This window comes from Grus americana, chromosome 2 (genome assembly GCF_028858705.1).
Source record: "Grus americana isolate bGruAme1 chromosome 2, bGruAme1.mat, whole genome shotgun sequence".
Classification (NCBI taxonomy): domain Eukaryota; kingdom Metazoa; phylum Chordata; class Aves; order Gruiformes; family Gruidae; genus Grus; species Grus americana.
This window is the reverse complement of record NC_072853.1, coordinates 114,063,038-114,118,892: the sequence shown is the minus strand read 5'-3', so window position 1 is coordinate 114,118,892 and position 55,855 is coordinate 114,063,038. Positions and strand designations below refer to the sequence as shown.

Below are 55,855 nucleotides of genomic sequence, written 5' to 3'. Positions count from 1 at the left end.
AAGGTGTGGGAGGGGTAGAGAAATGCAATGCAAGGAAAATCATTCCTTGTCCTAGAAGTGATGTATTTCTTCCCTCCCTAGAGGAGTTCCACAGCGTGTTGTGGAACTTGAAGGAATCCCTGAGAGAGAGATGAAGGCCGGAACAGATGACAGTAAGCCAGCTGGCTTTGTTTCAGAGGACCACTGTGAATCTGCCAGTACTGATGCCATAAAGGAAGCAGAACCAGAGTGTGGTAAGGAAATCTGTTGAGTATTTCTTCCTCCTTAAGTAAGGAGGAGGGCTGAATGCCTATAACTGCTGCATCATGAATACTCCTTTGTAGCAAAGGAGAGATAATACATGAAAATGGAAAAATTCTATATAGTGGTAGCTGTGGCTGTACTAGCTGTGGTGAGGAGTAGACCTGAGTATCAGCAAAGGCTAAAGGTTTCAAGTGAAGATGCCTGGCAGAATGGGGAATGAATTTGAAAGGTCTGACTCTTATATCCCTACCTCCTAGTGACCTTATCTACTGAAAAGCTGACTAGAGAAATCTCCTTTTTCTGTGGCCTGTTAGTGTTTATGATGGGACACTTTTTCAAAACCCAATATTTGAAAAGCCTAACTGGAAGAATAGGTATGAGCTGCAGCTCAAATTTCCTGGAGTGCTGCTGTTAGAACTCATGTTTTCATGTAAGAAAAATACCTAAACTGTAGTCTATTTCAGGATGCTTTCTGGAGACTGTATTCCCCAGAGCTTATCTTGGAGACCACACACTGGCTCTTGCAAATCTTTTTAGAAAACTTGCAGTTGGTCTGACTGATGGATTGAGAAAGTAAGCAAATGTTCTCTGGGCTGTTAATGTGTAGTTCAGTAGGACTCTTTGATCTGAGTTGGAGTTGAATGTTTTTATTTCCCTGCCCCTTACTCCTTATTAACATAGTGCCAGAGCTGGAGCCTGTTTCTTCCAGTGAAGAGCATGGGCTATCTGGCAATGTGTTCCACAAAATTATGCCCATCAGGCAGTGCTATTTAGAGATGAGGGCTTATGCAGTGTGTCCATAGGGTTTTGTCCTTCCAGAAACCCCTCATTCAACAAGAGCCAAAGGAAGTTAGACTTGAGGAAAGCCTAGAGGAACATAATGTTGAAAACACAAATCCCAGCATTTCTCAAGAAAATGAGGGGGTGGGAGAACCTGGAGCTGGTGTCGAGGCAGGTGGATTCTGCAGGTCCTCAGCGGAATTCAGCAGAATGTGCCTGACCTGAGGGAAGTTGTGTGTAAAGGCTGTTAGTACGGAGGGAGCAGTATCAGGAAAGAAAGCTAGAAGGTGCTGGAGAAGCCTGCAGACCAGATGTAGCACACGTGAAGACTTTGCAAGGAAAGCAAGAGGTGCTGGCTGAGTCCTGTCATGGTAAGGGCCACACTTCTCAGAATGGATGTCAGGTGACAGCTTTTTGATGGAAGAAGATGACCAACCAGCTACCAGTGGGGCTGACACAGAAGGTGTATCTGAGTTCCATCCACAAGTTGGGCAGTGTTGATGAAGATTCAGATGATGGCCTCCATGTGCCTTATCACCATAAATCGCCCAGCAAGAGCAGCTCAGTGACCAGAATGGGTGCATGGGGAGAACATGCAAGACCTGGACCTGAGAGGTGTCTGGTAGAGCCTGAGCAGGAACTCCAGAATGAGAGAGAGGTGGAGCATCCACACCACGGGCAAAGCGATTTCGTAAGCAGAGTTTGGAAAGGGTTGTGTCCCAATCAATTTCTGTGCTTCCTAGACTGTTGTTGTAAGGAAGGAGACTGTTTCAAGCTAGCCTCTCTTACAAATGAACATGAAATGGTGGTGGAAACCTGATATGACAGTGTCATTTATCCAACTGCTTGTTTTGTCAGCAAAGAGGTAGCCGAAGCTGGATACTGTTTGAAAAACTGCTTAAAACCAAACTATACTGTGGTGTTTGTGTTTCACAGTGTTTTAAGGATGAAGGGAAACAGGAAATCAGAGCTACTAATAAAAAGCATGTTGCCAAAGAAAGGTGGATATTCTTTTTTTACTGGCAGACCAGGGCTTGAAGAAGATCACCTTAAGATCTTACTCTTTCTTGAATGGAGAGATGAATGTCATAGGTACAGCTGGCAGCTGCTTAATGTCTACTGGTTCATTTGTAGATATTGTGCCTTAAGATCCATGTTTTCCTGAAGTGTTGGGTGTATAATGAACTAACATGCCTTGAAACTGTTTGAACAGGGGAATCTTTTGAGCCTTCTCGTCGATGTCTTCAGAATGATACCAGCATAGCATGCTCCCGCCTCAGCACTGTGTTAACAGTTGTTCATCCAGCACGTGAAAGGCCATTTCCTCTGAAACGCAGACAACGTGATCCCAGGAACCATGTATGTGTCCTACTTCTCAGCTTAGTGCAGTGAAGTACTGTGGCCTTTCTTAAAAGGCAGGATATGGCAGACGTTATTTTGGGCAGGAAGTTCCAGGATGACCTTTGAAGAAGCTATTAGTCTGATATTAGTCGTACAAAACAGTGCAAAGCAGGATCTAATGTAGTAATTGGGAACTGAACTGTTGTAAATAGAGGAGGGAGTGGGAGATGAAATAGAATCCAAACTTAGTTTTTCTGCATTATTTTCACAGCAATCTTAGAGGAGATGCACTTGCAGATGAGTATTATCTGACAGCTCCAATTTTCCAGCAGAAAAAAAAAGAAGAATCTCTTGAAATAAAGGAGAAATGTTTTAGTTATCAGTGAGTTTTCCTGTCATTCTTAACACCTAGGCAGTTCGTGATGCATGAGAACATCTCCTACAAATACAGTCACATCTGGGCATCTGATACTAGGGACACAGGCAAAAGGTTCTCTATTTTAGTCCAAGGAGTGACTTGCTTTTAAGGAGGTGGCTTTTTTGTGTAACACCTAAGATGACTTTATAACAGAGGTGATTCTATTCAAACTGTTTCTGGGAAAATAATGTTCATTATTTCCCATTTTAGAAATGTCCCACACAAAGGTAGCTGAACATTAGAGGTTGAATTTCCTATCATGTTTGAATTAGGACTTTGGTTCATGTGGGTGGATTTGGAGTGCCTGGGATCACTTTGTTCTGAATGTTCGTGTCTCTTTAGGTCTAGTTTACGCCAGGGTTGGTATTTTATATTGATGCTTATAGTAAATGTGTTAGGAACTACAGTGGAGATCTGGGTACTGACTGGCATCTCTTGCATGGCTTCAGGGGTTGCTTTAAGTGTCCTCTACTAGTTACTACAGTCCGGTCTGGGCATATGCCAGCCAGTGCACTCTTCCTCCCTTGTCGGATCCATATAAGCACCCATGTTAACCAGTCTGTCAGCTCTGGTTTGACTGCCCAGCTGGAGCTGAAAACCATCCGAATCAGTTGGCACAGCTACAGATGTGGCTTGAGAAACAGAATCTGGGTTCTGCCTTGGTTTGGTGCCTGTCTGGCTTGCTGTGAAGACTGAGAGAGGTGCTCTGCTTAGGGTCATGGGAAGGGGGATATTGTAAGGGTAGAGAGAGCTGTTGGCAGCAGAGACCTTCCCTGCTTTGTTCTCGTGGACTTGATGCTTTTGTCCCTCATAGAACATAACCTCAAACCACCAGAGAAGAGCCCTCCATTTGTGAACTGACACTCTCAGTACTGCAATGGGTGGTGTGTTAGAGGAACCTCTGAAAACCATCAAACCATTGTAAGGCTATCTAGCACTGGCTGCTTTTTCTTTGCCTATCTGCCACTTTGTGAAGTGGCTGCTTCTGGTGTGAGGACACAAAGAAGGCAAGTGCATCCCAGGTTTCTGGTGGCAGAGGGCAAGTGTACAGCTTCTGTCTCTATTGGAGAGATTCCCAGCCTCACCTGTCCCATGTGAAGAGGCACAAGACATCTCTCCTGTGGTTTATAAAGAGCAATCACTCTTATGCTTGCTTTGTCCGTGATCATCTCAGCAGTTCAGATGAAGGCAGTGCCTACTGAATGTTTTCTAGTGTTCTGCCATAATACAGTGATATGATTGTTGACCTAAAGCTTACACGCTTGCCATGGGAGTCAGTAATTCCAGGAGGAGTGTAAATTTGATGTTGCTGTCCCCTTCTGTAGTCTCAGAAAGATGTAAGCAGGGTCACCATGCTTATACAAGTGCCTCTCTAACACTGGGCAGATGCAGCCCTACCCTTTAGAGGGTTTTCTTCCAGTGTGCCAAAAATAACTTGCATACCAGTGGATGATGGTAGGTAAGTTCAAACTCCAAAGGGAAAGGAGTTCGTTGTATACTATTACAAAGGGGCATTTAGTGGGCAAAATACACACCTAGCAAAGAGCATGTGTTTTCAGAGGACAGCTCAAGACCTCTGAGCAGATAAATCAGAGTTGCTTGAGGTGTTAAGGTTGCCAGGGTTTAGTAGAATTTATGACAAGGTATGGATGTTATGTGGGGTCTTCCCTGCTCTTCCAGTAGAATTGCTGGTTGGGCCCTGCTTGGGCTCAGTGGACCTACCCCAGGGATTTTGTAGTCTTTCTGGATACTTCTTGGGGCCACTGGAAGGGGAAGTAACTGCCTTCTTGCAGATTCTGTTCTCAGTTGTGACATAGCAGCACAACTATATGCTGAAGGCAGACCTAGGGAAGTGGAAGTCCAAAGTAAGTCAGCTTTAGTTATACCTGAGTTAAACTGCTTCTGTACCAGTGTAATATATGGATTTGACAAATGCAGAATTGGTCAGCTGTTGAAGCATTTGCTAAACCATATATGTTACTGTGACTTCATTGTACAGTACCTCTAAAACTTTTAGTTTTAAAATTGGGGAAACAATGCATCTCTTTGAAACTGAAAAGGCGGACACTCAGTATGCTTTCTTAAAATAAGCAATTTGCAGATGCTCTAAAGCTAAACAGGTACATCCAGCCAGTTGCAAGATGATTGTAGTACCCAAACTGGCTGTAAACCAGTTCTGTTTGTAGTTTCGTCAGACATGTTACAGATTTTGCTCTGAGCTAATTCTAACACAGGCATTTTGAATGCCATTTTTGTCACTGAGACTCCTTCCAGCTAGTCTCCAATATGTTCTTACTGAATAGAACCCTGATTTAATGCTCCGCGATCCTCCCACAAAGCCACATTCTTTGTCATAAGGCTGGCAGTTTTTCAATCTGGTACCTCCTAAACTTTACCTGTGGAGCAAGTATCAGACACAAAGAATGAAATGTGCGTTTTAGTCTTCATTAGAGCAGTTTATGAATTTTAACTGGAAAACGTTAAGTGATGAGGTTTTTTGTCCCACTGTAGAGTTAGGGTTACGTTGTAGAGTTAGGATTACCTCTGGGATGTAGTGGAAACAGGAATATATATGTTTGTGTATTCAATTTCATGCTGTATGATGTTTTATACAGTAGTCATCTCTCTCCTGGGAGAGTTAAAGCACATATCAGTGAAGATTAGGTTATGAGGCATATCAGGAAGTACATCAAAACCTTATATTGTGGAAGCCACTTAAATACAAATCTAATATACCAAAGACATTCTCAAAGATACTTTGGGTTCTTAGGTCCTGCATAAACCAGATCAATGCAGCATGAAATATCTAGCTAGAGACTTGTCCTCATATACTGGTTACGAGACTGCAATTTTCATACGGAATGTTTGTCAGGCTCTCAAGTAAGGCAAGTTTTACTTATATTGGGTTAGGATTTGATAGAAGATCCATGAAATTGTTTTTTTGGAAGTTGTTCCTCTTCTCTCACCTGAGTATTTCTTCAAAAACTCTGTATTAAAAAAGATAAAACCTCAGAGTTTAAACTCTTCAGCCCCTCATTTCATCAGACCATTTTATAGTTCTGTTGGGTTTGCGTGGCAAGGTTTTGGTAGCAGGGGGGCTACAGGGTGGCTTCTGTGAGAAGCTGCTAGAAGCTCCCCCTGTGCCTGATAGAGTCAATGCCAGCCGGCTCTAAGACAGGCCCACCGCTGGCCAAGGCCAAGCCAATCAGCACCTCTGTGATAACATATTTAAGAAGAAGAAAAACACTTAGAGAGAGAGAGCTTTTGCAGCCGGAGAGAGGAGTGAGAAGATGTAAGAAATTCTGCAGACACCGAGGTCAGTGCAGAAGGAGGGGGAGGAGGTGCTCCAGGTGCTGGAGCAGAGATCCCCCTGCAGCCCGTGGTGAAGACCATGGTGAGGCAGGCTGTCCCCCTGCAGCCCATGGAGGAAGGATGAGGGGGTGTAGCGATTCCACCTGCAGCCCGTGGAGGACCCCACGCCGGAGCAGGTGGAGGCACCTGAAGGAGGCTGTGGCCTGTGGGAAGCCCACGCTGGAGCAAGTTCCTGGCCAGACTGGTGGACCCGTGAAGGGGGGAGCCCACGCCAGGGCAGGTTCGCTGGCAGGACTTGTGACCCCGTGGGGGACCCCACGCTGGAGCAGTCTGCTCCTGAAGGTCTGCACCCCGTGAGAGGGACTCCATGCTGGAGCAGGGGAACGATGAGAGGAGTCCTCCCCCTGAGGATGAAGAAGCGGCAGAAATACCGTGAGATGAACTGACCGTAACCCCCATTCCCTGTCCCCCTGTGCTGCTGAGGGGGGAGGGTTAAAGCCAGGAGTGAAGTCAAGCCCGGGAAGATGGGAGGGGTGGGGGGAGGTGTTTTAAGAGTTGATTTTATTTCTCATTCCTCTACTCTGTTTTGCTTGGTAATAAATTAGATGAATTCCCTCTCTAAGTTTGGTCTGTTTTGCTCGTGACGATAATTAGTGAGTGATCTCTCCCTGTCCTTATCTCGACCTACAAGTGCTTCGTTAATACCTTTTCTCCCCTGTTTGGTGAATGAGGGGAGTGAGAGAGCAGCTCTGGTGGGCACCTGGCCTCCAGCCAAGGTCAACCCACCACAGTAGTAAAAAAGAATTTGCGGGGAAGCTTTTTCAGCCTGATACTTCATGAAAACTTCACGAATAAACTTCAGGCATGAAACTGCCTGAATAGTCTTCATATATCCAAATGTGCAGTTTACCATGTTCTGAGGGATTTTGCGCTGTAGCTAACAAAACTTTACATGCACACTGTAACTGATCCTGAAAAAAAATCTTCAGACATCAAGTGCAATATAAAGCATCACTTTAATAAAATAAAATTCCTGTATCTTCAGTATAATAGGTTTTCAAAGCTGAAAGAGTTTTTAGAAGTGCTAGTGAACAGGAAAGTTTCCTGAAACATTAACTTGTGAGAAACAAAACTGCATTCCTAGCTATAAAACAGGCACACTGGTTTCAAGAAAGGCAGCCTCACTTGTTTAAATTATGTATAGAAAAAATTCTTCATTGCACCAGCACATTTGTAGAATTTATTCTCAGGGTAGTTTGTGAAAAGTCACTGAAGGTATGCCATAAACAAATTGAGACAATAGCTACAGTTGATTAAAAATTAACTGATGCTGTGTTGATGATGTGCTTCAGGATGTGGTGAGGATAAGGGAAAGGCAGGAGGTGTAATTTGAGAGAAGTAGAATAAATAGCACTTCCCTGTGACAGGGAATGGTTGCTTTTTTTGTTTTTGTTTTGTTTAGGTTTTTGTTGTCGATTTGTTTTGTTTTAATTGCTAATTAAACCATGGGGAGGATCAAATTAAATATTTAGTTACATTTTCTTGAATGCAATATGTATGGCAAGAGGTACAGCTGGGAGTGAGTTCACGTCCAGCCCAGTTGTAGACATTGTCTTTTCAAAAGCCATATTTTCCTGAATTATCTTCAATGAGTAATGACCCAGTGAGCATTAAAGCTCTCTGAAGAAGGGAAGGAAGCTTTTGAGCCATCTGGTGGCTGTCTGTGGGATGTTTCCATGAGGGCTTACTCGCTAGCACCTGGGAGATGAAGGAGCAACAGCTCCAAAAGGTGGGCAGAGTTGCCCTCTTCCTTTGAGCTCTAAAGAGCCAGGTATTGAAGGGCAGGTGTCTTTGTTTCATCTAACAGAACACCAAGAGTGTTCTTTCAGTGTCTGGTGTGGGGGAATACTTAAATAACAGGCAATAAGCTTTCACTTTTTCAATAAGTGCTGATATTATTACAAAAAAGTCTAGGTAACAATCAGCTGCTTTGTCCTGACACTGTCTGTTTCAGTCCCTTACCTGTTGGCAAAGGAGGTCTTTCACATTTTCCCTATTTATACATTGCTTTGTGTTTCTGTTTTCTCTAGTGCTTTTGTCAAGCTTGGGAAGAGAAGGAAGACCTGGACCTATAGGGGCTGCTGTGCCTGGAGGTGCAGAGGGAAAATCTAAACGAGGGTGTTGTTCTTTCCAAGGTGTTTTATTGGCCAGCTTGGAGGCAATGTCCTTGGCTGTCCTGGGAGTGAGGTGCTGGGAATGTCCTGATAAATGGTGAGCTTGCTGACCTCCCAAGGGAAAGCACTAAAATTCTCATAAAGCACTGAATTTCCCTGCAGCCCTCCTAGGGAATTTGGGAGAAACCTTTCTAACTCAGATGCCTGAAATTAACAATAGTGAGGGCTGCTTAGTCCTTCCAAGGTAGCTCTTGAGGAATGAATTAATTTCTTGCACCATGAAGTGTTTACATGAGTTTGAAAACAGTTATGCTCCTGAGCAGTTCCTTTTAATGTTTGTGATGTTTCCCCAACTTCAGGCTTTGCTTTTTAATGAATGAAGTTGTTTCTTCATTTTTGGTGTTTTTTTTAAGAATATACGGCCTTTAAGGCAGGAGAGTCGTGAATAGCAAATATCTTTTCGTTTCAGCGTATGTCAACAGAGGGTGTGACTTGTAGCACGTGAGCATTAGGCGCTGCTGGAATGAATATGGTCTGCACAACCTTAACTTGGCTGCCCTGTGTATGTACACTTCATGAAGGGCTTGTTAATGGTATAGTTGCTTTTTTTTTTTTTTTTTTTTTTTGCTATGTCAGGAGATCACTGATGGTTTGGGAGGGTGTATTGGGAACCTTGCAGAAGATGCTGTATTTGAGGAGCTAGTGATCTTGAATAGTGATCTGTATTGCACCTCATACTTAAGGCTTGAAGGAGCTCATATGGTTCTTAATACAATCTCTAATATCTCTGGGAAAGGTAAACTACACATGGATGAAGGGGTAGAATGTAATGATCCTGACCAGAGACCACTGCACGTTGTGGGGTTAGCGATCCACGCAACACTTGCCCTGAGCAGGTGCAGGCCTGTGCTGTGCTGCACACGCAAAGTGGCCTTCAGGCTCTGTGTGCGGCACAGGTTCCTTGGCTGCAGGATCCACTTGATATCTTGCATTGAATTTAAAAGTTAATCATGATTCCATAGCTAAGAAGTTACAGATAGTTTTTCATAGTTCCATAGTTAAGAATGTTACAGATGATAGTTTTTCATAGTTAAGGATGTTACAGATAGCTTTGTAGATAGTTGCTAGGTACTACTAAGGATGGCTGTTGTACAGTCCTACCCCTGTGTTGGTTAATATTTATCCAAACAATGTATCAATTAAGATGTGATTGTCAAGAAGTGGAAGCGTAACTGATAAATCGTTAGTTTGATCAGCAGACCCTGAAGAGCAATTTGGAATGGCCAGAAGTATCGAGAAACTGGGGGAAAGGTAATTTGGGCTGGGGTCTCTGTGACCACTGACCCATGAGCCCCCTACCCAAATTATACCACCTACCCAAAAGATAAAGGCGGAGAAAAGAACTGAGCATGTGCTCTAGTTTGCATGCTAGGCGAAGAAATATGAACCATAACATGGTGTATTAAGGTAACCAGATGGTATTTTCCCCAGAGCTCTGTGGCAGGAACTGTCCTGGAATTGGCTGTGCGGTAAATCAAAGCAAAGCCCATATTGCAGGAAGGAGCAGCTGGCCTTAACACTTCTGTGTTTGGCGTACACATGGCTTGAACAGTTTTTGGTGAAGTATTGTAGAGGTTTGTAACAGAAATGACTGGTATGGATGCAGTACAAAAGGAAATGTGCAGTGAGAGGAGGAGAGCTGGCCTTGTGCTTCTGGCTGTGACAAATGAAAGGTGGCACCTTTCAAACATGCAGCAGCTATTGGTCTCATACTGCGTGACCTCTATGGTCCCATCCTTAGTTGGAGGTGATTACATGGGACCAGATTTCCCTCCTTTGGGTGGGAGTGACTGGTGAGTGCCAGTCAGGAATGCTGTGCTCTCTCATCTTTGGAGCAACCACCAAACACTAAAGGTATCCTTTGCCATCTTGTATTATAAAGTTATAAATATTGGTGATATTTTTCACAGCTTAATTGCTGTCTTAACAGTTTCTGAGTGATTTTTTTTTTTTTTTTTTAAACAGCACTGTCTCATGCCTTAAATGATGTTCACCAGGGGTTCTTCCCACCCTTCATGATGTTGGGTGGGAAGAAAACCAGAACTATTGGCCCTGTGTCCTGTGGAGAGCTGATACACTGGGAGTCTGAGCTGCCTCTCTTGCTACGGTGTTGGAGATGCTAGTTACCTGGCTTCTGAAACTTGGCTGTCCCTTGCTTTCTGACTTGGCATTTCACTGTGATGAGCTAGGCTGAAAGACTCTTTGCTGAAGAAGGGATTTTTGTTCCTGCCAGACCTTTGTTTTGGAAAGCACCTTCAGAGTGGAGTGGGAGTGCTGTCTAGCTGGTACTCTGCCCTTGAGCTTGTCTAAAGGAGTGTGTCAGAGCTCAGCCGTCACCCCTTCCTAAAGCTTTCTGAAGGAAGAGGATTCTTTGCTCAAGGATTAGAGGGCAGCAGAAGCAGGAGAGCCAGCCCTGGGGTGGAAGTATTGATAACCTTTCATGGCCTTTGTAAGCCTATGTGCACGTTCTGTGTGTTCTTCCTTGCATTAAGGAGTTTGCTAGCATTTATTTTGCAAGCTTTTATGAAGGTGAGAAGATATGCTTTGTACCTACTAGGAATTGGAGTATATTCAAGACAGATGTTAAAAGCTTTATAAGAGGCATTAGAGCTTGATAAAACAGAAACCTTGCAGTATCTTGGCATAAGTGATTTACAGCTCCGTCTAGGGGTGATGAAGCATCAGGACAACGATGTACTAGTGCACTGCAAATTAAGGACTGATTTTGGCACAGGAGATTCTTAGGAGGGTGAAAACTTCGGTTACAGGAATATAGATCACAAATTAAATACCCTGCTTACCAGGCAGGCTGCTGGGGCTGCAGGTACAGTCAGTCTTTCCTGTGTGGAGATTCTTGAAACCTTATGCAGTGGCATGATTCCTGGGTGTACTGCAGACTAAAAACACACTAATGACTCAAAAGGAAAAAGTATTTTAGTTAAATGAAACAGAGACTCAGTGATCTAGTTTTGGTTGCTGGTGTATTGAGGAGTGTTGGTGGAAACGGTGCTTTCACCAAAAAAGCAGATCGAAACTGCAGAACATAAGCTGTTAATATTTTTAAGAGGAGGTACAGCCTTTTGCTGTGGGTATAACAGTCGAAGATTCAGAAAGTTTTGAAAGACTTTATACTCACTCTGAAAATGTTCTCTTTCTGTTTGTGTGTGACTGTACTTGAAGATAGAAATGGCTGATGTTTCTGACTCCCCCTCCTTCTATTCCTCCTTGTCCTCCCTGCCCATGTGCATGAGTTGAACAAGCTAATGCGTTGTCTGTCGCAGTTTAGCCAGGTTAATGCCTCGTGTTGCAAGTGGTGGCGAGGGGCCTGTTACTGGCATTGCTCTGAGCTCAGTGAGCTGCCCCTTGAGCCCCAGTAACAGCTCGTGCATTTTCTTTCTGCTATTCTGCCCCAACTGTCAAGCAAATAGTGTTGGTTCAAGCACCCTTTATGGCTATGAGGTATGAAATTATAGTAAATGATGTGAAAATGGTTAAAGACTTCATATTAAAGGTGAAGGGGCTAGATATGAAGTCTTGGTTGCTGAGTAATCATTCTGCTAGTAGCATGTAGAAAATCAGCCTGGAAACAGTTTATTCCTATTGTTATTTTAGAGTTTAAGCCTCAAAATGATCAGCAGTTATGCTGTTCCAGGAAAGGAAAGGAAAAGTCTCACTTGCAACACAGTGCCTCCCGCAGGAGCTGTCTCTGGACACGTAGCCGTGTGACCACCTACGCTTTCTTTTGGGGGCCTTTGAGCACTTTGTCACAGCAGAGGAGACCTGTAGTGCACTTTTTGTAGCGTGCTTTGTCTGAATATGAGAGATGATTTCCTCATTTGGGGAATTATGTCATTTATTTTCAGGATTATCTTGCCCCATGCATTCACTTTGCCACAAATGGCAAAGCTCCAGCTGGGGGAGGAATTAAATTTTCTTGAGAAAGTGAAGCTTCTGATTTGAAATCTTCTAGTGCTCATTGGGAACAGTGGGGTGGCCTTTTCTTTTGAGCCTCCCTGTTTTCAGTATCAGTTGACTTGACTCTCATCTTCATTCATCCTGACTTCTGTGAAAGAAAATTGCTGGGGGAAATTGTTGGAATTTGGGAACTGTGGCAACAGATCCTCTGGCTGACTTGCTGGTGGAGCTGCTGACAGGAGAATTTATTCATTAAAAAACAAAGGGAATGGTTCCCATGTGCTGTAAAATTTCACTAAGATGTGTCCTCTTGGCATGTGTGTATTAGGTTGCCTCCCAGGTGGTATTAAAATATTTGTCCAAGATGTATTCAGTAGTTCCTGAGGTTAATTTTCCAAGAACTAAGTAATTACTGGAAAATGTTGTCTTGTGTACCTTATCAAGAGACTGGTAGTACAATGAAGTAAAATTTATCTATGGTAGAACTGCATTTAATGATTGTTTGGGCTCAGTAGGTAAAACTTGGCAATTGCTGTTGATTGTCATTTGATCTATTTCCCTGTAAATATCTATAGGTACAGAGGAACAAATTCTCAAACTATTCCTCTGAGATTTTTTATTTCCTTGGCATTTTCTAAGTGTCTGCTGGTCCCCCAGCAGTTTCAGAATCTCAAACTGAATAGTCCACTATATGAATCTCTCTTAGCATTTATTAGTGTTGGTACGTAGTATCAACAGAAGTTAGCTGTTGGCAGACTGCTATAATCCTTATGCAGATCTTTCTCATTTACAGCTGCATGTGAGAAGAATCCACGAATAGTTTTCCATATCACCTATTGTAGGTTATTTTGATAGTTGACAAATCAATATTCTCAAGCATGTAAGTTGTTGTACAGTATAGGACAAACAATTATTCTAGCATACATTGCAAATCCTTTTCCACAAATAAATTTGTGCTGATTACTCCTTTGTGCTTTCATGGCTAAAGCTGATCCCATTCTGTCTTCCTTTCATTAGAAGCGCTAGATTGCTGGTAACCATTTCTGTAGTATTTGCGTTAATTCTGCAACAGGAGTAGAGCAGCTGTAATGCTCATACTCGCCGAAGCTTGAGATCACTGAAAATCAGTTTTGGTAAAATATGTACTTGAGAAAACATGTCTTTCAAGTGTTAACAAAGTCTTGACAACAGAAGTTTACACTTAATAGGTAACCTCTAACTCTGGCATGCACTTACGATAAATAAGACTGCAAGTCCTGCAGACATCCTGCAGCACCCATGTTTTTGTGGTAGCTGTAGCCCCTACACATACATATCACAATCACGCAGTTAGACCAACATGCACAGTGAACAGCGAGTTTCACTGTGTTATTTACATGTAACTTAGGCATGTGGTTTTTATCACTTTGTATTTCCATTAGAAGGAAATGGTTTAGAAGTATACTGTGGTAAAAGACAGGACGGCTGTGGTCTAACTGTCCTCAGCTTATCACCCATTCTCATCGCAGCCCACCTCTTCTGAACCAGTTGTGACTGGTTCAGTTTACAGGGTTTTTCCACTAAATAACCAAACCTTCCTGCAAACAAACACCCCAGCACCCAGAAGCCTTAAAAATCCACTTGTCCTCTTATTCGGGCTAAATAAATAAAAATTAAAAACTTAGTATGAACAATATATGTCTGTATAAATAAACTTCAGGGACATGCGAGCTGTTGCAGATTGAAAAGCTGCAACCGTGTACTTGAGAAACACCAGAAACTGTGAGGTGATAGCTATGCTCAGCATAGTTTAGGGTTGCATGTAGGCAGGGGGGTTTGTGCAAAAAGCTTAAAAAGCTCTGTTTTCTATCTGTTTTCCTTGGCTGCATGGACTGCATCTTTCAGTTTCATGTATGAGACATGACAAGTGGATTTGGCGATCATTTTAGTGAAGGAGATCTTGGTTCATTAATGCAATCAAGCATTTCTCTAGCAGGGATAAAGGTGGGGGAGACTGGGACAGTAATATTGATGATGCTACTGAAATCTACAGTAACTGCATTCCAAAAATACCTTTATAGCTATTTTATTTCACTTTGATTAGAACTGAACATTAACAAAGAATAGCATGGGATATCAGCTGCTTCTCAAAGAGGGTTTGACTAAAGACTAGACATCACATCTTTCTTCACATTGAAGACTAACATGACATTGAAGGCAGTAATTAGTTGCATTGGCTTCAGTATGCAGATTGTAAAATAGCTTGTAAGATATGCTGTTAGTAAAATAGCTGTGGTTGTTAGAATTGAGCCTGACTCATGTTCTCCTTTGCTTGCAATGGCATGAGCCCTAGAAAGCAGTCCTGTTGTAACAGCACTGCATTTCCTCCTTGCTTGTCTTAGCTCTTCAACAGAAAAGATGTAGTGAGCTAGATTTTATTGTTCTGTGTAAAAGTGTTCCAGTTTAACACATTGAAAAGCAGAAAACTGATGGTTTTAAGGATCTTTGATTTCCTGAGGAATTTATGCGAACAGATAAATGAATCAGCTTTCCTAGCCATCTTGGTGTGTGCTGTGGAAATGCTGGAGAACAAACACAGGCCTCACAAATGCACCTGGAGGAAAGCTTTTATTGCCTTCTACATCATTACAGATACAGTGAGATACAGTGAGAGTAAATGCTGCAGGCACTTATCTTTAAACTTATGGCCTCAAACTGAGCAAACGCTTTACCCCAATATGTCTGCTTCTGATTTTTCCAAAGAATTTGAAAGGAACTGATTTGTGGAACTTGGAGATGAACTGTTCAAAGTCCAACATCTGAGAATTTTTTCCTCCATTGTGAAAATACTTTCTCTATCAAAGCTTCAGATTTAAGGTTTTGCTCAACTTAAAAAAGGTATCTCTAAACAAGATGATGTTCGTGATCATTACAATTGTTTCCTTTCTTGAAAACTACGATGTGCAGGTTTTCAGTCTGTGTCACAGCGCTGGTGTGGGGCTTGGGGGATTTCTTCCATCTCTGTACATGTGGACCTTAGAATTGCTTTTATGCTCGTCTAACTTCTTAATTCAAAAATATTATGTTCACTTTTAAAAATCACATTTAATTGACTCTTAAAGCACACATCTCTAGAATATTTAAGTCCTGATTTTGTGGGTAAATGACAGTTGCAATAAATCATTGAAGTTACAGTGCAGGAATGCTCCTAATTAAGCCTTAAGCGCAATGACAAAATGCGTCTGTGCTTTCAAAGCCCTGTTAATGTGAGTACCTTCCTGATTTTGCAACACAGACTCTGGATTAAAATCCAAGGTATGTAGCCTTACTCCTATTGTGCATCTCCATTCAATACTCAGAAAAATTAAGAAAACCAGACTGATATAAAAACACTAGCAGTAAAGCAAAACAAGACCTATGCACTAATGCCAGAAAATTATTCTGGGATTTTGTTGTTGTTGTTACATTTAACACTGAGAGCAGGGGAGTCTATGTGGATAATATATAGCAAAGCAAATTGAATACAATTTTGTAAGCCTTTCCAAAACCAATGTTTATGCTTTCTTTCCTTGGTGCTTGTTTGGAGACCACATTCTGTAGATGAAGAAGAGTACGATGAGATAGTACATGGAGCTCTTCAGAAGAAGGACGATGTACACTAAATATGCTGTCCTGTGCATTAAGTGATCTGTAACAAACATAAGACAGAAATGTCTTGTTTAGTGTCAACATTGCACAACCGCCTGAAAGACTGGTAGAACCAGGACTATGTAGTCTGTTTACTGCTGCAATTGTACTGATTCTAGTGGACAGTGTATAAACAAATATAAAGTATGACTGGCCCTTGAGCAGGTTTGCACTGCTAATAAATTCTAGAACAAACAGGTTTCTTAGCACTAGACTGCCTCTCTGTGCCACTGAGCTATTATTCCCTGCAAAGGTAAGAATATAATTCTAGTGCTTCCAGCACTGATTACCAGTAGCACCGTGTTTGCTTGAATCATTTTGTGCTGGATTTTTTGAACACAAGTGCTTACGATTTTGCCTAAATCCCCACTCAAGCTAAAAGAAAATTTCTTTGCTCTGGCAATTGCTAGGCTGATGGAGCATCAGCTGAAGCCTTGGGCATTTAACTACTTCAGGTATTTAAAAAAAGTGGCACTTAATGCAGGCTAATAACCTAGTAACCCAAACAGCATCTGTAGCATCCCGGTAAAGCTCCTAATAAAGGTAGGAGAGCCCCTTCTTATAATCCTCAACAGAAGTTGATTCAGAGTAGCACCAAAGCATTTTTAAGTTGCAGACCCCAGACTTAAAAGATTTCCTGTACGCTATTTAGAAAGATTATTTTCATGATGTTCTGAGCATATGTAGCAATACCTAACTCATGCATGACATGCATTACTTTCCCACATTTTAATGCGTTTTAGTTACCTCTATTAAAATCAGTGCCATTTCCAGGATATGTGATGCAGTTCTCTTCTGGAGCTTTAGGCTTTGTAGGTTCTACTGGAAAGAGAGTTTAAATGCCCCAATTAGGCTTTTCTTTAATTTTAACAAATGTGAATTGAGAAATAGGGAAAAAAAGAGGAAGTACAGCAACAGTGAGATGGGAAGTTAGTATTAAATAACAACAAAAAAGATGTTTAAGATCTGTCTGCAGAGATGTTCACAGGTGGGATTCACTTGCAGAGAGAATTTGAAGGGGAAATATGCTTGTAGAGAAGTGACTGGGTATTTGTTGCCCTAAGCGGGAGGTTTGCCTTTGCCCTTTTAGGGATGTGTCCATTAGGCTGTTCCTTGGCAGTGTCTCTTTTATTTGGAACTGAATTCAATTTGACCACCTGATCTCATCTCTGAAGTAGCTAGAGTCTGTTTGCCTTCACAAAGTACTGTTATTAGAAATACAGAATAATTTACATCGTAAGGGACCTTAATTAGTCTGTTACTTAATGGTTGCTCAACACTAAAGAATAATCTTGAAGAGAGCATGATCTAAGGTTCCCCTGTTGGGAATTTGCTATTTTGGTGGTGGTTTGTTCTCTAAAATAAACCCTTTTTGTGCTTGAAGCAGTGAATTTGTGTTTGTTCTTGGTTATGGTGTTTGTATGCATTGATATACGGGCTTAAAGACATCCGTATTACTTCCCTAAATACATCCTCCATCTAAATAAAATTTACACATTTTTTTCAGAATATATTTTGAAGATTGAAATGTAATGGTTATTTATGGCTATGCTCTCACTCATTGGAGTTACATTAATTGATAATAAATTGAAGAGATTAAAAATATTAATCTAAACCAACATAGGCAGATTTTCTTAAAGATATTACCATGATTTTAAAAAATTGCATTGATTATAGGTTACTTTTTTCTTTAAAATTGCATTTCCTTTCAGAATTTGCTTTGCATAATTTATTTTTCCACAAATAAATGAGATCTTCTTTTCATACATGGTTATTACCTCACAATTGCTGGACTATGAGTAAATAATATATTTAAACTTTGCTCTACATTCCCAGCAACCTCGTTTTTAACTCCTTCATTTTTTATAGCCATGGCTAATGTCAGGGGGGTCTCAGAGGGACTTACACCTGTATGCCATGGGTAACAGAGAAGTAATACTGTTCTCAGAAACTTCTGTGGAGACTGTAAAGTAACCAACATGGCTCAGTGGAGACCTTTTGGACCTATGCTAGTTTACACATGATGAGGTTCGAGAGAACTGCTCTTTGCCTCTTACAAAGGGACTTTCATTTGCGGACTGTAGCACAGGCTGGGTTGCTTTTCCTGGGAAAACTTTGGTAGTTTCTCCAGATATGCATTTTAGCTATTGTTGTGCCAAGGAGCACATGCTTCCAGGAACAGTAATAGAGAGCATTATTTCTATAATTTTATTGCAAAACCCAAAATTAATATGTAGAATGAAAATTTAAAAATTTAGTATATACCATATGCCTGCTTTGAATCCTGTTTCCCTTCATGCTCGTATTTGCAGAGATACTTCTTGTCTTTGTTCTCTGCTGGTACAGTTAACCAGCTGCTGATTGAGTATTTGTCATCTTCTGTAGCCTTCCAAGCATCTCCTTTTACTACGTTGTCTGTTACCTCTTTTTCTCCATCGTTCCATGTCACCCGAATAACATCTGGGTAGAATTTCTCGATGAGGCAAACATACGTTATCTGATCTCCATGTTGTTTCCTCAGGACTTCAGCATTTTCTGGTGCAGAATTTCCTTTGTCTGGATTGGTTATTGGAGAAAAAAAATTAACAAAATAGAGAGTTGGAAGATCAATAGTGTACAGCAAATAAATATGCAGCCAAAAAATACAAATTCTAACAACCTAAATGTCTTATTAACAAATGTTTTAGATCTCTAATTTGTTGTGAAATACTTAGGATGGGAATAGAAATGTCTCATGTATGAAAGGAATTTTAGGTAATAAGATGGATGAGTTACAGCTGTTTCCATCCTTGAAGTAAAAATAAGTTTTTGGCTGAGCTGGACAAACCTGGCATTCAAACAAAATTTATATTAAATATTATTTCAATGGACCCAAATGGCAAGTTTTAATCTTCAGTCAAAACCAGTTACAATACTATATAGAATAATTGGGAATATAAAATATGACTTTTAACCTTATTTTAAAATGTGTTATTTTATAGAGAACTAAAATGAATAGAGGCTTTTATGAGTATGGTATGGAAAATCAAGCTCAAAATGAGAAGACAGGACTCAATTCAAATATTCTAAATTCATTTTTAGACAATATAAAGTCTTCCAGAGTCTGGACAGTGTTTGATCTAAGCTTTGATACTGTGCCATGTGCATGGAGAAACATTATTTAAGTCCTAAATTGTTTAGTGAACACTCATTCATGCTTCTTGTCAAGGAGCACATCCAATAGAGGAAGACTAGAGTAGACTAGATCTACCTTTTAAAACTCTTAATACTGGAGTAGATAAAAAGTATCTCACAAAAGATTTCTTGAGTATTGTATTAGAAAAATAAATTTAAGTCTGGTTACTTAAAACCTTAGAAATCTACTCAAAAATGTTTGAAAAATTACTTTTGAGAAATATTAAGAAACTGAAATATTGTTGAAGATATTCATAATCTCCTTTGAAAGTGAGTTTAAAAACTTCAGGCAATTACGTGAAAGCCTATATCCCACAGCCTTCCATGCAGTACTGCTGTCTGCACAAGTCTTTGACAATTATTAAATAATAGTTCTTGAAAGAGCTTTGTTCATTTAGTTGATAAGAGGAATTTAATATTGCTTTATAATGTTTATGCAAAAACAACTACATGAAAATTTTGTCTGAAGAATGTTAAAGGTATACCAGCTACTTTTCAAATCTTTGCGGTTTTATGTCTCCAGTATAAATCTCCACTGCTAATTAATGAACATCTATATAGAAAAGCTTTTTTAAAAGCTGATATTAATTTTATAATTTTTTTAAAGGCAACAAAAATGTATTGTTGCTACTTTTTCGAAGACATCCTATGTATTTGCAAGGTGAAGATCTTGATAAAGACAGAAAAATGGAATCACAAAATGCTCTGGACCCCAAAGGTTGGCAGTGCTGTTCCTTTAATACTAGATTTGTTTAAATGTTTGAATTAACACATCTGAGAAGGAAAAACTGACACTAAACTAAAGCAGAAGAACGTGCTATATATAGATAACATTTCTATATCCAAATAGCATATCTATCCATACCGGGGTTGTCGTAGGTGATGTGCTTTGTGAAACATGCTAAGTGTAAATATACATGAGTATATTTTAAAGGAAAAGTGAGCCATTTCCACAAGCTAACTGTAGGTAATCTCCATTTCATTCTCCTCTCTGGATTAAAGCATACATTATTAGGAGGAGTCCAAATCATTCAGATTTTGTCCCTACAGAGAAAACATTTTGATATTATAAAAGTGGATAGTATATTTAAGTCTGTTTTAGTTAAACGGGAACTTCTGCAGTGCGTGCATAGCCATTTTTTGTGGGCAATCGTTTTTGTCTATGCTTAACTGCAAGCAAAGACTAGATACAGTTTTCAAAATTGACTTTTGTTATATAGAAGGGACTGCTTAAGACTATTTTTTTAAGGCAGCAGAGAGATTTTAGGTGTTCATCTCCTTACACCACTCTTTCTCTTTGGATTCCTATGTAAATATCCACCACTGAATTTGAGCAGTTACACGCTCAGGGTTTAAAGTGTGGTCTGGCTGAAGGGTACAGTTTTCACGTATTGTGAGAAAACACATTAATATAAATATTTATTTTTGTCAAAAAGCTTCCACCTTTCTTTAAATGATCTGGCTATTCTAGAGCAATCTTCTGTATTGCATCCTCCCCTAAAACAACTCAGTGATTCTTTGAAGTATTTTGTACTCGTTTAAAAACAAAGGTGACCAAAGCATAAGGCTGTCTACCTTCAAAATGATAACCCTTATATTATGAATTTTAATTTCTTAATTTTGGAGATTTGTCATTGAAATGAAGATGTGGACTGAGTTCTGTTGTACTAGAAATAAAATTCCTAACAATTTTATGGTTCTCTAACATTAATTTAGGGGTTAATTTTATCTTCTTCATGTATCAGTCCTCCCAGGGATGCAAGATTAAATTAATTTCTAAAATGATTTATTTGTTCCAGAGCTGTATACTTTCAGAAGTAGCACCTGCCCCAGTGCACTCTGCAAAGCCTCATGACTGTTTTTAGATGTTTCTTTTAGATTTTCAAAGCTTAGTAAATTAACTTGACTAATTTCAGTAGGCCACAATGTAATTGTCTAGTTTGATGTTATTCTCTTGGATTATTAAATCTAATTAGAGAGACAGAGAGAGACGCTTCCAGCTACTAGTTCATCCTGCCCATTTTAGAGACTTCTATTAAGATGGAATAGTTTCCACCTCTGGAATTGCCAATGTCTTTCCATTTACCATAGAAAGACCCTGGGTGCTTAGCTTAAATGAAACACCTAAATCACATCGCAATACTGAGAGAACATATTGCCTGAATAACTGCAACTGTGCACATGCGTGGGAGAGTCTCATGTACGCACACAGGCAAATGGATGACAGTGGAGAACTGAACAGATTAAGCTTTGCACATATACATCTATATATATATATGTTTCAATGTGAAAAAAACCAAAACCCTCCATAAACTCTAGGTACATTTATGGAAAAAAGGGTGAAAACTTGTAGAACTGTCTGTAGATTTTGAGGTATTTTCATGCTGATCTGTAAAGTCGTGGAAGTCAACAAGACAGTTGATAAGTCAACTGGCTTTTCTGGGCAAGTGCTCTGATCCTTTCTGAAGAATTTTAAAGTCATGAGCTTCCGCTCCATTGTCTTTTTGTTGTTGTTGTTTTAGTTAATATTTCAAAATTTTTTCTGTTTACTTTGTTAAACAGTTTTCTAAGGCAAGTTTTAAAAGGTGCATAGTCCTTACTTTTTAAAATTATATATATAAGCATGTACAGATATTTCTTAAGCTAAAATCTGTCTTTTCTCTCTTGTAATGATGCAGTGAGTCTGCAAAACCCTGTGGAAATAAAATTCTAGAGTTAGGCTCATAATCAATGAGCTGTTAACAAATTTGGGTTCAAAACACATTTTTACAGATTAACTGGCAAAAGTTTCCTTAGTGAACCCCCCCTATAGTTTCTTTTTAAGTATCTCTAAATAAGATTTATAAATAAGGTCAATGTGAAAGCTGAAATTTGAATTCTCATTACTTGGATGATGCCACAAAATTAAGTAATTTTGTCTGATACTCAAAGCCCGTCAGTTCCCCTTCAAGGCAGCGGGAGCTGAGAGCGCTCAGCACACTCAGCTCGTGAATAGCGTTCTCACCCTGCTTGCCAGTGACTTCAGGCATTATCATTGATAATAACATAGTATAGTCCTGACCTACTGTGAGCCTCCCCAAATACCTTACAGAGCTGTAGACCTTCACTCCACAGTATTCCCACTACAAAACTTAAAAAAAACCAACAAAAACAAACAAACAAAATCTTTCAAAACACTTACTGGAGACGATGAGTTTTGTGCCAGAACCAAATATCTTGTGAACCTCACACTGGTACATTCTCTTATAGAAACTGCTTGGGACGTTTTGGCCAGACAAGGACAACTATTTAACATTTACAACTTGAACAACTATCGTATGAACAATAAGAGTCTATTCATTAGGCTACGTGAATGTAGAAAATTTGAATTCAATCTCAGCTAATGCTGTTATTCCCAAAGAGCCTTTAGTGATGCGTACTTTAAATTCAGTTTCAAGTTAATCTTTGCCATCATTTGTTTAGAAAAATATAAAAATAAACCAAAACTGTTGTTGTCCAAGGCATTCATTGAGGTACCATATTTCCTCTAGATTGTTTTTACTAGAAAAAAAAATTTTTTTCTGGGTTGGTGAGCATTTTTGACTGCACAATTGAAAAATACACACATGCTAGACCACTGCTTAACTGAATGAATGCAGGGCAGTCCTGAACAGCCCTGACTCCTCTCAAGCCCAGTGGAGGGGCATTTACTAATTTTGGGCCTAATCCTCTGCCTGTTGAGGTTACTGTAATCTGCTTAAATGGATGCGGGATTGGGACTGTTCACCCTCAAATCCTGCCATACTTGCCTGCACAGTACTGTTGCAGGTAGTCAGTATCAAAAGGCAACATCACATGTACATCTGCGTTTGCTGTAGAGAATCATCAACTTCCATCATTCCTGTCCATGTCCTTCCCCAGGGCCTTCTGGCTTCTCCCCAGGGAAAACCACGTGCACCTAGCATGAAATCCTGCCTACGCTGAAACCAATGGAAGGTTTCCAACCGTCCAGGATTTCCCTCCATGTTTTAATCTTCTGATTATTTATTGTCTGCCTGCAGCTAACTGGTGCTGCAATGCATCCCAGAGATCTCAGTTCCTCTTGGCTGGAATAAATCAGCTTTGTTAGGACAAATCCATGGGGAAAGACCTTCCCCTTGACCAAACAGAGAGATGCAGAGCTTCAGCTATGATTTAGGGGATCTGTTGGCACTCACAATGTTTTCCTGTATAGCACCTCTGTTCCCCCTGCTCTGAGGCCAAGGGGTGATCTACAGCCGCGTTTCTGAGTTACCCTGACCCTGCTGCTCTGGGCAGTAAGCTTTGCACGAGGGAATGACCTGATGTAGCCCCAAGTATCCAAAAGGAGTTACATTTCAGCTATTTATGGTTTATGCGAAGTTCTATAGTTTACCCTGACCCCTCTTATACAAGCATTTGGGTGCTAAGGAAGTTAATTCTGCTACTGCAAAGTCCATGTCACTTTTCTCTATTATCATTTTAAATCTGCGTTTTAATCTGTATTATAATTTTAAAATAGCATATCACATTCCCTCTCCTCTAGATTTTGGATTGTCAGAATAAGCATATTTTCTTAAATACTTAAAAACTTACCGGAGACAATAAGCTTTGTGCCAGTTCCGAAGACTTTGTAGTATTCACTGTATACAAGTCCTTTGCAAAAAGCCATCTAGTCTCAATGTTCTTAAAACCTCGTTTTGTGTCCCAGCCTAGCCTCATTTTCTTATTAGAAATGCACCTGTTTCTTTTGATACATTGATTTCTATAATTAAAACTTTACTTACGAATTGGTGTATGGATGAACCTGTGTTTGCTCATACAACAGACTTCGCTTACGTTCATCTTTCAGGTTTAAATAAATTAACTTGCATGTACACAAAAACGAAGGATTATAACGCTTTTGTATATAAGTGCATGTACGTCTGTGTATGAATATATATCCTACAACAAGAACCTAGCCCTGCATGCTATCACCAATTCAAGCCGGTCTTTTTGGGCCATGGCTTTAGGATAACAGAGACCATTACGGAACAGGGGAATGCTAACACTGAAACCTGTTGGTGAGTATTGCCTTAAAAGAATCGAATAGTGAATTCATCTTCATGCCTGTGAAATCCTTGATATTTTAAAGCTGTTGGCAAATGTTCCTATTAATATTAGTCATGGTAAGAGGCTTTCACTCAACAGATTTCTTTTGAGTGGCCACATCTCCCCTTATTTATGTCTTACAGCTCCGTCCTTCTGCCCTAACGCTCGTTTAGACTTTCAAGTCTACTGGGTTTTGATTCAGGGCTTTGTGTTTTTCCCCGTTAAAAAAACCCCAAACTAATGCATACATTAATCTTCACCGTTTTGATTTAAAAGGGCAGAAAGTCAGTTTAATCCAACTTCAGGTAATGTATAAATGAATTTAAGTATAGTCTATCTTTAGGCAATGTATGTTTTATAACACATAATTACAGAAAATAATTGTAGCTTTCTGAACTCTGAACTTCAATGCATTTGCTGAAAACAAGGTAGATACTTCAGTAATATTTGAGATAGCATTTAAAGAAATCAAATACTGCTGCCATAATTGCTGCTATGAAATGATTTCCTAGAAATGTAAGTAGATTGTTCCTTTTATCACTTCAAAATAAGTTAGCAATATGCTTGTGAGCTGCCAGGGAGACCCAGCTGCAGCTGCAGCAGAAGAGATGGCAAAGGGAAACCAGCCCCGTGCTGGCTGAGCAAGCCACTCTGCTTCTGTGCTGATGGAAGAAAAATGGATTTTTTTTTTTAAGAGGTTGGTTCAGTCTTTGGTTTAGTCTCAGCTTCCCTGTTGTAACCTTGTGAGTGCCTAAATTCCCTGGAAAGATACTTAGGGGAGAATCCTCTACTGCCAGTTTATGTTGGATTAATAGTCGTGGTCTGCTGTAAGCTGCTAAATACTCATCTATTCCACCGAATGCCAGTGCCAAACCAGTCTCTCAAACCCCAGCCCTGTTCTGTTACCTGCGTGACTGTAAGTCTCGAGCAACTTTCTTTTGGTCAGAACTATTTAAAAGAGACCAACCAGAGCAAAATCCAGTTCATTCAAAGTTGACGGGGCTTTGGCTCTTCGTATATGTGACTCTTTCAGTAGAGATCTGGGAAAAGATTCTGTTCAAGCTCAAACCCTGATGATTCAATTGAATTAATGCCACTTATCCCAAGTCGTTTTTTTCCATTTCTTTTCATTAGGAGTAACTTACCGAGCTAATATTGGAAATCACCTCTGAAAAGTCAAGCTGTGATGAAATGCCTGATCTTAAGCAAGAGGTACATACAGCCCTTTTATTCTATTAATTGGTTAGGAACCTTGGCCCACATAAAGACAAAATCCTGCAGAAGTAGAATGATGACTGAAAATCATTTATTTTAAACTGTAGATACTAAAAGCATGGCAACTACCTGATTAACAAGGTAAGGATTTTCACTAAAAACAACACACTCATCCTGACACGCATACTTCTATTGAATTCTAGTTATGATTTACTTAGTCTTTCTGATGTAAATCATTAAAAGCAATCTTTGCTTGATATGCTAATATAAGTTTATGTATTTAACCAGGCTTAAAACATTTGATAGCAATAGTTCCTTACCCCATGGTTATGGCATTTAAAGCACGTTTAATGGGAAGAAGAAGATTTTTGTCCCTTAAAACAAATGACTGCAGGAAAAGGCAAGAAATGGATTGCTTCTTCATAGGTATGTTATTAAGCAATAAGAAGCGCATTTGGAGGTACTAGTTTATTTCTACAGCTAAACGGCTGTGTACATGACAAAAATGATTAGGTACAAGTTATTTCACTTTTGCTAGCCTAATTTGAAAAGGATTTTGGAAATGGCTGTTGCATATTGCTCTTTCTGTCTGTATGGGGAAGAGGTTTTCTATATTTATACTTAATTCACAGCTGCTTGAGTCTGTGCTGATTCCTTCAGTACAGATAGAGGAAAGTACGAGGGCTCTGGAAACTACTACATGCCTCTTGCCTCCACATTTCCAAGTGGCTCAGAAGAGCTCCTTTTCAGAAATGTTTGTGATCCTAATCCCCTGCGTTATAAATACAAGGCTCACTGTAGGAGTGCCAAGCTGGGGACGGGAATCCCGCACAAGGATGGTGCCAACTGAGGCTTTAAGCCGGCTGAGTCCCCTCTGTGACACTAGGACACTTACCTATATGATGACCCCAAGCTCCTATAGCTTATTTTATGGAAAATATCATGTGACTTACCTGACACAATGAGTTTTGTACCGGAGCCAAACACCTTGTTGTAATAACCAATCACAGTGAATAAAGTCTTTGCAATAACAGTGCGGCTGTGTTATATTTAAATGGGTAAATATTTTTCTTTAAAGAAAAACAGATTTGCTGTATAATCAATTTTTAGGCACTAGAAAAGTAAAAAAGGAGCAGTTTCCTAAACAAAAAAAAAACCAACCCAAAAAACAGGTGGAGGTTTTGGAGGGCATGCTTGTTATTAAAGGATCAGGATTCATCTCAACTAATTTTAATCTTCTGAAAGTTTAGATGAATGGTGCAGATTGAGCACTGTGGCTCTGTCTCTGCTTTCTGCAGAGAGGCAGCACCAGAAGATCTATTTGATCAAATATTGGCCAAGTAATTTGTTCCTTATATACCCCATAAAATCAAACCTACAATTGGTGAACATTATGCTGAGATCCGAGCAGCACAAGACCCCCAACCAATGTTTTTGTTGTCAGTAACATGAAGGAAAACCATATCAGATGCTTAGTTGAACCAAATCACAGGCAAGTATCAAAGCACCTGAAGTTTACTTGAAGCAAAATAATTTTGATAAGTATGTCAAAACATTTTGAGTTTGGTATTCTTCCTTAATAACAGTAATAACTGATAATAAGCAGTTTCTGCAAAAGCTAGGAAGAGAGCATAGCCTTTCAACTATCATATCTTCAGGCAGTTCTGGGCATGTCTCAGATAACTCCTTTCATTTGGTATAGTCAGGCATAGTCCTAAAGCAAAATGTTTTGCTTTTCAAAGAATTTGAGTAACCCAAAGATTTGACACTTTTCTCTCAGAGTGAATTAGAAATCTCACAAAGGTCGAATATGCATATTTAAAGACAAAAATATCTTTCAGTTCTCCAAATGCTGTCTTTGCCGTATTGAAATTAATCTTTAAAAAGAAAATAATAATGGTGTTAGTTATACATCTGTGCTGCAATAGCTGTTGTGTTTCCCCCATTTCATACATAAATACAAAGAACCTATGTTGTGCTTTGCCTACAGAAATGCTGTTTAAGAGGAAAATCCTGCAAATCTAACTGTATTGAAAAGCATTTCAGAAGTAGTTAAGTTTTACATTTCATACTTACTTGAAACAATAAGCTTAGTTCCACTTCCAAATATTTTGACATCAACATCCCACAGTCTGATAATGCTTAGCAGTATCTCCTGCACTGCCCTTTTCTTGCATAGGCTACAGAAAAGGCCTCTCTGATTTAGAGGTTGATGATAAATCTGAACCAGTGCAATAGCTGAATTTTCAACATGGACTAGAGTGCCATTTTTAGAACGATTTTGATTTTTGTAGTGAGTAAAAACGCAGGTTTTAAACAGAGCATTTTCTGAGAAGAAAGCAGTGCTGTGCGTATTTTATAACTATGTTCTAACCCTTTTAGCTCTGGGATTTCTCTAACAAAGATCTGTTGCCTCTGCTCTGCTAGGTTTTCTCTGAAGTCACCTCTTTTTACTGTTTTAAGAAGAAATGCAGTTACATTATGCTTCCCAAAGGAAATTAAGAAAGTTTACTAGTTATTTGTTGGTTTAAATATACAGGTAAACAATTTTTCCCCTAAGTGTCCTATCTTGCAAATTACTTATTGTGTGAAAGTACCTTAACTAAAGTTTCATGCAACTCATATTTGGAAGCCCATATTTTAAATGCAAAGTCCATATCCTCAGCTGACGGCCATGACTAAGTTCATGCCTTTGGTAAGTGGTTACGCTGCCATCGTCCTGGCAAAAGCAGCTGCCTCTACACAGGCAGAGTTTAATTGCACATTGCAGCAGAGAACATTTTTGGTCAGAGGCATGGACAACATTTTAAATTTCTCTGGAACTCTCCTCTGCTTGTTACGATGTGACTTAGTGATAGTCACCTTGTATTTTCTGAGCAACGTATTATAGGCATCGCTATGTACTTTATACTGAAAACAACATTCATCCTATTGATTGCATAGCCTCACTACAATTAAGAATAATACAAATGCAAAAGTAAACCAGTTAGTTACTTTTAGCAGGGCCTGGAACGAGAAAGTTACGGCATTCCAGGCAATTTTCCTTCCCAATCAACTTTGAACCATCTCTATCAACAAGAAATTTTTTGCATTTGTCCCTTGCTGTTCTGAGAGTAAACTGTCAAGCAGTTTGCTTTTCTTTTCCCAGAACAGCAATGAATCCATCCCAACATTTAAATTTTTACCTCTCCTCATTTCTTCATCCCCCTGTCCTTAATAAGTATTGAGGAATTGTTCTAGAGGTGATCTCTCCATTCACGAGGTCAATATGTTTATTGCCCATCAACCCACCCAACTAGGGCACCACGCACAGTTCATGGCTAAAACATAGTTTATCAGGCAGAAATTAGTTTTCCTGCAGTCTTTCATTCTTAATTATCTGAGAACCTGAATGACACTGTGAAAATCAGATCAATAATAATAGTACTTACTAGAGACAATTAGCTTGGTTCCTGTGCCAAAGTATTTGATCCAGGTCCTCCACACTATGTTTTGCCTTTACAATAAGCTAACGTGGTCTCTTGCTGTGCCACTGATGAAGAAAATCCCATTTTTTTCCCAACCAGCCACAGGAGGTTGAGCGAAGGGCTGGCCGTTGGGAGGATGTCAGGAATTTCAGACTTGCACCTGTTGTTCAGCTGATATCTAATGCCCTTCGATATCTAATGCCCTTCGGAGCAAATCTCTTTCCTGAAGAGTTGCAAATTTGTTAGATAACCCCTCTGCTTAATGCCTAAGAATTAGGTGAAGGTTTCTGTTCCATTTTAGACACACAAATAGTTTGCGCATGTTAAAACCCACATACCTTCAGGTGACGATCCTGCTCTTTCCCAAAGGGGTACACCCTCTCTCCCCTGCAATAAAGTGACATCAAGTACTACTAGCATGTACTTTATTTTTAGTTGTCTTAATACAATTTGGCAGAGGGAAAGGAGGGAGAGCCAGCACCATAAGCATCGTGAAGGTGTCTGTGTGCTGCGGGTTGCATCTTCTGCCCCGGTATGTGGTTATTATCTGCACATCTCCTGGAATGACTCCAGGCTCTGCAACAGCAGCTCACCAGCATCTTTTTGTATACTAGCTGATGGGAGAAGGCGGCTTTTCCCCTTTGCACACGGGTTTCTTACAAAACAGCAAAAGATAACATCAGAGGAGTCACCGCTACTGTCAATCTAACAGCCTCCATGCTTAGTTTGCCCTTTAAAAGAAACTGAGTTTGAGTGCTCCTGGGATCTCACGTGGCATACCGACTGCAAAACAACATTGATAAATTACAATTTGTGGCTGGAGGGAGGAACTAGACTGAGGGTGAAGGTCTTTCAGTTGAAGTAGGTGTAACAAAAGCAGTTGTCTACTCTGAAGGCTCCTGGGCAGGAATCATCGTAATCGCAACCACAAAGCAATGGCAGGAGTGGTGTAGACAGAGAACGGTACCAACCAGTGCTTTTCCTGCCAGGTCCTTAGACACGCAGTGAAAGGATGCCGCCACCATCTCATCTGCAGTTGCTGGGATCCTTGCATTATGGTCACAACAGTGAGTAGCTGAGAGGTCTCATTAGAAGAAACAAACTGAAATACTGCGTGTTGCAGACAGCTTGTCTCCTTCCCTTGTGTGATCTGGGCTTGCAAGTATGAGGAGGACAAAACTAAACTGTAGCCATGTGGGCACATAATACATATTTGAAATTGTTGTGTCACTTTTTCATCCAATCAGACTAATAGTCTGTAATGAGTTACGCTTCAATTAACCAAGCGAGGAGAGCATCAGGGTAACACAGTAAAGGACAATATTAAGGAGAAGTTTGATGGTAGAGAAAAACCTCTGTGGATTAATTTCTCAGGCATGAGGGTCAGCATGCATTTTGAGGCAGTAGCTGGGAGGGATGCGTTGTGAATGAGACATTAAGTATGAAAGTTGTTCTTAACTATGGAAAGCTCTTTTCTCTGTTAGTAACTTTGGTAACTCTGTCTCCAACTTCTTGGGTGATTCCGCTGCATCACTGCTATGATGAACACCAGTGAAACACAGACAGTGATAAGCAAGAAGATGGGGAAAGGGACTGATACAGCTTAAAAAAAAAAAAAACCAAAAACCAACCCCCCCAAAAACCCCCACCAGCACAAAAATTCCCACCTCCAGATCTCTGGAGGAATACATAGAAAAATCGTCCTCCAACAGCTGCTAACTTTTAAGTGAAAAGAAGACTCTTTTTCCTTTGCTTAAAATGTTACGAACCTTCAGCCTAAAGGTCTCCATTTCAGTTGTCTTTGTCAGGCCAAAGGCTTTGAAGAGCTCCAGCAGAACGTACTGACCTATTTCCATGAAAAACAATATGGAAAAGTGCCCCTTTTCCATTCGATAAATCCTTGCAACCGGTTTGCTGACATGCTTGAGTGAAAAGGAGAAGGTGGAATGGAGAAGCTGGGTTAGGTGTTGGACCTTCACAATCCCCTTTGCACTTTGCACTTGCTCAGTCAAAATCTCTCTTTGAACAGGACAGTTGTGTGGGTCAGCTGCTCTTTTTGGGCAGCAGAGAAAGGTTTGGCCTTTCTGCAGCTCCTGTCAGATGGAGTGAAGAAGACGGGGCGGTGGCACAGTTACAACCTTGTGGTTCAGACGTTAAGGGAGGGGCTTTTTTTTATTGCCTTGATGATCTTAGAGTTTCTGTAACAGTGAGGGTCCCAGTAGGCGCAGTAGTAAGTAGCAGCATCGTCTGGAATTACATCTTTTATTGTAAAAACACACCGTTTCTGGCCAGAAACTTTTTCAACCATGTACCTGTTTGCTTGAAAGCCACTGTCAAATGAAGCTGTCCCTGATGAAAAGAACAGTAGCCTCTGTGGAGCTTTACCCTCCTTCTGTTGATACCAGTGTATGACAAGGCCATCAAAATTTTGAGAGACATATTTAAAGTCACATTCCAGACGTACACTTCCTTTAGCCTTGGTGATGGATATAGGGCTCTGCATGGGAATTTCTTGCGCATATCCGTCTAGGAAAAAAAAAAAAAAAGAGGTGACATGATGTAATTAGGTGGAATTGTGGGATTTGAGGAAGGTGCCTGTCAGCAGAGCCATGGGTGTCTGTGAGGAGAGGTAGGAAAATAGGGAAGGACTTACAAGAGCAAGCGGCTGTGGCCAGAAGCGCTGCCAGCAGCAGCATGTTTGCTTGTCAGGCTCTGCTGTCGTTTGAGACTCCGAGGAGAAGGAAACCGGCCCTGGTGCAGCGTGAGCAGTGGTGCATGGGAGGAGGAGGGGACTTCCTTGGGTGCCAGCTGGAGACACTGTGTGTCAAGGCAGGGGAAGGTGTCCCCTGAGCTCCTGCGGGGAGCAGTGGGAATGGGGGAGTGAGTGGGAAGGGAAGGGGAAGGCAAGGGGAAGGGGAGTCTCCCCTGCATGGAGCTTTGCTCTGTGGGCCGACCACGGGTGGCTGTTGTGAAGCTCGGGAAGTGCCGGTTCCCAGTGAGAGATCCAGAGTGTGGTAGAGGTGGTGATACGACTGGGGATGGGGCTTTTAATGGTCCACATCAATTTTACGATCATAAAATGGGCACAGTGATGCCACATGCTATGACGAGGATGAGCCTGGTTCAGGAAACTTTCTGACACCATGACAGGACCACAAGGGAAGGGTCCCTGAGAAAAATATCAAGGCTGACCGCAGCACTGCAAGCGCAGGAGTGAGGGAAGCTGGAAGCCACTGCAGACAGAAGGTAGAGAAGAACAAAAATAAAGACGATTCACTGAACTAAGAGGAAACTCTTTGGAAAACTGCCATGAGATCCTATGAATAAAGACAGCACATGACAGTACCAACTTCTGGCTGAGAGCTGTGTGTCACACCACTGCCTAGCCCTGAAGGTACCAACAGGATTCAGTGAAATTAGTGAGCGCTTGCGTACTAAACTTCACATTGTGTTTAGGACTTTCAAGACCTGGGGCGGATGGTATTTAGTGTTAACTTGCACCCTGCCTAATCTTCTTTCTAAAGTCCCAAAGCTCATTCTGTGTGATGGTCCAGCATTTCAAGTAGGCAATAACACCCTTCATCAAGAGAAGAAAAGCTGAGGAGTAGGCGTATATTGGGCTAAAGGCACAAGCAAAAACTATTCCTCTCAGGCTCTTCTTTGACATGCTTGCTGTGCCCAGGGCCACATCCTAACTCACTGCAAATTTGAAATAAGGCCATCAAACTTGACAGCTTCCTCAAATCGTCTATCTTCCAGAAAACCCTGTTTGTCCTATTTGCCTTAACATGAAATGAAAGAGGAGGATGGTTCTAAGCAGCGCATCATCAGCTGTGGTAGATAAGAGACTGTAAATCTCTGAATTATATTGGTCCGTGTGGGGTTTTGTGGTATGCAAATTAGGTAAACAATTTTTCCAGGCACTTAGAGGTGCTGACATGTGGAGCAGGCAGACTGTAGTGGGGAACCTTTTCTAAGATGTGTTAGGTTGTGGCAAGCAAATCGTTCCCACCACGGAGGCACTTTCTTCAGCATGTTGTCTTTCTTTTCCTGCCTTCTCTTTCCTTTGGGAGAACAGTGGCTGGACTAGAAAATCAATGCAATGTTTGCCCTGCTCCAGGGCCACCAGACACCTGCCACGGCTGTGCAAACAGCACCAAACAAGCAGGTCAGTTTCTAGTATTTATGTGCTAATTCTTCAGGCAGTGAAGATTTCCTTTGCCCTTAAAATAGTAGATGTGTGTTTGAAGACCGGAGTGTTAACATCAACCCAGACTTTGCAAAGGACAATTGTGCTGGTCAGCTGTTCTTTTTGGGCAGCAGAAAAAGGTTTGGCCTTTCTGCAGCTCCTGTCAGATGGAGTGAAGAAGACAGGGCAGTGACACAGTTACAGCCTTGTGGTTCAGATGTTAAGGGAGGGGTTTTGGGGTTTTTTTATTGCCTTGATGATCTTAGAGTTTCTGTAACAGTGAGGTTCCCAGTAGGCGCAGTAGTAAGTAGCAGCATCGTCTGGAATTACATCTTTTATTGTAAGAACACACCGTTTCTGTCCAGAAACCTTTTCAACCATGTACCTGTTTGCTTGAAAGCCACTGTCAACTGAAGCTGACCCTGATGAAAAGAACAGTAGCCTCTGTGGAGCTTTACCCTCCTTCTGTTGATACCAGTGTATGACAAGGCCACCAAAATCTTCAGAGACGTCTTTAACGTGACAGTACAGGCGTGCAGTTCCTTTAGACCTGGTGATGGATATAGGGCTCTGCATGGGAATTTCTTGTGCAAATCCATCTAGGATTAAAAAAAAAGAGGAGAAAGTAATTAGGTGGAATGGAGGGATTTGGGGAAGGTGCCTGTCAGCAGAGTCATGGGTGTCTGTGAGGAGAGGTAGGAAAATAGGGAAGGACTTACAAGAGCAAATGGCTGTGGCCAGAAGCGCTGCCAGCAGCAGCATGTTTGCTTGTTAGGCTCTGCTGTTGTTGAGAGTCAGAGGAGGGTGAAAGGGAGCCCAGATGGGGAGAGTGTTGTGTGGGAGGAGGAGGGCACTCTCTTGAGCAGCCTTCAGGGGCAGGTCTTCTGTGCACAAGCAGGTGGGTCACATTTGTAGAAAATCCGCTGCAGGCTGGCAAATGCTGAAATTGGTTAGAAGGTTGTAGTCCCATTGGGTTTTCAGGTGAAGGTGAGAATGATTGTGTCCCTTGAAAACGTGACCCTGAGAGCCACTGAAACACAGTTGTGAGGGAGAGCAGCTCCAGCTGTGTATTGGGCATGAAGGTTTGAGCCTGGAGGTCATGTTGGTGGGTGGTGAGTACGTGCCATCCCCCAGCGGCATGTGGAGAGGTGCCGAGAGCCCGAGCAGACGGGAGGTGTTCAGCCACTCAGTTAGGGAGCTGCTTTTGCTGCTGCAGCTTAGTCACCCAGCTGCGGCACACCCAAGTGCCCGGGGTGCCCCTGTGCTGGTGCTGCCCTCCACCGAAGCAGCTGGAGCCCATCAGCCGGCAGCGACTGGGACAGCTGCACCTTGGGGATGTGCCTCCGCTTTGGTGTTGAGGGTGGGAGGAAATGCACAGCCGCAGGATTTCTGTTTCGAAGCTCAGATGAGATGCAAACACTTCTTGGGAAGGAAGACTGGAAAACAAAAGCAAGCCCGGAGAGGGCTGCTGTGAGCAACCGTTGCAGAAGGGGCATTTCACTGAGTGGGGCTGGTGCCGTGGGACGCTCCCCTGTGACTGGTGATCCTGGGCTGCAACTCGCCCGGCGTGAGGGAGATGAGCTGCTTTGGCCTCCCTCCTGCTGGCTGTGGCCACATGCAGCAAGCCAGGGCTAAGCACGTGTTGCTAACCGGCCTGGAAAGGTGCCCGTGCGCGCAGGGCTGCAGGGAGAGGCAGGCAAGGAGAGACCCCTGCCTCTGTGTGTTGGCGAAGGAAAGGGTCCCTCTCTTCCCAATAAATAACTGTGGGAAAGTTTCCTTAGCACTAGTGGGTGCATCCTGTCATGCGCCGTGGAATTACATTTGTTCGTTCTAAGTGCTCACTGATTTGATTGTCCTCCATGGAAGACCAAGGGTGCATCTTCCCTGCTCCAGGCCTTCCCTGTGGTCTCAGGGGCCTGGGATTCCTGAAGGCTGGTCTTAGAGGTGAATACTGAGGCAAGGAAAGCATTGAGTACCTCGACTGCTTCCAGGTAATCTATCCCCAGGTTCCCTGCAGGTCTCTGAAGAAGTTAACGTCTGCTCTCCTGAAGTCCAGGGTTGTGCTTTTTGCCCTGCTCCCTTCTCTCAGCAGCCTGAGCTCCACCAGCTCACGGTCACTGCAGCCAAGGCTGCCCCTGACCTGCACACCCTTGTTTGTGCGTAGGAGCCCCAGCAGAGCACCCTTCCTTGCTGGCTGCTCAGTCACCTGTGTGTGAAAGTTGCCATCAACTCATGCCAGAAACCTCCTAGATTGGTTGTGAGGAATCCTGACATCCTACAATGTCAGCAAAGAAGGCAAACTGTCCTGGATTTAATATCTGAGGGCACACATACTACAACCTATTTTGCAAATAGTTAAGGAGGCCAGAAACCTCTATGGCAAGGCATCACATATTCAAGTCATAGCAAAAGTCCAGCAAAAACAATGCTGAGAGCCCGTGGAACTGGAAAACCACCACTATGGAGGTATTTGTTCTTATTTCTGAAGGTGCAGAGGCATCAGAGGAGTCTCTCACAGGATACTGAGCATGTGCACTCTGTCCTAACTCAGGAACTATTTCAGTTTTCTGACTTAGCTGTCAGGCAAATGCCAGCTTTGCTAGAAGCAGCCTTTGGTCATAGAACCTGATTTGCAAAACTCAGTACACTTAACCCAAAGGGCCTGAGAGTCTCTGCTTGCTAGGGGCTTCGCCCATGGCCGAGGTTTTCAGTTCTGTCCTGCAGACATCAGGTGAGAAATGGTGACAATACAATTAGGTTTCCTGGGCTGTTGTAGGAATTTGTAGTGACTGAGATGCAAAGGAAGACAAAAGAAGAATATGAAGGAGGGTGTGCAAGATCATCTGGTCTTCTCTCCTTTGTTTACATTCATGTCTTTTTTGGTTTTTTTTCAAGAGAAAGCACTGAGGGGATGTAGATATGTTTCTCTGCTTGCTCCAAGGATTCTAATAGAGAAGAGAAATTTACAGCTCCCGTTTGTCCACACACACAGACCAGCCATGTTCACTGTCAGGTGAGTGCTTGCAGGATAATCAAGCCTTCATCCTAAGAGCAAAGGCCCATCTATTTACCCTGAAGTGACTGGGACTCCCCACGTTCTGGATGGTACAGATAGCTGTGAGTACTGCAATGATAATACTCCTTATTAGCATGATACTTGTCACAGTTGTCACGGTACAATGCTGTTTTTCCTACCCGGCTGCAGAAAATCACGAGAGGTGGGTGGAATAGGGAAGTATCTGCATTTTTGGCAGAGTTCAGAGCTTGTGGTTCAGAGTGCAAAATGCCTTTTTGTACGGCTCGTCTTTGCGCCTCTGAGGCTGTGATGCCTTGATACCTCCAATACGCACAGTAGTAAGTGCCAGAATCCCTTGGGGTTAAAACATCTATCGTGAGACGATAAAGCAGCTCAGTAGGATGCTTCCAGACTTGAACTCTGCTTCTATCACCGCTGTCATCAAAATAAGGTGTCTGTCCCGACACGTACAGGATCCTCTTTGGGGGCTCTCCGGGAAGGTGCTTGTACCAGTGCACGTAGACGTTGGTGCTCATTTTGCACTCCATGGTGGCAGAGCTGCCCTTCACCTTCCTCTGCAGCGCTGGGGTTTGCACTGGCACTGCCTGCGCGTCTCCACCTGGCTGGGGAAGCAGAGAAATTGTGTGAGGGGAAGAAACCGCCGGAGTTTGGTGTCAGGACTGCGTTGTCGGCACATGGGAAGGAGAGGGGAGAGGAAAAAGGGCTTACGGGACCACAATGAAGTTGCAAGAAGGACTGGAAGCAGCAACATGGTTTCCATGTCGGTTAAACCTGGAAATGAAATGGAGACAAAAACGTTATAAAGCCCATCAGGTGGAGAAAGCGTCAAGCAACCGGGAGGAGGAAATGACTCACTCGGCACATCCAATGGTCGTTCCTCAGCTTGCTGCCATCGAGGAGATTACATTTACTGACAAGCTAAACCACATCACTAACAGTGTAGAAAGGAGCAGTAACAGTGGAGATCTGGCCCTTCCCAAGGATGTTCTCCTCTCCTCAGGCACCCCTAAGCTGTCCCAGAAGGACGTTTCACCAGCCTTTCCCAGAATATACTGCCTGCTTTGGTAGCCCAAATGGGATAAGTCATAGTTAACTATCATCTCTTACAGCTCCCAAGTGTCTGGTCAGCCTTATGTCTCGACACCAGACACGGTTTGTCCCCAGGATGTCCTCCTGGGACATCACTCAGCTCCTCTGGGCCGGTTCCTCTGGCAGTAGTGTCCTGCAAACAGCAAGGCGGTTGAGCAAGTACTGTGTGCAAGTGCCTGCCTGCCTTGATGGTGGGGTTGTGGCACCAAATTGGACAAATACAGCTGGAGCCTCCTTTGCATGAGAGCCCCAGCGGCTGTGGCAAAGCCAGGGTGAAGCATGCATGGCTCGCAGCCAGCTGCTTGCTGCCCTCTGCTTTTTCTTGTACTTTCCCTCACTTCAGAGCCCTCAAAAGGTGCCCTGCAAAGACTTCATGGCAAATGGTTACTTGGGCAGCAGCCACCACATACCACGGTCTTATCTGAGAAACATTGCTCCTTTTCTGACCCAAAAGAGATGATCTACTCTGGACTCTTTTTTTTTAAGGGCTTTGTCAATAGCAGGGTACACAACTAAGAGTCTCATCTCACAACTAGTACAGAAAGTTCATGTTCTTCTGTTGACCTTGTGATAGAGACAAGAATTAGTGTCAGATCTTGTAGTGTAGACATCTACCATGAAAGAAAAAAACCCAATATTGTAAATGTGGAGTGTACTGACTTGAAGACTCTGTTTTTATTCTTAGCCCACTTAAATGTGAAAGCCAGAGAGGCAGGTATCTTGCAGGGCCAAGATAAAGCTGCAAGAAGAAGCTGCAGCAATGCTGTTTTCAGAGAAGATGGCTGGGCCTGTAGGAATTGAGGTAATGAACCTCAGATGGCGGATGGACCCCCAGTGAGGAGAGGAAATGACACACTCGAGTGTTGTGACACATTCCCACGGACACGGGGTTGTGACCACCAGTGCTGTATAAGTGAAATTTCACTGTGGCTCTGTTCCCAGCTGTCTGGCTGGTCCTAAGGGGTCTTGGTGTTAAACACAGTCATTGTCATCATAACCATTAAGGTGGGAGTGACCAGCGATGAGAAGCACCAGTATCTCCATTGTGACCTGGATTTGAAGTCTCCCAGGCTAGACTGTCAGTGGAAATGGGATATGTCGGTACCAATGTATATTTTCAGTCTGGAAGTTGGATATGCCCTCAGCTATACACTCGATCCATGCAGTTTTACCTTGGCCTCTGGTAATGGATGGTTGACTCTGCTTCAGAAGCACTTGTGCTTGTCCATCTGGAAAGAGGAGAGAAAACACAACAAACACTCTTAGCCTGCTATTCCTTCACACTTGTAAATACGGGGTGCCTCCTGCTGCTGCTGCTGCTGCTGCCCCGTGCTGTGCAGTGGTGACAAGGGGAATGTACAGGACCAGGCTGCAGCCAGGGCCAGGAGCGGGAGCAGCAGCATCCCGAGGGCTCTCGCTGGCTTCTGCCTCTGGGAGGAAGGCGACAGCTCTCCAGGCAGGGATGGAGGGCTGTGGCTGAGGAAAGGAAATGACTCACTGGGGCATCCTGTGGAGAGGCTTTCCTGACAGCAGGCGGGTGATGTTGAGATAAAGCTAACCGTGAACAGGCTGATTCTACTGGAGACCGGTAATGCTGGGTCCTTAGGGATCAGAACACAGTGGTCCTGTGATTTTAACTATCAGGTTTTGGCCTTAAACAGAAAAGGGGTGCAAGAACTTACATTAGTTCTTCTGCTTGCAAAATGGAAATATAAGTATCTGTTGTATAGTTGCTAGTTTTTTTGCAGGTTGGCTGGCATGTTCGATGCGAAGCCCCACCGAAGTCAGCTAAGAGACTTGTGTTTTAATCTAAAGGAAGGCTTGCTCAGCTCCAGACAGAAAAGAACGTGAACATAAACCAAGATTCTCTAGCAGCAGAGAAGTACTAAGTGGGGACATTACATCTGCAGTCCTGAGTGGTGCTTCAAGTTTATTTTCCCTTATGTTCTTCTGTTCTGCCACACAAATGATGGAACTGGGGATTTATTCCAAAGACATAGCTTGAAGGCTGGCGGGAATCGAAAGGACTTCCCTTCTCTTAGCTAGCCCATCCTGTAAACTCACGCAGCAGCTGCCTGTAAAGCGTGTCTGATTCAAGGCTGATGGGGAATGTCGGGTGGGGAATGTCTGTAGCGGAGTCTTGCAGAGTTCCTTTGCTCACTGTCAGGGTGCAGACAGATTTGGTGGCATCCTTCTCAATACTAAATTTCCCATCATCAGACTTGTTTTCAAGGAAAAGCCGGGAGGACATGTAGGCAATGCGCTTGGGAGCTGTGTTTGGCCTCTTTCTGTACCAGTGAATGAAAACGTTGTTAAAATCAGGATCGGAGACATGACAGTTGATTAGCACTGTTTTGCTTTCTGCCTTGGTGATGGATATGGGGGTCTGCTGCAAGTCTTGTGCAGAACTGCCTGTGAGAAAGAAAGAGAAAATTAGTAACGTGAAGCTGAGTTAAGAAACCATCCCCTTTGCCACCGGGGGATGTGCAGGCAGCGAAGTGAGCGTGGCACGTACAAGAAAAACCAGCCGTCAGGATGAAAGTGCTCAGTAGCCACATTGTTGCTGCCCTCCTTATGGTTTCCTGACAGGGACAGAGTCAGGGGGGAGACTGAAGCAGGGATGAAGCAGATCTTGGTTTAGTACCACCCAGTGAGGCTGTGCCAGCTGTGATGCCTTAATTGTGTACAAGCCGTTGCCATTGATTAACACTTGAGTAGAAGGGAAACAAACAAACAAAAACAAACCCCAAAACCCAAAAAGAACTTTTTAAGAAGAGAGCCCACTACTGAGGAAAACATAAGTTTTGTTGTTTTGGGTTTTTTTTTTTCCCCAGGGAATTTGCTGAGATGATGAGTAAAGTGTGACCATTTTATTTTCCTCAATATATGATTGATGTGCGCTAACTTTTAAAATCAGTTCTTCATATCTGGATTTTTAAGGTGCAGTGGCGACCAAAGGATGGAAGAGGAGAGAGGCCCTTCAAAAGCAGGCAAAATAGCTGGTTTTGGCTGCCTGAGGCTTTGCGCAGCTCCATCTACAAGGACAGCAGAGAAAGAGCACTCTTGTGACAGCAGCGACCAGCCCCCAGGGACTCACAGACTAGGACTCTCCCAAGCCCCTGCGACTCACATCTACAGCAAAGGGCTGACGCAGCCAGAAGCCCTTGTAGCAGCAACACGTGCATTGCGCGGTGCCGAGCCTGCCTCCCTGAGCCAGCCAGGAGCAGAGTCCGTCCCCGGCAGGAGGGAGCAGGCACCTCAGGAGAAGAAATGAGGGGCTCAGGTACCCATCACCCAGTGGCAGCTCCTCTAAATGCCTCGAGCTTTCTGGGGCCGCAAGAGATCTCCTCTGTCCCCTCATGGAAGTTTCTGCAAGTGGTGGTACCCTGCAAAAGGATACCACTGCCCAGAGCAGCTCCCAAAATTAAGCCCTGTGTGAGCAGCTACAGCTTTTCTTTAAGGAAGTTGCCTCGTGACCAGCAACTGAGACTGTACCACAGTCATAGACAGGTTGCTTCAGCAGTTCATTGCCCCACTCTTACAGATTTCTGCCTTATTTGTAGCCTGAGGTCCCCTTGCTTCACTTCTGCCTGGGTATATCTTTGCTTCTAGTGAGAACCCCGTTCTCCCAGATTTATTCCCCAGAAATGGTACTATACAGAGATCAGGTTTTCATTCCCTCACTCTCTCATTGACTGAGATGTTGGAGGCTCCAAGCACAGGATGGTTTTTCATCCCGTGACAATACCGCTGAAGCTCTTCCTTTAACAATTTGTCCCATTCATTTTGAACCTTGAACATCAAAGGGGATTCTGCAACATGGCTTCTGCCTGAAATCCCTGTTCCTACAGTCAGTGTGTGGAGTTACCCAGTACTGCAAAGGAAGCTCCAGTGTTTTCAAACTTTTACTGACAGCTCCAGTAATTTAAAAATCATGAATATGCATCAAAATTTTAACAGGCTAAAATACATGCTTAGCTCTCTAGCTTAAACGGAAATGCTTTATAATATCAACTTACATGACATCTGCAGGACATCAGTAGTAATACACCCATTTTCATCTTCTTCTTATGTTCTCAAACCTGCAAGAGAGGCATTTTTAGAACATTGTCTGTGTGTCTGATATGGTTTACTATCTGATTTTCTAACCAAAATACTGTACACATCTCAAGCCAAATGCTGCACACGGGCCTAAGTATTTTCATAGCAGCCAGCATTAACCAAAGAAGCCAGAACCTGATTTGAAGAAAGTTCAAGACTGAGATCTGAATACCTACTGACGAACAGGCCTCTCCCCAGGCTAACTCCCGTCTCTGCTGCTTCCTCACCCAGACCGTACGAAAAATATGCCTTATAATGACAGTTTACTGATACTGATGCTATCGGGGTTCTTTGTTTTGAAAGTAGAAATCAGTGGCATGAATGACGCTGCAAGCTGGAACCTGGGTAGAATCAAGGAAGACTATAAAGCCCTGGGGGTGCAAGTGGAAAACGTTGGTGCCCAAGTTATCTTGTCCTCCATTCTACCAGCTGGAGGGAAGGGGGCAGCCAGGAGTAGGCGTATAATGTATATCGGCTCCTGGCTACGTAGCTGGAGCCATCACGAGGGTTTGGGCTTTTATGACAATAGGAATTTCTTTGACTAGAACCTGTTAGAGAGGGATGTAATCCACCCGAAGAACAGGAAGACAAGCAAAGGAGGAAGGAGACCTGCGTGGATGAGTAAGGAGCTGCTGGAAAAAACTCAAAGGGAAGAAAGAATTTGACAGTATGTGGAAAAAGGGAATGGCCACTTGGGAGGAATACAGGAATGTAGTCAGAGTGTGTAGCGATGCAACAAGGAAGGCTAAGGCCCAGTTGGAATTAAAAGTGGCAGGGGAAGTCAAGGACAATGAGAAGGGCTTTTTCAAGTACATCAGCAGCAAAAGGAAGACTAGGGAAAATGTCGGCCTGCTGCTGAATGAGGTGAGTGCCTTGGTGATGGAGGATACAGAGAAGGCAGAGTTACTGAATGCCGCCTTTGCTTCAGTCTTTACTGCTAAGGTCGGCCATCAGGAAACCCAAAGCCTGGAGGCAGGAGAAAAAGTCTTGCAAAAGGAAGACGTTCCCTTGGTCGAGGAGGATTGGGTTAGAGAACATCTAGGCAAACTTAACATCCACCAATCTATGGGCCCTGATGGGATGCACCCACGAGTGCTGAGGGAGCTGGCAGATGTTATTGCTAGGCCACTCCCAATCATCTTGGAAAGGTCATGGAGAACAGGAGAGGTGCCTGAGGACTGGAGGAAAGCCAATGTCACTCCCGTCTCCAAAAAGGGCAAGAAGGAGGACCCAGGGAACTACAGGCCAGTCAGCCTCAGCTCCATCCCTGGGAAGATGATGGAGCAACTTATTCTTGGGGTTATCAATAAGCACGTGGAGGAGGAGAAGAATGTTATTGGGAGGGGTCAATGTGGATTGACCAAGGGGAAATCATGCCTGACCAATCTGATAGCCTTCTATGACGGCATGACAAGCTGGGTGGATGAAGGGAGAGCAGTGGATGTTGTCTACCTTGACTTCAGCAAGGCTTTTGATACTGTCTCTCATAACATTCTCGTTAGCAAGCTTAGGAAGTGTGGATTGGATGAGGGGTCAGTGAGGTGGGTAGAGAACTGGCAGAATGGCAGAGCCCAGAGGGTTGCGATAACTGGTGCAGAGTCTAGCTGGAGACCTGTATCCAGTGGTGTGCCCCAAGGGTCAGTGCTTGGTCCAGTCCTCTTCAACATATTGATCAATGACCTGGATGAGGGGACAGAGTGCACCCTCAGCAAATTTGCTGATGATACTAAGCTGGGAGGAGTGGCCGACACACCAGAGGACTGTGCTGCCATTCAGCGAGACCTGGACAGGCTAGAGAGCTGGGCAGAGAGGAACCAAATGAAATTCAACAAGGGCAGGTGTAGGGTCCTGGCCGTAGGGAGGAATAACCCCATCCACCAGTACAGGTTAGGGGTTGAACTGCTGGGATGCAGCATTTCGGAGAAGGATCTGGGAGTCCTGGTGGACAAGAAGTTCTCCATGAGCCAGCAATGTGCCCTTGTGGCCAAGGCGGCCAACGGTATCCTGGGGTGCATTAAGAAGAGCGTGGCCAGCAGGTTGAGGGGGGTTATCCTCCCCGTCTACTCTGCCCTGGTGAGGCCACATCTGGAATATTGTGTCCAGTTCTGGGTGCCCCAGTTCAAGAAAGACAGGGAACTACTGGAGGGAGTCCAGCGGAGGGCTACAAAGATGATTAGGGGACTGGAGCATCTCTCATATGAGGAAAGGCTGAGAGAGCTGGGTCTGTTTAGCCTGGAGAAGAGAAGACTGAGAGGGGATCTAATTCATGCTTATAAATATCTAAAGGGTGGATGCCTAGAGGAAGGGGCCAGACTCTTCTCGTTGGTGCCCAGTGACAGGACAAGGAGCAATGGGCACAATCTGGAACACAGGAAGTCCCATCTGCATATGAGGAAAAACCTTCTTCACTTTGAGGGTGAGGGAGCACCGGAACAGGCTGCCCAGGGAGGTAGTGGAGTCTCCTTCTCTGGAGATATTCAAAACCCGCCTGGACGCCATCCTGTGCACATGCTCTAAGTGATGCTGCTCTAGCAGGGAGGTTGGACTCGATGATCTCTGGGGGTGCCTTCCAACCCCTACCAATCTGTGAATCTGTGAATCCAGCTCAGTGTAGAGAACCAGTAAGTGGTTTTGATGAGCTCATTCGAGCCATTTTTGAGACATGAGTGGTGAGGGCTATGCAACACATGGAACTGAATTCAACATTGATCGTTATTCTGATTTCAGCTAGGAAATCATGAGCTAGGAAAAAACTTCAGGCCTATCTGGAACACTGCTGCCATCTTGAATAAGGAAAGTGTCTGCTTCCACACCTGAGTCATCCCATCCCACTGCTCCTTGTGGCGTGGGAGACACCTGAATGCAGGCTCCCCCTTTCCCTGGTGCTTTGGCCTGCCTGCCTGCCTTCCTGCCTTCTTGCCTTCCTCCCTGCCTGCCTGCCTTCCTTCCTGCCTACTTTCTTGCCTGCCTGCCTGCCTTCCTGCCTGCCTGCCTTCCTCCCTGCCTTCCTGCCTGGGGAAAGTCGGGTGGGGATGTTCCTGCTTGTTGTCAAACACTTCAGGATCTGGTTCAGGAAGCAGAGCACCTGCATCTTTGTGCAGGTTCCTGATGGTTTTCTACTGTTGTGTGTCCCACCTAGCACAGTAGTAGGGAGCGGAGTCTTGCAGGGTTCCTTTGCTCACTGTCAGGGTGCAGACAGATTTGGTGGCATCCTTCTTGTCCTGAAAATAAGCGGTTTCTTGCAGAAGCTAGGAAGAGAGTGTAGCCTTTCAGCTATGCCTATCTTCAAACAGTTCTGAGCATGGCTCAGGTAAGATTTAAGAACCATCATATGAACAATAAGAGTCTAAGAGAGGATTAGCACGATCCCCTTTGCACTTTGCACTTGCTGGGTCAAAATCTCTGGCTTTTGGCAGCTGATGCTTCCAAGGCATCAGTCAGCACCGAGCATGTCCTGCTTCTCCAGAGTCTGCGCCTGAGGCCAGGCAGCTCATCCACACCAGGGGATGTGAGCGGGGATCTTTCAAGTTGTTTGTGGTTGAGTCACTGAGGGACTATTTGTCTAGGTGATCTCTAATGATCTACCACGGTGACTATGCCAGTAGGCGCAATAGTAGGTAGCAGTGTCTTCTGGAATGATGTCATATATTGTAAGAATGCAGAGTTTCTGGCTAGAAAGTTTTTGAACTATGTACCTGTATGCTTGGAAGCCGTCATCTACAGTGGTTACCCCTGAAAAATAGAGCACCCTCTCTGGAGCTTTATTTGCCTTCTGTTGATACCAGTGTATGTAGGCGCCATCAAAATCTTCAGAGACATCTTTAAAGTGACATTCCAGGTGTACACTTCCTTTAGCCTTGGTGATGGATATAGGGCTCTGCATGGGAATTTCTTGTGCAAATCCATCTAGAAAAAAAATATAAAACGGAGAAATGATGTAATTAGGTGGAACTGTGGGATTTGGGAAGGTGCCTGTCAGCAGAGCCATGGGTGTCTGTGAGGAGAGGTAGGAAAATAGGGAAGGACTTACAAGAGCAAGCGGCTGTGGCCAGAAGCGCTGCCAGCAGCAGCATGTTTGCTTGTCAGGCTCTGCTGTCGTTTGAGACTCCGAGGAGAAGGAAGCCGGCCCTGGTGCAGCGTGAGCAGTGGTGCATGGGAGGAGGTGGGGACTTCCTTGGGTGCCAGCTGGAGACACTGTGTGTCAAGGCAGAGGAAGGTGTCCCCTGAGCTCCTGCGGGGAGCAGTGGGAATGGGGGAGTGAGTGGGAAGGCCAGGGGAAGGCAAGGCAAAAAACCCAACCTGTTTAAAATTGCTCCGTGTGGGATTTTGTGGTACCCAAATTAGGTAAACAATTTTTCCAGGCACTTAGAGGTGCTGACACGTGGAGCAGGCAGACTGTAGTGGGGAACATTTTCTTAGAAGTGCTAGGCAGTTGCAAGCAAATCGTTCCCACCACCGAGGCACTTTCTTCAGCATGTTGTCTTTCTTTTCCTGCCTTCTCTTTCCTTTGGGAGAACAGTGGCTGGACTAGAAAATCAATGCAATGTTTGCCCTGCTCCAGGGCCACCAGACGCCTGCCACGGCTGTGCAAACAGCACCAAACAAGCAGGTCAGTTTCTAGTATTTATGTGCTAAGTCTTCAGGCAGTGAAGATTTCCTTTGCCCTTAAAATAGTAGATGTGTGTTTGAAGACCAGAGTGTTAACGTCAACCCAGACTTTGCCAAGGACAATTGTGCAGGTTAGCTGTTCTTTTTGGGCAGCAGAAAAAGGTTTGGCCTTTCTGCAGATCCTGTCAGATGGAGTGAAGAAGACAGGGCAGTGACACAGTTACAACCTTGTGGTTCAGACGTTAAGGGAGGGGTTTGGGGTTGTTTTTCTTATTGCCTTGATGGTCTTTGGATTTCTATTACAGTGAGATTCCCAGTAGGCGCAGTAGTAAGTAGCAGCATCATCTGGAATTACATCTTTTATTGTAAGAACACACCGTTTCTGTCCAGAAACCTTTTCAACCATGTACCTGTTTGCTTGAAAGCCACTGTCAACTGAAGCTGACCCTGATGAAAAGAACAGTAGCCTCTGTGGAGCTTTACCCTCCCTCTGTTGATACCAGTGTATGACAAGGCCACCAAAATCTTCAGAGACGTCTTTAACGTGACAGTACAGGCGTGCAGTTCCTTTAGACCTGGTGATGGATATAGGGCTCTGCATGGGAATTTCTTGTGCAAATCCATCTAGGATTAAAAAAAAAGAGGAGAAAGTAATTAGGTGGAATTGTGGGATTTGGGAAGGTGCCTGTCAGCAGAGCCATGGGTGTCTGTGAGGAGAGGTAGGAAAATAGGGAAGGACTTACAAGAGCAAGCGGCTGTGGCCAGAAGCGCTGCCAGCAGCAGCATGTTTGCTTGTCAGGCTCTGCTGTCGTTTGAGACTCCGAGGAGAAGGAAACCGGCCCTGGTGCAGCGTGAGCAGTGGTGCATGGGAGGAGGAGGGGACTTCCTTGGGTGCCAGCTGGAGACACTGTGTGTCAAGGCAGAGGAAGGTGTCCCCTGAGCTCCTGCGGGGAGCAGTGGGAATGGGGGAGTGAGTGGGAAGGGAAGGGGAAGGCAAGGGGAAGGGGAGTCTCCCCTGCATGGAGCTTCGCTCTGTGGGCAGACCACGGGTGGCTGTTGTGAAGCTCGGGAAGTGCCGGTTCCCAGTGAGAGATCCAGAGTGTGGTAGAGGTGGTGATACGACTGGGGATGGGGCTTTTAATGGTCCACATCAATTTTACGATCATAAAATGGGCACAGTGATGCCACATGCTATGACGAGGATGAGCCTGGTTCAGGAAACTTTCTGACACCATGACAGGACCACAAGGGAAGGGTCCCTGAGAAAAATATCAAGGCTGACCGCAGCACTGCAAGCGCAGGAGTGAGGGAAGCTGGAAGCCACTGCAGACAGAAGGTAGAGAAGAACAAAAATAAAGACGATTCACTGAACTAAGAGGAAACTCTTTGGAAAACTGCCATGAGATCCTATGAATAAAGACAGCACATGACAGTACCAACTTCTGGCTGAGAGCTGTGTGTCACACCACTGCCTAGCCCTGAAGGTACCAACAGGATTCAGTGAAATTAGTGAGCGCTTGCGTACTAAACTTCACATTGTGTTTAGGACTTTCAAGACCTGGGGCGGATGGTATTTAGTGTTAACTTGCACCCTGCCTAATCTTCTTTCTAAAGTCCCAAAGCTCATTCTGTGTGATGGTCCAGCATTTCAAGTAGGCAATAACACCCTTCATCAAGACAAGAAAAGCTGAGGAGTAGGCGTATATTGGGCTAAAGGCACAAGCAAAAACTATTCCTCTCAGGCTCTTCTTTGACATGCTTGCTGTGCCCAGGGCCACATCCTAACTCACTGCAAATTTGAAATAAGGCCATCAAACTTGACAGCTTCCTCAAATCGTCTATCTTCCAGAAAACCCTGTTTGTCCTATTTGCCTTAACATGAAATGAAAGAGGAGGATGGTTCTAAGCAGCGCATCATCAGCTGTGGTAGATAAGAGACTGTAAATCTCTGAATTATATTGGTCCGTGTGGGGTTTTGTGGTATGCAAATTAGGTAAACAATTTTTCCAGGCACTTAGAGGTGCTGACATGTGGAGCAGGCAGACTGTAGTGGGGAACCTTTTCTAAGATGTGTTAGGTTGTGGCAAGCAAATCGTTCCCACCACGGAGGCACTTTCTTCAGCATGTTGTCTTTCTTTTCCTGCCTTCTCTTTCCTTTGGGAGAACAGTGGCTGGACTAGAAAATCAATGCAATGTTTGCTCCCCTCAAGGGCCACCAGACGCCTGCCATGGCTGTGCAAACAGCACCAAACAAGCAGGTCAGTTTCTAGTATTTATGTGCTAAGTCTTCAGGCAGTGAAGATTTCCTTTGCCCTTAAAATAGTAGATGTGTGTTTGAAGACCGGAGTGTTAACATCAACCCAGACTTTGCAAAGGACAATTGTGCGGGTTAGCTGTTCTTTTTGGGCAGCAGAAAAAGGTTTGGCCTTTCTGCAGCTCCTGTCAGATGGAGTGAAGAAGACAGGGCAGTGACACAGTTACAGCCTTGTGGTTCAGATGTTAAGGGAGGGGTTTTGGGGTTTTTTTATTGCCTTGATGATCTTAGAGTTTCTGTAACAGTGAGGTTCCCAGTAGGCGCAGTAGTAAGTAGCAGCATCATCTGGAATTACATCTTTTATTGTAAGAACACACCGTTTCTGGCCAGAAACTTTTTCAACCATGTACCTGTTTGCTTGAAAGCCACTGTCAACTGAAGCTGACCCTGATGAAAAGAACAGTAGCCTCTGTGGAGCTTTACCCTCCTTCTGTTGATACCAGTGTATGAAAAGGCCACCAAAATCTTCAGAGATGTCTTTAACGTGACAGTACAGGCGTGTAGTTCCTTTAGACCTGGTGATGGATATAGGGCTCTGCATGGGAATTCGTTGTGCAAATCCATCTAGGGAGAGAAAAAAAAAAAAAGGAGGAGAAAGTAATTAGGTGGAATGGAGGGATTTGGGGAAGGTGCCTGTCAGCAGAGTCATGGGTGTCTGTGAGGAGAGGTAGGAAAATAGGGAAGGACTTACAAGAGCAAGCAGCTGTGGCCAGAAGCGCTGCCAGCAGCAGCATGTTTGCTTGTCAGGCTCTGCTGTTGTTGAGAGTCAGAGGAGGGTGAAAGGGAGCCCAGATGGGGAGAGTGTTGTGTGGGAGGAGGAGGGCACTCTCTTGAGCAGCCTTCAGGGGCAGGTCTTCTGTGCACAAGCAGGTGGGTCACATTTTTAGAAAACCCCCTGCAGGCTGGCAAATGCTGAAATTGCTTAGAAGGTTGTAGTCCCATTGGGTTTTCAGGTGGAGGTGAGAATGATTGTGTCCCTTGAAAACGTGACCCAGAGCCACTAAAACACAGTTGTGAGGGAGAGCAGCTCAAGCTGTGTATTGGGCATGAAGGTTTCAGCCTGGAGGTCATGTTGGTGGATGGTGAATGCGTGCCATCCCCCAGCGGCATGTGGAGAGGTGCTGAGAGCCCGAGCAGATGGGAGGTGTTCAGCCACTCAGTTAGGGAGCTGCTTTTGCTGCTGCAGCTTAGTCACCCAGCTGCGGCACACCCAAGTGCCCGGGGTGCCCCTGTGCTGGTGCTGCCCTCCACCGAAGCAGCTGGAGCCCATCAGCCGGCAGCGACTGGGACAGCTGCACCTTGGGGATGTGCCTCCGCTTTGGTGTTGAGGGTGGGAGGAAATGCACAGCCGCAGGATTTCTGTTTCGAAGCTCAGATGAGAGGCAAACACTTCTTGGGAAGGAAGACTGGGAAAGAAAAGCAAGCCTGGAGAGGGCTGCTGTGAGCAACCGTTGCAGAAGGGGCATCTCACTGAGTGGGGCTGGTGCCGTGGGACGCTCCCCTGTGACCGGTGATCCTGGGCTGCAGCTTGCCAGGCGCGAGGGAGATGAGCTGCTTTGGCCTCCCTCCTGCTGGCTGTGGCCACATGCAGCAAGCCAGGGCTAAGCACGTGTTGCTAACCGGCCTGGAAAGGTGCCCGTGCGCGCAGGGCTGCAGGGAGAGGCAGGCAAGGAGAGACCCCTGCCTCTGTGTGTTGGTGATGGAAAGGGTGCCTCTCTTCCCAATAAATAACTGTGGGAAAGTTTCCTTAGCACTAGTGGGTGCATCCTGTCATGCGCCGTGGAATTACATTTGTTCGTTCTAAGTGCTCACTGATTTGATTGTCCTCCATGGAAGACCAAGGGTGCATCTTCCCTGCTCCAGGCCTTCCCTGTGGTCTCAGGGGCCTGGGATTCCTGAAGGCTGGTCTTAGAGGTGAATACTGAGGCAAGGAAAGCATTGAGTACCTCGGCTGCTTCCAGGTAATCTATCCCCAGTTTCCCTGCAGGTCTCTGAAGAAGTTAACGTCTGCTCTCCTGAAGTCCAGGGCTGTGCTTTTTGCCCTGCTCCCTTCTCTCAGCAGCCTGAGCTCCACCAGCTCACGGTCACTGCAGCCAAGGCTGCCCCTGACCTGCACACCCCCAACCAGTTCTCCCTTGTTTGTGCGTAGGAGCCCCAGCAGAGCACCCTTCCTTGCTGGCTGCTCAGTCACCTGTGTGTGAAAGTTGCCATCAACTCATGCCAGAAACCTCCTAGATTGGTTGTGAGGAATCCTCACATCCTACAACGTCAGCAAAGAAAGCAAGCTGACCTAGAGTTAATATCTGAGGGCACATGGATTTGGAATTTGTAGTGAGTGAAATGCAAAGGAAGACAAAAGAAGAATATGAAGGAGGGTGTGCAAGATCATCTGGTCTTCTCTCCTTCGTTTACATTCATGTCTTTTTTTTTTTCAAGAGAAAGCACTGAGGGGATGTAGATATGTTTCTCTGCTTGCTCCAAGGATTCTAATAGAGAAGAGAAATTTACAGCTCCCGTTTGTCCACACACACAGACCAGCCATGTTCACTGTCAGGTGAGTGCTTGCAGGATAATCAAGCCTTCATCCTAAGAGCAAAGGCCCATCTATTTACCCTGAAGTGACTGGGACTCTCCACGTTCTGGATGGTACAGATAGCTGTGAGTACTGCAATGATAATACTCCTTATTAGCATGATACTTGTCACAGTTGTCACGGTACAATGCTGTTTTTCCTACCCGGCTGCAGAAAATCACGAGAGGTGGGTGGAATAGGGAAGTATCTGCATTTTTGGCAGAGTTCAGAGCTTGTGGTTCAGAGTGCAAAATGCCTTTTTGTACGGCTCGTCTTTGCGCCTCTGAGGCTGTGATGCCTTGATACGTCCAATACGCACAGTAGTAAGTGCCAGAATCCCTTGGGGTTAAAAAATCGATCGTGAGACGATAAAGCAGCTCAGTAGGATGCTTCCAGACTTGAACTCTGCTTCTATCACCGCTGTCATCAAAATAAGGTGTCTGTCCCGACACGTACAGGATCCTCTTTGGGGGCTCTCCGGGAAGGTGCTTGTACCAGTGCACGTAGTCGTTGGTGCTCATTTTGCACTCCATGGTGGCAGAGCTGCCCTTCACCTTCCTCTGCAGCGCTGGGGTTTGCACTGGCACTGCCTGCGCGTCTCCACCTGGCTGGGGAAGCAGAGAAATTGTGTGAGGGGAAGAAACCGCTGGAGTTTGGAGCCAGGACTGCGTTGTCGGCACATGGGAAGGAGAGGGGAGAGGAAAAAGGGCTTACGGGACCACAATGAAGTTGCAAGAAGGACTGGAAGCAGCAACATGGTTTCCATGTCGGTTAAACCTGGAAATGAAATGGAGACAAAAACGTTATAAAGCCCATCAGGTGGAGAAAGCGTCAAGCAACCGGGAGGAGGAAATGACTCACTCAGCACATCCAATGGTCGTTCCTCAGCTTGCTGCCATCGAGGAGATTACATTTACTGACAAGCTAAACCACATCACTAACAGTGTAGAAAGGAGCAGTAACAGTGGAGATCTGGCCCTTCCCAAGGATGTTCTCCTCTCCTCAGGCACCCCTAAGCTGTCCCAGAAGGACATTTCACCAGCCTTTCCCAGAATATACTGCCTGCTTTGGTAGCCCAAATGGGATAAGTCATAGTTAACTATCATCTCTTACAGCTCCCAAGTGTCTGGTCAGCCTTATGTCTCTACACCAGACATGGTTTGTCCCCAGGATGTCCTCCTGGGACGGCACTCAGCTCCTCTGGGCCGGTTCCTCTGGCAGTAGTGTCCTGCAAACAGCAAGGCGGTTGAGCAAGTACTGTGTGCAAGTGCCTGCCTGCCTTGATGGTGGGGTTGTAGCACCAAATTGGACAAATACAGCTGGAGCCTCCTTTGCACGAGAGCCCCAGCGGCTGTGGCAAAGCCAGGGTGAAGCATGCATGGCTCGCAGCCAGCTGCTTGCTGCCCTCTGCTTTTTCTTGTACTTTCCCTCACTTCAGAGCCCTCAAAAGGTGCCCTGCAAAGACTTCATGGCAAATGGTTACTTGGGCAGCAGCCACCACATACCATGCTTTTCCCTGAGAAACATTGCTCCTTTTCTGACCCAAAAGAGATGATCTACTCTGGACTCTTTTTTCTAAGGGCTTTGTCAATAGCAGGGTACACAACTAAGAGTCTCATCTCACAACTAGTACAGAAAGTTCATGTTCTTCTGTTGACCTTGTGATAGAGACATGAATTAGTGTCAGATCTTGTAGTGTAGACATCTACCATGAAAGAAAAAAACCCAATATTGTAAATGTGGAGTGTACTGACTTGAAGACTCTGTTTTTATTCTTAGCCCACTTAAATGTGAAAGCCAGAGAGGCAGGTATCTTGCAGGGCCAAGATAAAGCTGCAAGAAGAAGCTGCAGCAATGCTGTTTTCAGAGAAGATGGCTGGGCCTGTAGGAATTGAGGTAATGAACCTCAGATGGGGGATGGACCCCCAGTGAGGAGAGGAAATGACACACTTGAGTGTTGTGACACATTCCCACGGACACGGGTTGTGACTACCATTGCTGTAATTTCACTGTGGCTCTGCTCCCAGCTGTCTGGCTGGTCCTAAGGGGTCTTGGTGTTAAACACAGTCATTGTCATCATAACCATTAAGGTGGGAGTGACCAGCGATGAGAAGCACCAGTATCTCCATTGCGACCTGGATTTGAAGTCTCCCAGGCTAGACTGTCAGTGGAAATATCCTCCTTCCATGCTCCCTCCCTGCCATATGCTTCATTTTTGCTAGCTCAGACGGTATGTGGGAAAGTATCTGTATTCAGCCAAGACAGTCTGTGACACTGTGTAATTCAGCGGTTATTGCCATCGTCACCCACAGGAGTGCCCTATTTCCCCCAGCACAGCACAGCGCATTATACCAGCTGAGATGCAGCACGCTGCATTGCTTTGCTTTGCTCCTTGCCCGTTATTTATACTTACATACTCAGCCTAAACCTGTTGGGATGCGTTAGTGGCAGGAAGGTACAACCGTGGTTCTCTGCATTTGACAGGAAGCCTGCTGCGCAGGGGACAGGCAGCTTTCTGTAGAGGCTGCCTGTGGTCTGCTAGTTCTGTGGGACTTCCAGTGGGCACAGTAGTAGGTACCTTCATCGTCGGAGTTAATGCCGTTGATTAAGAAAGTGCAGACATTTGTACCTCTCTTTGAAGAAGAATACTTGCTCCTATAGGCATTGTCGTCATACGAAGCTTGACCTGATCCGATATACAGAATCCGTTCGGGAGCTTTGGAGGGGATATGTCGGTACCAATGTATAATTGCAGACTGGAAGTTGGATATGCCCTCAGCTATACACTTGATCCATGCAGTTTTACCTTGGCCTCTGGTAATGGATACACTCTGCTTCAGAAGCACTTGTGCTTGTCCATCTAGAAAGAGGAGAGAAAACACAACAAACACTCTTAGCCTGCTGTTCCTTCACACTTGTAAATACGGGGTGCCTCCTGCTGCTGCTGCTGCTGCTGCTGCCCCGCGCTGTGCCGTGGTGACAAGGGGAACGTACAGGACCAGGCTGCAGCCAGGGCCAGGAGTGGGAGCAGCAGCATCCCGAGGGCTCTCGCTGGCATCTGCCTCTGGGAGGAAGGCGACAGCTCTCCAGGCAGGGATGGAGGGCTGCGGCTGAGGAAAGGAAATGACTCACTGGGGCATCCTGTGGAGAGGCTTTCCTGACAGCAGGCGGGTGATGTTGAGATAAAGCTAACCGTGAACAGGCTGATTCTACTGGAGACCGGTAATGCTGGGTCCTTTGGGATCAGAACACAGTGGTCCTGTGATTTTAACTATCAGGTTTTGGCCTTAAACAGAAAAGGGGGTGCAAGAACTTACATTAGTGCCCTTCTGCTTGCAAAATGGAAATATAAGTATCTGTTGTATAGTTGCTAGTTTTTTTGCAGGTTGGCTGGCATGTTCGATGCGAAGCCCCACCGAAGTCAGCTAAGAGACTTGTGTTTTAATCTAAAGGAAGGCTTGCTCAGCTCCAGACAGAAAAGAACGTGAACATAAACCAAGATTCTCTAGCAGCAGAGAAGTACTAAGTGGGGACATTACATCTGCAGTCCTGAGTGGTGCTTCAAGTTTATTTTCCCTTATGTTCTTCTGTTCTGCCACACAAATGATGGAACTGGGGATTTATTCCAAAGACATAGCTTGAAGGCTGGTGGGAATCCAAAGGTCTTCCCTTCTCTTAGCTAGCCCATCCTGTAAACTCACGCAGCGGCTGCCTGTAAAGCGTGTCTGATTCAAGGCTGATGGGGAATGTCGGGTGGGGATGTTCCTGCTTGTTGTCAAACACTTCAGGATCTGGTTCAGGAAGCAGAGCACGTCTTTGTGCAGGTTCCCTATGGCTTTCTACTGCTGTGCATCCCACCTAGCACAGTAGTAGGTAGCGGAGTCTTGCAGAGTTCCTTTGCTCACTGTCAGGGTGCAGACAGATTTGGTGGCATCCTTCTCAATACTAAATTTCCCATCATCAGACTTGTTTTCAAGGAAAAGCCGGGAGGACATGTAGGCAATGCGCTTGGGAGCCGTGTTTGGCCTCTTTCTGTACCAGTGAATGAAAACGTTGTTAAAATCAGGATCGGAGACATGACAGTTGATTAGCACTGTTTTGCTTTCTGCCTTGGTGATGGATATGGGGGTCTGCTGCAAGTCTTGTGCAGAACTGCCTGTGAGAAAGAAAGAGAAAATTAGTAACGTGAAGCTGAGTTAAGAAACCATCCCCTTTGCCACCGGGGGATGTGCAGGCAGCGAAGTGAGCGTGGCACGTACAAGAAAAACCAGCCGTCAGGATGAAAGTGCTCAGTAGCCACATTGTTGCTGCCCTCCTTATGGCTTCCTGACAGGGACAGAGTCAGGGGGGAGACTGAAGCAGGGATGAAGCAGATCTTGGTTTAGTACCACCCAGTGAGGCTGTGCCAGCTGTGATGCCTTAATTGTGTACAAGCCGTTGCCGTTGATTAACACTTAAGTAGAAGGGAAACAAACAAACAAAAACAAACCCCAAAACCCAAAAAGAACTTTTTAAGAAGAGAGCCCACTACTGAGGAAAACATAAGTTTTGTTGTTTTGGGTTTTTTTTTTTCCCCAGGGAATTTGCTGAGATGATGAGTAAAGTGTGACCATTTTATTTTCCTCAACATATGATTGATGTGCGCTAACTTTTAAAATCAGTTCTTCATATCTGGATTTTTAAGGTGCAGTGGCGACCAAAGGATGGAAGAGGAGAGAGGCCCTTCAAAAGCAGGCAAAATAGCTGGTTTTGGCTGCCTGAGGCTTTGTACAGCTCCATCTACAAGGACAGCAGAGAAAGAGCACTCTTGTGACAGCAGCGACCAGCCCCCAGGGACTCACAGACTAGGACTCTCCCAAGCCCCTGCGACTCACATCTACAGCAAAGGGCTGACGCAGCCAGAAGCCCTTGTAGCAGCAACACGTGCATTGCGTGGTGCCGAGCCTGCCTCCCTGAGCCAGCCAGGAGCAGAGTCCGTCCCCGGCAGGAGGGAGCAGGCACCTCAGGAGAAGAAATGAGGGGCTCAGGTACCCATCACCCAGTGGCAGCTCCTCTAAATGCCTCGAGCTTTCTGGGGCCGCAAGAGATCTCC

General features: G+C 44.3%; 1 protein-coding gene and 3 gene segments (V, D, J or C); all 4 read right to left on the bottom strand.

Annotated features, from left to right (window-relative positions):
* Positions 1–14,833: 14,833 nt before the first annotated feature.
* Positions 14,834–34,040, bottom strand: LOC129202990 (immunoglobulin kappa light chain-like). The gene is made up of 6 exons (XM_054816797.1): positions 33,762–34,040; positions 33,329–33,641; positions 23,677–23,723; positions 18,175–18,465; positions 16,657–16,731; positions 14,834–15,910 (listed from the first exon to the last, which is right to left on the bottom strand). The coding sequence occupies exons 1-6, from the start codon at positions 33,802–33,804 to the stop codon at positions 15,777–15,779; spliced, it is 903 nt and encodes a 300-aa protein (XP_054672772.1). The 5' UTR covers positions 33,805–34,040; the 3' UTR covers positions 14,834–15,776.
* Positions 34,041–36,105: 2,065 nt separating this feature from the next.
* On the bottom strand, positions 36,106–37,119 carry LOC129202392 (Ig kappa chain V-III region MOPC 63-like). The segment is given in 2 exon segments: positions 36,106–36,677; positions 36,788–37,119. Coding segments are annotated over 2 exon segments (624 nt in total).
* A 12,999-nt stretch (positions 37,120–50,118) lies between these two features.
* On the bottom strand, positions 50,119–51,539 carry LOC129202988 (Ig kappa chain V-III region MOPC 63-like). The segment is given in 2 exon segments: positions 50,119–51,367; positions 51,478–51,539. Coding segments are annotated over 2 exon segments (624 nt in total).
* A 2,986-nt stretch (positions 51,540–54,525) lies between these two features.
* On the bottom strand, positions 54,526–55,084 carry LOC129202989 (T cell receptor gamma variable 9-like). The segment is given in 2 exon segments: positions 54,526–54,919; positions 55,023–55,084. Coding segments are annotated over 2 exon segments (360 nt in total).
* Positions 55,085–55,855: the final 771 nt, after the last annotated feature.

Coding starts and splice junctions, on each gene's coding strand:
- LOC129202990 (XM_054816797.1), bottom strand. CDS start 33,804: ATGCTGCTGCTGGCAGCGCTTCTGGCCACAGCCATTTGCTCTT. Junction 33,642..33,761: donor GGCCACAGCCATTTGCTCTT/GTAAGTCCTTCC, acceptor TTTTAATCCTAG/ATGGATTTGCACAAGAAATT. Junction 15,911..16,656: donor TGGCACTGATTTTAATAGAG/GTAACTAAAACG, acceptor TGTTTGTTACAG/ATCACTTAATGCACAGGACA.